General features: G+C 36.6%; 1 protein-coding gene and 1 pseudogene across 1 annotated transcript; both read left to right on the top strand.

Annotated features, from left to right (window-relative positions):
- Positions 1 to 20876: 20876 nt before the first annotated feature.
- Positions 20877 to 55577, top strand: PSPH (phosphoserine phosphatase). The gene is made up of 6 exons (XM_039849136.1): positions 20877 to 21129; positions 50432 to 50590; positions 51290 to 51424; positions 51915 to 52060; positions 53028 to 53176; positions 55094 to 55577. Exons 2-6 carry the CDS (start codon positions 50451 to 50453, stop codon positions 55199 to 55201), a joined length of 678 nt encoding a protein of 225 aa, XP_039705070.1. The 5' UTR covers positions 20877 to 21129; positions 50432 to 50450; the 3' UTR covers positions 55202 to 55577.
- Positions 35954 to 36072, top strand: LOC120591902 (uncharacterized; annotated as a pseudogene).
- Positions 55578 to 72089: the final 16512 nt, after the last annotated feature.

Genomic DNA, 72089 nt, shown 5'->3' with positions numbered 1-72089 from the left:
CCAATATTGTACTGTTTTGATTACCATAGTTTTGTAGTAAGCTTTGATACCAGGAAGTTTGAGTCCTCCAGTTTTGTTCCTTTTCAAGATTATTTTGGCTATTAGGGGCTCCTTGAGAGTCCATACAAATTTTAGAATGGGTTTTTCTATTTCTGCATAAAACATCATTGGAATTTTGATAGAGATTGTACAGAATCTATAGATAGCTTTAGGTAGTATTGACATTTTAACAATATTAAGTCTTCTAATCCATGAACAAGGGATATTTTTATTTATTTATATCTTCTTTAATTTCTTTCAGCAAAATTTTGTAGTTTTCATTGTGCAAGTCTTTAACATCCTTGGTTAAGTTAATTTGTAAGTGTTTTATTCTTTTCGATGCTATTGTAAGTGGAATTGTTTTTGTAATTTCTTTTCAAATTGTTCATTTTTAGTGTATAGAAATGCAATTGATTTTTGTGTGTTGATTTTGTATCCTGCTACTTTATTGAATTAATTTATTAGTTCTAACAGCTTTTTGTGGAGTATTTAGGGTTTTTTACACATAAGATCATATCTACTACAAACAGAGATTATTTTACTTCTTCCTTTCCAATTTCGATGCTCTGTACTTATTTTCTTGCCTAATTGTTCTGCGTAGAACTTCCAGGACTCTGTTGAATAGAAGTGGTGAAAGTGGGCATCTTTGCCTTGCTCCTGTTCTAGAGGCTTGGAAATCCAAGATCAAGGTGCCAGCATGGTTGGGTGAGGGTACTCTTCCTGGTTAATAGAGCCTTTTTTCAGGGTCCTCATATAGTAGAAGGGGATAGGGAGCGCTGTGGTTCTCTTTTATAAGAGCACTAATTTTATTCACAAGGGCTTTACCCTCATGACTTAATCATCTCTCAAAGGCCCACTACTTTTAGCATCCATCAATGATTTTTGCCTGAAACAATTATTACAGTGATATTTGTGTTGAGAGAGACAGTCCTACATGGGTCTCTTGTGCTCCTACACATCTTTCTGTGTGTGTCAAAAATGTAAGGCTCTGACTGCTCTATACTTGGGCCTTTTCCCAGGATTATTTATGCAGCTGGTAATCTACGGAGACAAGTTATTCTCTCCTTCTGGGCAAAGAGCAAGCTTACCTACTGTTTGCTAAGAAAGCAATAGATTTCTCAAGCTCAGTGTTCCTCAGTTGCAAACTAAATCCACTGCATATGAAGCATCCATCTGGGCCATATAGTGTTGTCACCATGGAACTTGGGAACAAGGGGAACTGATGGAAATAAAATAATGCTCATGCTATTTGCTGTGCTATAAGTAATAAAGTTCTTTGTCTTTGACCCAGAAGTCTGTATCCATGAAAACAGTATCAAGCTAATTTATTAGCTTCTGCGTAGAGTAAAATCAAATCCCAGACTTGACTGTTTGATAAATGGCAATTTTCTATTTTCATCATTCTTTATACAAATCGTTTGAAATTCTACTGTAAGATCTTTCCCTTCTCCCCTATTAATGAATAATTTAATCAATTTATTCACTTATTTACATCAATATGGATTCAAGGATTCAGTTTAGTCTTTATTTTATTCCTCAAGTTAGGAGTAGTTCAAATTGGCTCCTGTGGTTTTTGACATGTCTCTATCATTTTCTGAGTATGTCTTTACTTTCTGGCAGCACAATACAAGTCTTTCAAACTTATTTTGTACTTTCTCTGCCCCTGAAACAAGCCATTTCTCCAAAGAGTCCTAGTCCTTTTATTGGATAATGGTACTTGGAAAGTAAGATCTGGGTGCTGAGTATGCTCATTGCTATTAGGGTGTCATTGCTTCTAGACCCTGTCAGCAGAGAGAACTAGGGAATATTTATATGAACACATACACTTCTATATCAATCTCTACATATACAAAAAATCTGGTTGTACTAATGTTTTCAATTCTAATCCAATATCACAGGGTTCGATTCTAATACTTCCCTCTTCCTTATTTGTAATTTCTTTTTCCAACAGTGAGAAATCACTCAGCATAGTTTTAATTTGCATTTCTTGTGAGTGAAGTTGAGCTTCCTTACCTATGTTTTAAAGCCACGTGTTGTTTTTATTTTTTCTCTGAGAACTGACTATACATATCTTTCACTCATTTTTATAATGGATTATCGGTCATGTTCTTTTTTCTAGGAGCTCTTTTTATACCGAGGAAATTAGTTCTTCAAATATTTTTTCTCTCTTCATGATTTATCTTTTAACTCTATGGAGGTTTTCCTGTGGAAAATTTTTATTTATATGTGGTCAAATTTATTAATGTTTTTAGTAAAATTTAAGTCCTAATTAGAAATACTTCTTTCACAGCAAAAAGAAGTTCATTTCTCCATGTATCATTTCTAATTTCTGCTTTATAAATATTGTTGATGTTTATCATTTTTATTTTCATTGTGAATTATAACCTTAAGCAAAATTTTCTCACTTAAAGATTTTTTGGCCTGCGTTCCACCTCATCTGCTATTAAAATCATTATTCCTGCTTTCTTTTATTTGCCTTTTACTCATCCTGTTTTCAACCTTCTAAATCACTTTTAGGTAAGTCTCAATAAACAGCATAGAGTTTGGTTTTACTTTTTGATCCACTTGAACAATATTTTTATTTTAAATGGTGAGTCAAGCTCATCTACATTTATTAAAATGACAGAAATAATTCTGACATGTTTTGTGTTATAACTTTAACTATATTATATACCTTGCTTTGTTTTGTGTGTATGCATATGCATGTATATTTATAGTTTCCTGAAGCTTTATATTTTTATTCTGGTGGTGATGTTGATAAATATGGCTTATTTAACCCTCAAACTTTTTAGACTGTGTCTATTCATTTTTTCTCTATCTTCTGATTTCAGTTAACAATATTATTTTTCTTAATATTACCTTTAACTGTTAAATATGTTTTAAATAATACCTTTAACTCTCTTGAACTATAAATGAAGCAACCAGCAGAAACTTACCCTGCTTCATTTCTTCTATAAACTTTCCTCTTCTAATTTTTCTATAGTATCATTTTTATATTGTTAGGTTTATAGCATTTATATTGTTTTTTTTTTTTTCCTCCACAATACCTGTTTGTTTAGTCTTAGTTTTGCAGTTATATATACTTAACATTTCTTCTTGTTCCTTTGCTGAAATTTCCTTTGTCATCCTTTGGTTGGTAGAATTTTCTTTAATAGTAGGTTTCCCAAGAAAAATATCCCCATGGGAAAAATATTCCCAGAGTTTTTGTATGTTCAAAACTATTGTTTTTAGCCTTTATTTGAATGATGGCTTAGTTTGGTTAAGAAGAATCATTGGCTCGTACTTTATTTTCTTGAGTGTTTTATGGATCAATGCTTCTATAACTTTAGCCTGCATCAGAATAATGTGGAGAGCTTGTTAAAAAACAAATTACTGGACCCCATGTCCAAAGTTTCTGGTTTAGTAATCTAGGGTGGGCCCCAAGAATGATCTTTCTAACAAATTCCCAGGTGATGCTAATGCTGGTTGAAGGGTCTCACTTTTAGAAACACTATTTTAATTATTGCTTCATTGTCTTCTGACATTAAATTCATCTGTGGAGAAGTGTAAGGTCAGTCTGTTTTTTTCCCCCTTATATGTTACTTCATCTATTTTCCTCGCTGTGCAAATGATTCTCACCTTGTTTTTAAATTTAGTAGCTTTTATTTATATATCTTTAAGTCATTATTTTGTTCTGATGTTTGGTTATCTTATTTGGGAATTTCAATTCTGCATTTTTTGGATCTTCTTTGCCTATCTTCTACAGCTATTATTTCACTTTATTTCTATTTAATTATTTTATGTTGTTTGCTTTTCTCATTTTTATCTTCTGTATTGGTTAATGTGTTTTTACATGGTATCTATTTTTATTTGTATTTTTTTAGTTTTATCTTCATTTCTTGATTTTTCCCCGTTCTAGTTCTTCCCTGGATTTTGCATTCCATCTCTTTTCCCCCTCTTATTTTGTCATGTCTTCCATGAATTCCCACATTTGTAATTTTGTTTGTTCTTAATGGAGATAATTCATTATGTTTTTTGAATGTATAATTAATTACAGTTTTCATCTTTCTGTGGCCAACATTTTTCTGGTGGATTTTTTGATCTATGGGTAAGGTTTGCTGCTCTTTTCTACTATTTCTATAGTAATTTCGTATGAAGAGCTCTATTAATTTGCATCACTAAATATCACAGACAGGGTGACTTAAACAATAGGTATTAATTTTCTTACAGTTCTTCAGGCTAGAAGTCCCAGATCAGGATGTCAGCAGGTTTGTTTTCCTCTGAGGCCTCTCTCCTTGGCTTGCAAATGGCTGCCTTCTCACTGTGTCCTCACATGATCTTTGTCCTGTGCACACTCACATTTCTGGTACCTCCCAATGCATCCAAATTTCCTCTTTTTATTAGGACCCCAGTCAGATTGAATTTTCTAAAGACTTAATCATTTAATGTAATCATCCTGTTAAAGAGATGATTTAAAGAGATCACCTTATCTCCAAATATAGTCACATTATGAATGCATTAGGAGTTAGAACTTCAACATTAAATTGAGGTACACAATTCAACTCATAACAAAAGCATTTGTCACTTTCTTCTTTCTTATTTTAACTCATTATTAAATGGTTTGTATTTTCCTGGACCAATCATGTGCAAGGATCTTCTGGGAAGGAAGGAAGGCCAAGAGGGACCAAAGTAGTTTTCCAGGTTTCACGATGCAAAGGTTTTCAGCTGCCAGTCAGACTGTCTCATTCAATGTGGCTCCTTGGTTTTTTCTTTGTAGTCCTGCTTCCTTTTTTTTTCTGTTTTAAACTGGCCCAGTAGGGCTCCTGCTCTCAGATCTGTGCTCTCTACTATCATCATTAGTCATTGCACACAGGTAACATAGCTCCTGAATTTCATTCAGGTAGCTCTTTATCTACTTTCTGAGATATACTGAAATATGAGTTTCCCAGATATTCTTTTGGACACTCTGTGCCTCCTCTTTCTACTATAGTTCTTGTAGCTTCAACCCAACCTCAGTTCTTTATATCTCTACCTCTGCTCCAGTTGTTTCAAACAAATTTTTTAACCTTGACATGAACTTCTCATTTTCAGGGAGTCTATTTTTGCTGCTATTTTCTGAGGTCTGCTGCTGCTGATTCCCTTAAACACTCCAAGTGCTGCTTCTCATGCAACCTTTGCCCAATCTCAGCTGCTCTTGGTAGCCCTTACTCAGGCCTTGGAGTCTCCAGTTGCTTTTTGTCTCCTAATATTGCTGAATATGGGTTTTCAGGGTGGATTTCTTCCTATAATTCCTATGCTTTGTGTAGTTTCTAGAAGGAGATAGGGAAAGATTAAGTCATATATTGCCACAACACTTCTATCATAATCCTATTGCTTTTTAATGTAAATTTCTCCCATTTTTATTTATTATAAAGATAGCTTTATATTTTCCCTGATGACAAGATAATACACAATCATGTAGAAAATTCAAGCAATACAAAAGAATACAAGAAAGTAGAAATCATTGAGAGGCAACCACTCAACATTTTGGTAAACATTCCAAATATCCCTCAATTGTACACAGATTTAAATTAATAGGTTCATACTATATATGCTGTTTTGTGTTCTGTATTTTTTTATTCAATAATATGTCCAAAAGTTCTTCTTTGTCAATAAATATAGAAACACATCATCTTTTTTAGTGGCTATGCTGTATTCTACTAAACAATGTAGGTATATACCATAAATTGTTTAATTTATAATCTAATGAATACCTTAGAAGAGAAATATTTATACATTGACTGAGCTCTTTGAGATAAATAACTAGAAGTAGAAAAGTTGCATGTATTTATATTCACACGACCAGTAAGTGTCCATTTCCCACATCCTTATCAACCTTTTTTCATCTTCACCCATTTGTGAAAAAATTTATATCTTATTATTTTTTTTGAATTTATTTACTAGTTTAATTAGAACTTTTTTCTTTATTGGCCTTTAGTGAAGTGCATATGTATGTCCTTTGACCATTTTTCTACTGAAATCAGTTTATCTTACTTATTTGTAGGCCCTTTCTATAATAATCTGTGCTGATTCTTGAACGGTTTTTGTCACATCCTTTGCTCTTTTTGTGCTTTGCTTTGTATGGCAGGGGTCTGACACCTGCCATCTTTCTGTGGAAAACTAGGAAAACTACATTTTCCTCTAAAGTTCCTGTGTCAGCTGGCATCTAGCTAGGTTTGGCCGAAAGAAAGCCCTGAAAAAAGGAAATGAGAAACCAGATATTTCTCCCCTATGCCTAGATGGCAATGAGTATATCTTCTCTGTGGCTCCTGCTCCAATTGAGCAGATCACTATGGTTTCAGCTTTGACCAAATGATCCTGTGCCTGATAATACCACCTTCTCAGAGTTGGTAATGGCTTCTTGCAATTGTTAATCTCTGAGCTGCTTCACCATACCCTTTTAGGCTTCCCAGTTTTAAACAATTAAATGTTAGCCATTTCTCTGTATTAACTTCCTTTTATTGCAAATACTCAGAATGGTTTTAATTTTTCCTGGATGAACCTTGACATCTGTCATAATCCTTAATCATATATATTTTTGACAATATTTTTTCCAGCCTGCCATTTTTCTTTTAGTTAAATATATATATATTTTATATGTCTAAAGAGATTCATGTATATAATTTTAATTTTATCTTTAAAAACTCAAAACCTGATTTTATTATACAATACATGCTTTCTGAAAATACAATAAGCAAAACTATAGACTAGTTTTAGTGGAAAAAAGAAACAAATCTCCATTTCTTTTATCTATCTATCATCTATCTATCTGTCTAGCTATCATCTACTTATTTTTTATTTTTAAATTAAATTTATTGGGGTGACATTGGTTAATAAAATTATATAGATTTCAAGTGTATAATTCAATGATATGCCATGTATATTGCATTGTGTATTCACCAAAGTCAAATTTCCTTCTGTCTCCATATATTTGATCCCCTTAACCCTTATTTACTTTTCCCTCCCCGCTTTCTCTTTGGTAACCACTAAACTGTTGTCTGTGTCTATGAGGTTTTGTTTGTTTGTTCTGTTCATTTGTTTCTTTCAGAAGAAACCTCCAAGACACATAACTACAAAGAAAAATATTTCAACCATTCTTAATATTTTAATGTATATCTTTATGAAAAGTTTTACACATATCTACATATGTATTTTTCTTTTTACAAAAATGAAATTATACTATGTATTTTACTACAACTTACTTTTTTATTATTTAAAGACTATATTTTTAGAGCAATTTTAGTTTTACAGCAAAATCGAGAGGAAAGTACAGTTTCCATATACTTTGCTCCCCCTGCACACGTATATCCTCCCCCATTATCAGTGTCTCCCACCAGAATGGTACATTTGTTATAATTGATGAATATACACATCCTAATCACTCAAGTCCATAGTTTACATTACAGTTCATTCTTGGTGTTGCACACTCTTAGGGTTTGAACAAATGTGTATCCATCATTAAAGTATCACGTAAAGTATTTTTACTGCCCTAAAAACCCTCTGTGCTCTCTGACTATTCAGTTTATCCTCCTACGCCACCCTACCCCCAGCCCCGCAAACCCTGGTGATCACTGATCTTTTTACTGTCTCCGTAGTTTTGCCTTTTCCAGAATGTCACATAGGTGGACTCATGCAGTACATACTCATTCTTATATTAAAAATTTGTATCTTATGTCTTTTGTTCTATGTCAATATTGTTAGAGGCTTACTAATATTTTTTTCTGGCTTTATTGAATTACAATAGACAATTACTTGCTTGTATTTACATCGTACAATCCAATGAGATTTTTTTCAATTATAGTTGGCATAAAAAAATATATTAGTTTCGGGAGTGATGTGAGAAGCATGGTGGAGTGAGAGATGTCTCCAGATCTTGCCCCTTGAAACAATAAATTAAACATCTAAAACTCAACAAAAAACATCCAACCTACACACAAGCACATCAAGGGATCTGTGAATAAGAGTTACCACAGGTCAGAACAGCAGGAGCTGGGTGGTATACTAGGAGAAACAAAAAAACTACCTCTGGCAGCTGGAGCTTCCTGCAGGAGGAGGGGCAGGGGAGAAGGTGTGGCAAGTTCCATGAACATCCCTGCCGGAGAGAGCTCTGAACTGCACACAGCAGTAGTGACCAGGATTCAGGGAAGAAAGCAGAGAATATGGGATAGCAGAGAAGCAACAGTTGATTATTACTAGTCCCGGTTGCAAGACACGAGACTGCCCCATCCTCCAACCCAGAGGGCACCTCCCTCCATATCCCATGAGACTGAACACCATGGAGCCCAGGCGAATCTGAGCAAATGTTAAGGAAACTGTCACTAATACTGACAGGGATTGAGACCAAGGGTAGCAAATGTGATTGAATATTTATAAGGAAAAAAAAGGCACTATTAATACTTTCTATAAAGCACGGGTCCAAGAGGATTGGACACCACCTACTGGAAACCAAAAGAAAAATGGCTTCTTACCTACAGGCTAAAGAGAGATTTTTATATCATAAATCTTTCTGAAAAAAAAAAAAGAAAAAAAAGAATACATTTACATTAATGCCCAGGTGGAGAAATAGTTTATTAAACAGCATGAACAACCAAGGTGATGAGCCAGCTCAGAAAGAAAGAGAAAAATCTCTAGAAAATAAGCTTAAAGACATAGAAATATACAACTTAAATGACAGAGAATTCAGGATGATAATTCTGAAAAAGCTCAGTGACATCCAAAATAATTCATATCAACAATTCCAGGAATTGAAAAAATATCTAGATCAGCAGAATGAGTTTTTTAGCAAGGAGATTGAAATCCTTGAAAAGAACCAAATAGAACTTCTGGAGACAAAGAACACACTAAAAGAGAAGAAGAATGAAATAACAAGCTTGGGAAACAGAGTTGACCAAATGGAGGAAAGGATCAGTGATATCAAAGACAGAAATCTAGAAATAAATCGGAAGGAATAAGAGAGAAATTGAAGAATGAAAAATAATGAAAGAGAAATGTAAGAACTAGCTGACACCATCAGGAAAGGAAACATAAGAATAATGGGCATTCTCAAAGGGAAGGAAAAGAAGCAGGGATTAGAAAGCATTTTCAGACAAATAGTTGATGAGAAATTCCCAAACCTAAGAATGAAATCAAGCTTGGAATTCAAGAAGTCAACAGATCACCCATTATCTCAACCCAAAAAGGACTCCTTCAAGATACATTATGTTAAATTATCAAAAATCAATGATGAAGAAAGAATTCTCATGTCAGTTAGGAAAAAGAAAACAGTAACCTATAAAGGAAAACCCATTAGATTATCATGGGACTTCTCAGCACAAACCTTACAAGTCAGAAGGGAGTGGAATCAAATATTCAAACTATTAAATGAAAGGAACTACCAGCCAAGAATAATGTATACAGCAAAGCTCTACTTTAGATAGGAGAAATTAAGACCATTCCAGACATACAAAAACTGAAGGAATTCTCCACTGTGAGGCCTGCATTACAGGAAATACTGAAAGGGGTCAGCATACCTAAAAAATAAGGACAAAAAAATACATAACAATGAATAAGGGGACTAGCAGTCTGACAAAAACAGAGGAGTGCTACCGTTACTAAGAAGAGGGCTTTATAAGCTTAAACAGTAATAAGAGAATTGCTATTGAAAGATGGTAATGAATATTCAGCATACATAGGGACAATTTGAGACAACAATGACTGAAAAGGAAAGGATTCAAAGATCCATATTTGCAAAGGGGAATGGACATAGGGCAAACGCAGAAGAAAATGGACTAATATATATATATATATATTATATATTATATATTATATATATATTATATATATATATATATAATATATATATATAAAACTATCCTCTACATATTCTTAACGGTAATCACAAGTCATAGGTTCAGAACTGAAGTATATAACATAAAACAAGGACCACAGGGGAAAATCAACAAAACCCAACCAACATAATAATAATAATAATTAATAATAATAATAATAATAATAATAATAATAAACAGAAACACAAAGACAAGAAAGCAGTGGAAACACCGAGCTACCAGAAAGCAAAAGAAAAAATGGCTATAAGAAGACCTCATATTTCAATAATCACCCTAAATGTAAATGGATAGAACTTACCAATAAAAAGGCCCAGAGTAGCAGATTGGATCAAAACAAAACCCAAACATATGCTGCCTCCAAGAGACACATCTCAGCTACAAAGAAAAATATAGACTCGAAGTGAAAGAGTGGAAAATGATATTTCAAGCAAATGGCATTCAGAGAAAAGCAGGAGTAGTGGTACTAATATCGGATGAAATAGACTACAAAATAAAAAGAGATAAAGATACTGAGAGACACTTCATAACAATAGAGGGTATCATACACCAAGAAGACATAACACTTATTAACACCTATGCTTTCTATCGGTAATTCCTGAAATATATAAAGCAATTACTAACAGAACTAAAGTAAGAAACAGGGCAAAAACTATTATAGTAGGAGACCTAAATACCCCATTGTTGGATATGGACAGATCATCCAAAGAGAAAATCAATAAGGAAATAACATCCTTAAATGACACATTAGATCAACTTGACTCAATTGACATTTATAGAGCCCTTTATCCCAAAACAGCTGCTTATACATTCTTCTCTAGTGCACATGGAACATTTTCAAGAATCGACCACATACTGGGACACAGAGATAGCCTCAACAAATATAAGAAGGTTGAAATCATATCAACCACATTCTCTGATCATAATGCTTTGAAACTAGAGATCAACTGTAAAAAGAAATGGGAAGAACAAAAATATGGAGATTAAACAACATGCTACTGAAGAATGACTGGGTCAGACAAGAAATAAAAAGAGAGATCAAGAAATACATAGAAACAATTGATAATCATAGTACAACATATCAAAACTGTTGGGACACAGCAAAAGCAGTAATAAGAGGAAATTCATATATTACAGGCCTATCTCAAAAAACAAGAAAAGGAAGAACAAATGAAGCCTAAAGTCAGCAGAAGGAAAGAAATCATCAAAATTAGAGCAGAAATAAATGAAATTGAAAACAAACAAACAAACAAACAATAGAAAAAAATAAATGCAACAAAGAGCTGGTTCTTTGAGAAGATTAATAAAATTGACAACACCCTGGCTAGACTCACTAAAGAAAAAAGAGAAAGGACACAAATAAACAAAATCAAGGATGAAAGGGGAAATTATGACTGATATCACGGAAATACAAAGCATCATACAAGATACTATGAAAAAGTATATAACACCAAATTTAATAACTTAGAAGAAATTGACCAGTACTTAGAAAGATAAAACCTTCCTAGACTGAATCAAGATCTGGAAAATCTAAATAGACCGATCAGCAGTATGGAAATTGAAATAATCATTAAAAACCTACCAAAATGTAAAAGTCCAGGACCAGATGGCTTCACCAGTCAATTCTACCAAACATTCAAAGATTTGATACCTATTCTCCTCAAACTCTTCCAAAAAAGTGAAGAAGAGGCATTACTTCCCAACTCATTTTATGAGGCCAATATTACTCTGATACCAAAATCTGGTAAAGATAATAGAAAAACAGAAAACTACAGACCAATATCTCTCATGAACACAGATGCAAAATTCCTAAATAAGATACTAGCGAACTGAATACAGCAACATAGTAAAAAGATTATACACCACGATCAAGTGGGCTTCATCCCAGAGGCACAGGGATGGTTCAACATACACAAATCAATCAATGTGATACACCACATAAAGAAATTAAAAAATAAGAATTGTATGATCATGTACATAGATGCAGAAAAAGCCTTCAACAAGATACAGCATCCATTTATGATCAAAACACTTCACAAAATCAGTGTAAAAGGAAAGAATCTCAACATAATGAAGACGATATATGACAAACTCTCAGCCAACATTATACTTAATGGTGAAAAACTAAAAACCTTCCCTCTAAGATCAGAACCAAGGCAAGGCTGTTCACTATGGCTACTGTTATTCAATATAACATTGTAGGTCCCAGCGAGTGCAATCAAGCAAGAAAAAGATATAAAAAGCATCCAAACAGGAAAGGAAGAAGTCAAACTGTCACTATTTGCAGATGACATGATCCTCTATATAGAAAACCCTAAAGAGTCCACAAGAAAAAAAAAAAAGACTCTACTAGAAACAATAAGCAAATACAGTAAAATTTCTGGATACAAAATCAATATTCAAAAATTCATAGTGTTCTTATACTCTAATAATGAATTGTTAGAAAAAGAAGTGGAAAAAATAATTCCTTTAGCAATTGCAACAAAAAGAATGAAACACCTAGGAATAAATCTGACGAAACATGTGAAGGACCTAGATAATGAAAACTACAAGACCCTATTAAAAGAAATCGAAAAAGATGGAAAAATATTCCATGTTCTTGGATTCAGGAATCAACATAGTTAAAATGACCATATTACCTAAAGCATTGTACAGATTTAATGCAATCCCCATCAAAATCCCATCAGCAGTTTTTAAAGAAATAGAACAAAAAATCATCAGATTTGTATGGAAGCACAAAAGACCCCAAATCGCCAAAGCCATCTTGAGAAAAAAGAATGAGGGTGGAGGCATCACTCTGCCTGACTTGAAATTACACTATATGGTGACAATAATCAAAACAGCATGGTATTGTCAGAAAAACAGACACATGGACCAATGGAACAGAATCAAGAGTCCAGAAGTAAACCCATATTTATATGTGCAAATAATTTTCAACAAAAAAGCCGAAAACATACAGTGGAGAAAGGAAAGCCTCTTCAATAAATGGTGCTGGAAAAACTGGAAAGCCACCTGCAAAAGAATGAAACTAGACTGTTGTCTATCACCAAACACCAAAATTAACTCAAAATGAATTAAGGACCTGAATATAAGACCTGAAACAATAAAATATATAGAAGAACACATAGGAATGAAACTCATGGACCTTGGACTTAAAGAGGATTTTGTGAATTTGACCTCACAAGCATGAGAAATAAAAGCTAAAATAGATGAATGGGACTACGTCAAACTAAAATGCTTCTGCTCAACAAAAGAAACCATCAATAAGGTAAAGAGATAACCATCTAAATGGGAAAATATATTTGCAGACAACCCTTCTGTTAAGGGCTTAGTATCCAAAATATACAAAGAACTCATACAACTCAATAACAACAAAAAAGCAAACGATCCAATCAAAAAATGGGCAGAAGACCTGAACAGACACTTCTCCTAAGAAGACATACAAATGGCCAATAAACATATGAAAAGAGGCTCAACATCGCTAGCTATTAGGGAAATAAAAATCAAAACCACAATGAGATACTATCTCATACATGTTAGAATAGCTATAATCAGCAGGGCAAGTAATAAATGTTGGAGAGGATGTTGGGACTGAAAATTGGTACAGCCACTGTGGAAAACAGTATGGAGGTTCCTCAAAAAACTAAGAATTGATCTAGCAATCCCTCTCTTGGGCATTTACCCTGAGGACTTGAAAACCCATATCTGAACACACCGATGTTCATAGCAGCATTATTCACAGTGGCCAGGACATGGAAGCAACCAAAGTGTCCTACGTTAGATGATTGGCTAAAGAAGCTGTGGTACATATATACAATGGAATATTACTCAGCCATAAGAACAGATGAAATACTGCCATTTGCGACAACATGGATGGACCTCGAGATAATCATGCTAAGCAAAATAAGCCAGACAGAAAAGGTTGAAAATCACGATATCACTTACATGTGGGATATAAACCTAAAAGCAACAAAGGAACAGGACAAACAAGCAGAGACTCATGGACATGGACAATAGATCAGTGGTTACCTCAGGGGAGGGGGGGAGAGAGGAGGCAGATGGGGTAAAAGGGGTCAAATATGTGATGACAGAAAGAAATCTAACTATGGGAGGTGAACACACAATGCAGTATGTATATGCCTTACTGTTAAATTGTACACCTGAAACTTACTGAATTTCGTTAACCAATGTCACTATATAAAAAAAAAGATTGTTGTGTCTATATAGGGTATTTTAGCGTTCCATATACATTTCAGAATTATTTCTAGTTCTGAGAAAAAAATGCCATGGTATTTGATAGAGATTGTGTTGAATCTATAGATTGCTTTGGGTAGTATGGACATTTTAATGATATTAATTCTTATCCATGAAGCATGGTATATGCTTCCATTTATTTGTATCTTCTTCAATTTCTTTCCTCAATGACTTATAATTATTTGAATATAGGTCCTTTACCTCCTTTATTAAATTTATTCCTAGATATTTTATTGTTTTTGATGCAATTGCAAGTGGGATTGTTTTCTTAATTTCTCTTTCTGATAGTTCATTGTTGGTGTATAGAAATGCAACCAATTTCTGAACATTAATTTTATATCCTGCTACTTTTGAATTTGTTTATTAATTCTAACGTTTTTTTTTGGTGGAATCTTTAGGGTTCCCTATATAAAGTATCATGTCATCTGCAAATAATGACAGTTTTACTTCTTTTCAATTTGGATGCCTTTTTTTTTTTCTAGTCTGATTGTTGTGGCTAAGATTTCCAATACTATGTTGAATGAAAGTACTGCAAGTGAACATCCTTTTGTTATTCCTGATCTTAAGGAAAATGCTTTTAGCTTTTCCCCATTCAGTATGATGTTAGCTGTGGGTTGGTCAAATATGGCCTTTATTATGTTGAGGTATGTTCCCTCTATTACCACTTTGTTGAGAGATCTTATCATAAATAGATGCTGGAATTTTTCAAATGCTTTTTCTGCATCTGCAGACATGATCATATGGTTTTTATCTTTTGACTTGTTAATGTAGTGTGTCACATTAATTAGTTTGCTGATATTGTACCAAACTTGCATCCCAGTAATAAATCCAATTTGATTATGGTGTATCATCTTTTTAAGTATTGCTGAATTCAGATTGCTAATATTTTGTTGAGGATTTTGCAGCTATGCATATCAGGCATATCAGCTTATAATTTTGTTTTCTTGTAATGTCTTTTTCTGGTTTTGGAAACAAGGTAATGGTGGCCTCGTAAAACGACCTTCAGATCCTCCCCTCCTTTTGAAGTTTTTGGAATAATTTGAGAAGAATAGGTGCTAATTCTTCTTTGAATGTTTTGGTAAAATTCACCTATGAAGCCATCTGTTCCAGAAATTTTGTTTGTTGGGAATTTTTCAATTACTGATTTGATTTCTTCAGTAGTAATTAGTCAGTTCCCATTTTCTGTTTCTTCTTGATTCAATCTTGGGAGATTATGTGTTTCCAGGAATTTATACATTTCTTCCAGATTGTCAAATTTGTTGGCACGTAACTGCTTGTGGTGTTTTCTTATAATTTTTGTATTTCTGTGGAGTCAGTTGTTACTTCTCCACTTTCATTTCTGAATTTATTTGAATCCTCTTTTTCTTGATCAGTTAAAGGTTTATTGATTTTGTTTTTCTCTTCAAAGAAGCAGCTCTTGATTTTGTAGATCTTTTGTATTGTTTTTTTTAGAGTCTGTTTCATTTATTTCTGGTCTGATTTTTATTATTTCCTTCCTTCTACTCATTTAAGGCTTTGTTTGTTGTTCTTTTTCTAATTTTTTAGTAAGGTTAGTACTGGGCCTGGGGCGGCTCAGCAAAGTGTCCAGGGCACTCCAAGTTCTGAGGATGCCTACCGGCTGCCCACAAGGTTTAGCAGTTGAAGAAGTTCCAGGTGATATGTAGGCTGAGTGAGACAAGGTCCCAGGAAGTTACCAGGATGGGGCACATTTGGCACACACCAGGTTAGTGCACAGCCAGATTTGATGCCAGTGCTGAGCCTGTGGCCATCCACAAACTCTCAAATTACACTGAGGCCAGCTACTGCCTACCTGCCTCAGGCTCTCAGACTACCAAGATTTGTCCAGGAAACACTGGAGCTCGGGCCAGGGCTTATTTCCCACCACCCGAATTACCTGTGGAGGTATAAGAGCGGAGGCCTGTAGATTGCTGCTTAAAGAGCCTCCTGCTGGGAGGGCAGAGTGGGACTAGTTAGTTGCCCAGCCAAGAGTATGGCTCCAGCAATTGAGAGTTGGTTGGGGCAGGGACCCAGGGAGTAACTGGGGTGGAGTGAGCGGAGTTTACCAGGCCAATGCAGATTCAGATTTGGCTATTTGTAAGGGTAGGGCTCAACACAGGCAAAGTGGCACCTGCCTGCTGGCTGCACAGGAGGAGGGTTCAATATAGAGATAATGATGACTGTCTCTTTAGCCCTTGCCTTAAAAACCACACAACTCAGTCTTTCTTTGTATGCCTCTTGTGCTTCCAGAGCTTCTGTCCCTCTGCTGGAGCCCTGGGTGAGTTCTGTGAGCGAGTGAGTCTGTGTATGGGCCGTGTAAGGGAATGTCTGGATTTCCAATAGCTTTTTATCTTACCTGGATGGTCAGAATCCCCACTGATTTTTACAGCCAGATTTTATGAGGACTCTTTTTTCTTTTACTAGAACCCTGGGCTGGAGGCCCAGTGTGGGGTTGGGTCCCCTCATTCCTCCAGGGGAAACCCCGCGGCCTAGATATCCTTCCTGATGCTCAACTGCCACATGTGGGTGCTAGCCCAGCCCATTTCGCATCTCCACCCCTCGTACCAGTCTTGTTGTGGCCTCCTCTTTATATTCTTAGTTACAGGAGCTCTGTTTAGCTAGTCTTCATGTTGTTCTATAATTTGGAATTTTAATGCAGTCATGGATGGAGGCAAGCACAACGTTTACCTACCCTGCCACCTGACCAGAACCTCCACCATTTCTCCAATTAGCACCTTTAGATAATTTTTTTGGGATAATCATTTGACTTAGCAATCTGAGGCATTTGTTTATTTATTTTTTACCTTTTTAGATTTTTATTATTTATTTTTATTGAGTTATATTTGATATATAACATATTAGTTTTAGGTGTCTAACATAATGATTTAATATTTGTATATATTACAAAATTATCACAAGTTGTCTAGTTAATAGCTATCACCATACATAGTTACAATTTTTTTTTCTTGTAATGAGAAATTTGAAGATCTACTCTTTTAGCAACTATCAAACATGCAATATAGTATTAACTATCATCACTATGCTGTACATTATTGTAAGATAATAGAAAATATATATTGGTAATTGCCCCTGGTTTCTGGCACAGAGCTCCTAAGACATTTGTAATTTCCTAAATGATAAGAGCAACTAGGAGCTACTCTGGTTCTAATATTGGTCTTTGACCTCTGTTCCTGACACAGAGCTCCTGAAACTCTTGTAATTATCTAGGTGATAGGATTGTTCTTTGTTCTAATGAGGCAACTGTGTGGGCTCCTGGATAAAGGTTAGTCATGGGAAAGACCAAGCCATGATTAGAAGGTTGGAATTTTTCAGCCACGCCCCATCCCATTCTCTTGAGAAGAGAGAAGGGATGAAAATGGAGTTAATGACCAATCATGTCTACATGACGAAGACTCGATAAGATCCCCAAAATGTGAGGTTTGGAGAGCTTCTACGTTGGTGAACACACCCAGACCAGGAGGGTAACGCAGCCCAAATCCACAGGGACACAAACTCCTATGCTTGGGACCCTCCCAAACCTTGCCCTATGTATTTCTTCATTTGGTTATTCATCTGTATCCTTTATCATATCTTGTAAAAAACTAGTGTTTCACTGAGTTCTGTTAGTGGCTCTAACAAATTAATTGAACTCAAGGAGAGGGGTCCTTGGAACCTCTAGTCTATAGCCAGTTAGTCTGACTCACAGGTGATAACCTGGGCTTGAGACTACTGTCAGAAGTGTGTGTGTGTGTGTGTGTGTGTGTGTGTGTAAGGCGCGCAATCTGTGGGACTGAGTCCTAACGGGTGGTTCTGTTGCTGCAGGCATATAGTGTCAGAATTGAGTTAAATTATATGATATCCAGCTGGTGTAGCAGGGAATTGTTTGATGTGGGGAAAACCCCGCACACATTTGGTTACCTGAAGTGTTTTGTGTGAGTAGTAAAGAAGACATAGTAGGGAAGAATTTTGTTTCTCCCTGCATAGGAAGGAGGAAAGAGCTGAGTTTTCCTCATTTTAATTACATCCCCATAATTTATTTTATAACTGGCAGTCTGTAGCTTCTGGCCACCTTCATCTATTTTGCCCACCCCTTCACCTCTCAGGCATTTATTTTAATTGGTTTCTAAATCATGACAAAAGAAATAAATGTTTTTAAACCAATTTCAATCGATATGAAACTGAAAAAAGTAGAAAGGTAAATTCTTCACTCCTTTTACTCCCCAGGATTAACTACTTCCCAGAATTAACTGCTACTGAGTCTGATGTGTATCCTTTTATAAAGATATATAGACATAGATATATTACCATATACTGCACATGTATATAGACATACAAAACCTTTTCTTTGTTCAAAAATGGGAATCAGACTATACATACATTGTTCTGTAAACTACTTTATTCACAAGACATGTCATAGACATATTTCCATGGTATGAATTATTTTGAATGTTATTGTTTATATTAAATTGTATTTTGCTTTAGCTATATTCTTTAAAACATTTATGATATTTTAATGTATTGGTATTTAATGTAGTGATATAAAAATATTACATGTATTAGAAAATATTTTATATATATATATATACACAGATACAAAAAGAAACCTGTATACTTATTGCCCTTAAGTAAAGGAACATTTTTAATACCATCAGAGAACTCTATATAATCTCTTCCCAGTCTCATTTCTTTTCCTGTCTCCAGAGGCTAATTACCATCCTGAATTTTATATTGTGAGTTATCATTTATGACATCAAATGATATTCTCTTTTTAAAGCTTTTGGTCAATGATTATTTATTTATATGTATACAGTATTACTGTGAACATTCTTATACTCCTGGTACTTATGTACAAAAGTTTTTTTTTTTTGAGTGTGTTCCTGAGGTGGAATTACTGGGTCATAGAAAACGTGCCTGTTCAATGGTACTGAATAATACCATATTGTTTTCTGATATAATTGTTCCAATTACTATGTTTTATAAGGCTATTTTATTAGCACTAAATTACTTTTTAAAGAAAAAAACAGTACTTGATTCTAACACAGTTAATCATTAGAAAACTTGTTAGCTTATAAAAATGTGATCTATTGAAAACCTTTTAGGAACATCAGTATTACCTATATTACTTTTTACTAACCAATTATGATTAAAGCTTTGCCAAATAATTTGCCAATGTTTTTATTATGACTTCATAATACTGTTTTGTATTTGGTTCATGTTTGCTATTTAACATTATTTCAGAAGAACAACAATGAAGCATATTTAATCTGTTTATATTTTATGCCTTGTCTGGCAAGGTTACTTACTGATCATTACATATATCTGTGATACCCATTAGCTTCCTCTGGACTTTTTTTTTTTTTTTTTAAGTAGTGTGTGCTCCAGCTAAACAGTGACTACAACACTACCACCTCATGACCATAAGTGTTAATACAGGTATGAATGTGAGGTAGGTACAGGGACCATGAGTAGCTGACAGATTTTATTCAGTATAAATATTTTATTTGAAATCTATTTGATACTAAATATCTTTGAAATATAAATAATAGCAGAAATGAACTCTTCTTTTGCATTTACTTGGGTTTCTTTTACTGTTTAAATAAATTCTCAATTACTTTTTATACTTGTGTACAAATATTTGATGTTTAACACCTTGTTTCCTTTATTAGACTTGTTTCTAAATTACTACAAAATACAAACAGGTTCTTGACTAGACTGTTATTTTAGACCTTGTTAGTTTGCCCACCCCCTTAATTATATAATCTTTTAAAAATTTTAACTTTTAAATTAGAATGGACATTTAATATTATTTTATATTAGTTTCAGGTATATAGTATAGTACATTTATACAATTTACAAATAACCCCTCTATTAGTCTAGTAGTCATCTGGAATTGTGTAATCTTTTATGTCATATTTCAAAAGTTTAAAATCCCTCCTCTCCATCCTTCATCAGAACCATCTCTGGCAGATCTGAGAAAAATGAAAAGATTTGCTCCAAACTTGCAACCATTTTCTTACTAATGAAATCAGATAAGATTGAACTTCAAAGGCACATCTGACCAAAGAGCAGCAAGACTCTTCTTTCTGGATAGAATTGTGTTTTTTGAGGTGTTCTGTAACAAAGGGCAGAGAATCTGTCACCAAGTGTCCTGCTCAATTGCATTCCCTCTGCCTGAGTGATCAGCTTGGAGGAAGCCTGCAGAGCTATCAGCATCTACGGTTTCAGGTTGCCTTTAGGGTAGGGTCTCATTGCCCAGCTCCAGCCAGCTGCGCCTAAAGGTAAATGTTTGGGGACAATCATTTATTGCAGTCAACATAAAAGTAGCTGGACAAGTGACACCTAGAAAAAAAAATGACCAAAAAGCTAAAAGGTGCAAAGACTCATTTTGTCACGGTTTTCTGCATTTTAGTCGTGAATAAGTCGTTTTTGAAGTTCTCTGAAGATCTACATTCCTACAAACGCGTAATGTCAAAAGAAGCCCCTTAAGGGGTTTTCCTTAATTGCAAAATTAGTGCAGAACTCTCTCGTTTCTCCCATGTACCCTTATCCCAAGTGGTGGTGGCGTAGGGAGCGCTTCTGAAGGTCGGTAGCTCTTTGTTCTTCCTCTGTAAAGTTTAAGTGGTGCGCCTCCCAGCTTTGCAGGAAAGCCTCCACAGTGGAGGGCATGTCTGGGTCCTCCAACGCAGAGCCCGGGGAGGGAGAAGTGGGCGGGCTCAGGAAGCCCCTCCCCGGGGGCGGGGCCAAGTTCTTCTTCCCAGCCTGAATCTGCAATCTTTAGTTTAGATAAAGCACTTGCAAAGCAGACCAGAAGCCGCTGCAGCTATCAGCAGATCTCATATGATTGTTTGGTAAAGGAAGGCTCTGCGACTCTGCACAGGTCACCACCCTTGGAACTCCGTGACTGAGCGTTGGAGACAGCCGTCGGCCCCCTGCAGTTACAGCCGCGGGAGCCCTGGAGTGGGTGGCAGCGGCCCAGGAAGGAGCAGCAACCACCAGGGTAAGTCCCGGCATGTGTTTACCTCTCTGTGTGCCCAACTTTCTGATTTACCGGTCTGCCTTTTCCACATCCAGGGCCTCCGTGATTCTACATTTATTTTTCTTAATCAGGATAAGTAAACTATTTCATGAGATTTCAAAGCTTTCTTCTCATCAATTTACTTTTGTGTAATTTTTACTTGTTTTATTTCACTGCTGCTTGTTACCAAACAGCATGAATGAATGATGCAATCCTGCATAGGGGAAGCACCAATACAAGATTAGGAAACTCTCCCAAATTTAGAGTTGCAGTGTGTGACTGTCATCTTCTTTTCCATTAGAATTAGAATTTTGAATAAGTACTTACCACATACATTGTTGTAGAGATACAGCTTCAAGTTGGGAATTAAATAATTCATTTATTAAACTTATTTACTCTTTTCTTTATATGTGGCTTGCATAAATATTTGACCAATATTGGAATGAGGATCAGGAAGGAAAATAATAAAATCCAAGATTTCTATATTATAACTGCTGGTAGATTTTCAATATAATAATACTGTCACTTTCATCTTGCTGAAACAAAGTAGTCGGGACGTTTTAAGTTTTCGAATAATTTGATATGTGCCCAATAAATTTTTTAAACTAACGTTTTATTGATGTATAATTTAATACAATAACATGTACCCATTTTAAGTGTACATTTTGATGAATTTTGGCAATTTTTTACACAATCAGCACCGCAGTAGAACATTTCCATTACACCTAAAAGTTTCCTAGGGGCTCTTTGCAGTCATGTCCCCCCACTCCTAGCCCTACTAAGCTGATTTTTGTCATTATTGTATTTGTTTGCATTTTCTATGGTTCATAGAAACGAAATCGTATTGTATGTACTCTTTTGTGTTTGGCTTCTTTTAGTCGGTATAATGTTTTTTATATTTATCCATGGTAAAGCGTAGATCAGTAATTAATTCTTTTTTATTGCTGAGTAGTGTTCCAATGTGGGGATATACCACATTTTGTTTATCTGTTTATCTGTTGATGGACATTCTAGTTTTGGGCTGTCATGAATAAAGATGCTATGAATATATTTCATTTCTCTTGAATAAATCCAGGAGTGAGGTTGCTGAGTCTTATGGTTTATTATATGTTTAACTTTGTAAGAAACTGCCAAACTGTTTTCCAAAGTGGTTGTACCATTTTACATCCCCACCAACAATATATAAAAGTTCCAAGTTCTCACCAATATTTAGTATTGTCAGTTTTTTTTAGTTTGTGTATCTTTATAGAAATATCTGTTCAAATCTTTTACTCATATTTTAATGGATTGTTTGTCTTACTATTGAGTTGTAAGAATTCTTTATTCAGGATACAAGTCCATTATTAAATATATGTATTGTGAATATTTTCTCCTGTTCTGTGGCTTGCCTTTTCTTTTTCTTTTTTTTCCATAATGGTATCTTTTGAAAGGCAGAAGTATTTAATGTTGATGAAGTCCTAGCTATCAGTTTTTCCTTTTATTATTCATGATTTTGGGTTTTGTTTAAATTTTGGCTACCTCAAGGTAATTATATTAGTTATCAATTTTTATTTTTTAGTTTTGTGGGGTCAATTTTATTCCCACTAGAAAATGAAACATGCGTTACATTGTGTTTCAGTAAATCTCTTGGTGTTTAATATGTATATGCCTCCCTTCTCGGGCCATGACACTGCCCTTCCCTATAAGGATTTCCCTGCTTTTTTTTTTTTTTAATTAAAAAAACTCTATATTTAACATATAATATTATATTAGTTTCAGGTATACAGCATACTGAATAGACAATTATATAATTTACAAAGTGATTGCCCTGATAAGTCTAGTACCCAACTGATACCATGCATAGTTATTACAGTATTATTGTCTATATTCCTTATGCTATACTTTACATCTCCATGACTGTTTTTATAACTGACAATTTGTACATCTTAATCCCTTCTCCTTTTTTACTCATCCTGCCAAACTCCCCTCCCATCTGGCAATGATCAGTTTGTTCTCTGTATGTATGGGTTTGTTTCTATTTTGTCTGTTTATTTTGTTTTTTATATTCCATATGTAAGTGAAATAATATGGTATTTGTCTTTCTGTGTTTCGCTTATTTCACTTTGCATAATATCCTCTAGGTCCATCCATGTTGTTGCAAATTGCAAGATTTCCTTCTTTTTTTTAAGGCTGTGTAATATTCCATTGTATATATGTACTACATTTTTTTTATCCATTTGTCTATCTATGGACACTTAAGTTGCTTCCATATTTTGGCTATTGTAAACAATGCTGCAGTGAACATAGGGATACATATGTGTTTTCAAATTAGTGTTTTAGACTTCTTTGGTTAAATACCTAGAAGTGGAATTGCTATTTTTAATTTTTTGAGGAACCTCCATACTGTTTTTCATAGTGGCTGTTCCAATTTACGTTCCCACCAGCAGTGCAGGAGGGTTACCACTTCTCCACAGCCTCTCCAACACTTGTGTACTGATTATTGATGATAGCCATTCTGACAAGTGTGAGATCTTATTGTGGTTTTAATTTCCCTAATGATTAATGACATTGAGCATCTTTTCATATGTCTATTAGTCATCTTTATGTCCTCTTTGGAGCAATGTCCATTCAGGTCCTCTGCCCATATTTTTTTATTGGATTGTTTGTTTTTAGTATTAAGTTGTATTCTTTATCAGATGTATCATTGGCAAATATCTTCTCCCACTGGGTAGGTTATCTTTGTGTTTTGTTAATGGTTTCCTTTGTAGTGTAAAAACTTTTTAGCTTGATATGGTCCCATTTGTTTATTTTTTTCTTTCGTTTCCCTTGCATGAGGAACTATATCAGAAAAAAATATTACTAAGAGCAATGTTAAAGAGTTTACTGCCTATGTTTTCTTCTAGGAGTTTTATGGTTTCAGGTCATACATTTCAGTCTTTAATCCATTTTGAGTTTATTCTTCTATGTAACGTAAGAAAGTGGTCTAGTTTCTTTTTTCTTTTTTTGCATGTATCTGCCTAGTTTTCCAAACACCATTTACTGAATAGACTGTCTTTACTCCATTATATATTCTTGCTTCATTTGTCATAGATTAATTGAGCATATAGGCATGAATTTATTTCTGAGTTCTCTATTCTGTACCATTGATCTAGGTGTCTGTTTTAATGCCATGCTATTTTGATGACTATAGCCTTGTAGTATAGTTCGATATCAGGTGGTGTGATACCTCCAAACTTGTTCTTCACTCTCAAGATTGCTGTGGCTATTTGGGATCTTTTGTAGTTCCATATAAATTTTTAGATTATTTTTTCAAGTTCTGTGAAAAATGCCACTGGTATTTTGATAGGGATTGTATTAAATCTATAGATTGCTTAGGACATTTTAATGATGTTAATTCTTCCTATCCATGAAGCATGGCGTGTGCTTCCATTTATTTATATCTTAATTTTCTTTCTTCAACATCTTGTAATTTTCCAAGTACAAATCTTTTACCTCCATGGTTAAATTTATTCCTAGGTATTTTGGTCTTTTTTTTTTTAATATAATTATAAATGGGATTATTTTGATTTCTTTTTCTCATAGTTCGTTATTGGTATATAAGGATGCAACTGATTTCTCAATATTAATTTTGTGTCCTGATACTTTACTGAATTCATTTATCAGTTCTAATAGATTTTTTTTGTGTGGAATTTAAGGGTTATTTATATATACTTTCTTGTCATCTGCAAATAATGAGGGTTTTCCTTTTTCCTCTCCAATTTGGATGCCTTTTATTTCTTTTTCTAGTCTGATTGCTGTGGCTAGGACTTCCAGTACTATGTTGAATAAAAGTGATGAAAGTAGACACTTCTTTGTCTTGTTCCTGATCTTAAAGAAAATGCTTTTACCTTTTCCCCATTGTGTATGATGTTCTGTGGGTTTGACATATATGACCTTTATTATTTTGAATACGTTTCCTCTATTCCCAACTTGCTAGGAATTTTTATCATAAATTTTGCTGGATTTTATCCAATACTTTTTCTGCCTTTATTGATGTGATCATACGATTTTTACCCTTCATTTTTTTATATGGTATATCGCATTAATTGACTTGCAGATATTGAACCAAACTTGCATCTCAGGAATAAATTCCACTTGATCATGGTATATGATCTTTTTAATGTATTGCTGACTTCAGTTTGCTATTATTTTGTTGAGGATTTTTGCATCTGTGTTCTATTGGCCTATAATTTTCTTTTTTTTGTAATGTCTTTTTCTGGTTTTGGTATCAGGGTAATGCTAGCCTTGTAAAATGATTTTCAGAGGCTTCTCTCCTCTTCAATTTTTTAGAATAGTTTGAGAAAGATAGGTGTTAATTCTTTTTTTACTGTTTGGTAAAATTTATCTGTGAAGCCATCTGGTCCAGGGCTTTTGTTTGCAGGGAGTGCTTTGATTACAGATTTAATTTCGTTAGTAGTTACAGGTCTCTTCAAATGTTCAGTTTCTTCCTGATTCAGCCTTGGAAGATTATATATTTCTAGGAATGTAATCATTTCTTCCTGGATGTCCGATTTGTTGGCATTTGATTGTTCACAGTATTTCTGTGGTGCCATTTGTCATTTCTCTCTCATTTCTGATTTTATTTATTTGGCTCATCTCTTTTTCTTGATGAGTCTGAGTGAAGTTTTATTAATTTTATCTTTTTAAAATTTATTTTTATTTTTTATTTATTTTATTTTTTATTTTAATTAGTTTCAAGTATACAGTATATTGGTTAGATATCTATATAGTTAGTAAAATGACACTCCCCAATTGCTCCATCCCTCCCCTGACCTTCCACCTAGCCAGTGTATTAATGGTAATTGCATTCCCTATGCTGTGCTCCCTATCCCCGTGACCATCCATCAGCTACTAATTTGTACTTCTTTAATCCTTTGCCCCATTCTCTCAGCACCCCCAAACCCCTCTACCCTCTCTCTGTCCGTCACCAGATTGTCCACTATATTTGTGAGTCTGTTTTTGATTAGCTTGTTCTTTTTATTCCTTAGATTCCACATATAAGTGAAATCATATAGTGTTTATCTTTCTCTGTCTGACTTAAACACCTTCTAGGTCTATCAAAGCAATGTCTTTTTCTATCCCCTTCCTTTTCATACGTAAGGATCTTGTTTTCTTATTCTTTCAGCCACTGTATCTTTTGGTTGGAGCACTTAATTCTTTTCAATTTGAGGTACTTATTGATAGAAATGTAGTTGTTACCATTCTTTATTCCTGTTTTTTAATGCCTGTGTTTTTTCTTAAAGAAGTCCCTCAAACATTTCATGTAATACTGGCTTGGTGTTGATAAATTCCTTTAGCTTATTTTTGTCTGGGAAGCTCTTTATCTGTCCTTCAACTCTAAATGAAAGCTTTGCTGGATAAATTATTCTTGGTTGTAGATCCTGGGTCTTCATCCTGTCAAATATTTTTGGCCAAACCCTTCTGTCCTGCATAGTTTCTTTTGAGAAACCAGCTGCCAGTTTTGTTCCCTTATAAGGAATTACTTCTTTTTCTCTTGCGGCTTCTAATAGTCTTTCTTTGTGTTTGGCATTTTAATTATGATGTGTCTAGGTGTGAGCCTCTTTAGATCCCTGATTTTGGAGATTCTCTGAGCTTCCTGGGGTTTTATGTCCATTTCCTTCAAAGTTAGGGAAATTTTCCATCATTATTTCTTCAAACAGCTGTTCAACATTTTGATTATCTTCTGTTACACCAATCAGACCAATATTTGGAGCCTTAATAGTGTCCCATAGGCTCCTTAAATTATTTTTATAGTCTTGGCATCATTTTTCTTGCCATTCTGATTGAGTGTCCTGATTGGCTTTCCTGTCCACTAGATAAGGCATTTGATCCTTCTCTTTCGTCACTTTGTTTATTCTTTTGTTTATTCCATTTAATATACTTCTCTTCTCAGATAATGTGTTCTCCATTTCAGACTGGTTCCCTTTTATAATTTCCATTTCCATTTTTATCTCTTTGTTGGAGTTCTCTACACTTCTCAAAAGTTCATCGAACATCTTTATAACCAGTGTTTTGAACTCTGCATCTGTTAGATTACTTGACTTGCTGGATCTCTGTTCTGTTCTATGGTTTCTGCTTCTTTATCTTCTCATTTTGGCTGCCTTTCTGTGTCTGTTTCTATGTACTAAGCAAAGTTCCTAAGTCTCCTTGTCTTATTAGTGTGGATTTGTGAAGTAAGTGTCCAGTGGCAAAGTCCTGAGAGAGGTTCAGCTGCAGGCCAAATTTAGCCCAAGCCTGGGCCCTTCGAGGCCACCTGTTAAGATTCAGCAAGCAATCCACATATGCTGTGCTTATAGTTGCCTCAGAAGGCCACACCAGAAACCGTGGCCAGCTGCCTCCACCAGTATGAGTTTCAGCAAGGAGCACCTGACTCGCTGAGGATACACCTGGATGTGGCTTGGGTGGGGCCCAAGTTGGGGGAGGCGGGGTTTCAGGGAATCCTTTGGGCGGAGCAACCTCTGTTATCCAGTTTGATGATGTGTCAGCTATGGTGGCGCTGTGTCCACCTGGGGTGAGGGCTCAACAGGGAACAATGGATACTGCTGGCTATTCTGTACGGAGTGAGTCTCGCCTTGGTCCTCACTCCGACATTGTCCTCCTGAAAGTCCCTGGTGCCCCCTGCGCGCAGTCTAATGGGCACTGGTGCTCCCAGCGAGCAGGTTCATCACCGCGAAAATCTGCTCGTGGACACGGCCCCTTTAGAGGCTTCTGCCACTGCCGCAGCAGCAGCCTCCGTCTCAGCCGCTCAAGACTGGGCAGCCCCGTGTCCTTGCCCCATCATACCTTCTGTTGTTGCAGGGTGCTTTCTTGGATTTCTCCCTAGTTGTATGGCTTGTTCATCTAGATCCTAGGCGATTTTTCTTGCTGCTGCTCCTTGTTTCCGTCACAACTTTGGTCGCCAGAGGGATGAACAGAGCCTCTATCATCTACACCATTTTTTTCTCCTCCCTATTCTTGTTTATCTTTTTTAAAAGACCAGCTTCTGTTTTCTGTCATTTTTTTTAGACTCTTTATTTCTGCTCTAATCTTTATATTTTCTTCCTTCTACTCACTTTGTGCTTTGTTTGCTGTTGTTTTTCTATTTCCTTTAGGTGTAAGGTTAGGTTGTTTGAGATTTTTATTTTTTCTTAAGATAGGCCTGTGTTGCCATTAATTTTTCTCCTAGAACTGCTTTGGCTGCATCCCATAGATTTTTGGGTTATTGCGTTTTCATTTTCATTTGTCTCAAGGTACCTTTTGATTTCTTTTCTTGATCTCATTGTTAACTTATTTGTTGTTTAGTAGTATATTATTTAACCTCCATGTGCTCGTGTGCTTTTCAGTATTCTTGTAATTGATTTCTAGTTTCATACGTTTTTGATCACAGAATATGCTTGAAATTATTTCAGTCTTAAATTTACTGAGACTCGTTTTGTGGCTTAACATGTCGTCTATCCTGGAAAATGTTACCCATGCATTTTAAAAAATGTATATTCTACTGGTTTGGGGTGAAATGTCCTAAAACTATCAATTAAGTCCATCTGGTCTAATGTGTCATTTAAGTCCACTGTTTACTTGTTGATTTACTGTCAGGATGATTTATCCATTGATGTCAATGAGTTGTTAAAGTCCCCTATTCTGACTGTATTACTGTTGATCTCTCCTTTTATGTCTATCAATATTTGCTTTACATATTTAGGTGCTGCTATGTTGAGTGCATAGATGTTTACAAGAATTATGGTCTCTTGTTGGATTGATCCCTTTGTCATTATTAAATGTCCTTTTTCATCTCTTGTCACATCCCTTGTTGTATAGTGTATTTTTTCTGATATGAATTGCTATTTCATATTCCATCCCTTTACTTTAGACCGTGTGTCTTTTGATCTGAAGTAAGTTTCTTGTTAGCATATGTGTGGGTCTTGTTTATTCATTTAGCCACCCTATGTCCATTGACATATAAAGTAATTATTGATAGGTATGTAATTATTGCCATTTTATTGTTTTATGATTGTTTTTATAGTTCTTCTCTGTTCTTATTATCTTTCTTTCTTCTCTTGTATGTTGATGACTTTCTATAGTGTTGTGTTTGGATTCCTTTCTCTTTGTTTATTGTATATGTCTTATAGATTTTTGGTTTGTAGTTACCATGTGCTTCCTATTTACCATGCAATGTTTATAACAAAAGCCTATTTCAAGTTGACGGTCACTTATGTTTAAACATTTTAAAATTACTACAGTTTATACTCACCCCCTCCATATTTATGTTTCTGCCATCATTTTTTACTTCTTTTGTGCAGCTATATATGTGTATATCCCTTAATTTATTATTGTAATTACATATGATCTTTCTATTTCTGTCTTTTAATCTTTGTAATACTTTTATTATTGGTTGAATCACTGCTTTTACTGTTTGCCTTTGTCAGTGAGAATTTTTTCCTTTCTAGATTTTCTTCTTCATATTTTTTATTTTTTCTCTTTGTTTTAAAGAAGTCCCTTTTATGTGTCTTGTAATGCTGAATGAGTGATGAGGAACTCCTTTTTTTTTTTTCTTGTCTAGGAACCTCTTTATCGCTCCTTCAATTCTAAGTGATGGTCTACTTGTTAGAGTTATCTTGGTTGTAGGTCCTCGCTTTTCATTACTTGGAATATTTTGTGTCAGTCCCTCCTGGCCTGCAAAATTGCTGTTGAGAAATCAGCTGACTGTCTTATGGGAGCTCCCTTGTACAAAACTAACTGCTTTTCTCTTGCTGCCGTTACGATTCTCTCTTTGTCTTTAACCTTTGGCATTTAAATTATGATGTGTCTTGGTGTGGACCTCTTTCGGTTCATCTTGTTTGGGACTCTCTGCTCTTCCTGGACTTGTATTTCTATTTTCTTTGCCAAAGTAGGAAAATTTTTTGTCATTTTTTCAAGTATTTTAATCCCTTGCTTTCTCTCTTCCCCTTTTGGTACCCCGTGATGTGAATGTTGTTACACTTGATGTTGTCTCAGAGGTCCCTTAAACTATCCTCATTTTTTTAGGATTCTTTTTTCTTTTTGAAGTGGTATTGGGTGTTTCCCATTACTTTGTCTTCCAGATCACTGATTTTTGTCATTGCTTCATATAATCTGCTGTTAATTCCCTCTAATGTATTCTTCATTTAGTTACTGTAGTCTTCATTTCTTACTAGTTCTTTTTATGTTTATACCATTTGTATGTTTTCTATCTCTTTATTGAAATTCTCACTGAGTGCATCTATTCTTCCTTTAAGTTCCTTGAGCATCCTTATAGACAATGTTTTGAACTCTGCACCTGGAAGATTGCTTGATTCTATTAGATCTTTTTCTGGAGTTTTATCTGGTTCTTTTGTTGGGATGTTTGTCTCCTTATTTTGACTGACTCTGTGAGTTTGTTTCTATGTATTAGGTCGATCTGATATATGTCCCAGTGTTGGCAAGGTGGCCTGTAGTAGTTGTCCTGTGGGGCGCATTCGCACAGTCTCCTTGGTTACTTGATCTGGGTGCTCTAGTTGCTTGTGTGTGCCCTCCTGTTATAGTTGAACCTTGATTGCTGTTAGCGTGTCAGTGGATAGGATTGACCCTCAGGCTGACCGGCTGTGAAAAATGGCCATGACTACAGCAGATGAGCTTTTGTGCAGGGACTAACTCCATGGAGTAGGATTTGCTTAGTGGGGTTCTGGTGCCAGTCAAGATCGCCCTTCAGGTGTATTGTTATTGGAGCCGGTTGAGTGGTGCTCTGGATAAGTCTGAAGCTGATCACCTGGTTTGTTGATTCTAGGGCCTTTTGGGAAGGTCTCTGGTGCAGGCCAAGGTCAGCCTCAGCTTGTGCTTGGCCCAGGGCCATCTGATAGGAGTTACCAAGTGATCTGTTGTTGGTTGCTGCCTATGCTTGGAAGAGGCTAGGCAACAAACTGAGGTTGCTGCCATTAATCCAGCCTTGGGGCCACTTAGCAAGAGGTGCAGGGCATGCTGAACCCAGGCATGGCTTCTTTGTGGTTTATGTAACTTTGAGAGATTTTAGGAAAATCTGAAGTATGAGGTGAGGAAGGCTGCTTGTATGGAAAAGGTGCTGAAAGAGCTTCTGTCTGTGTTTGTAAGTTGGATGAGATCTCAGTCTATCACCAGGGTGAGATGGATGGTGCTATCCAAGTTAATGGAGAACTCAGATTGGTGCCCACTTGTACCTGCCAACTGTGTGTAGGGAGGGTTCAATAAGGTAACAGTGGTGTTTGCCAGCACTTCTGTTCCCTGAGAGAACTGCCCTGACCCCTTCAGCCCTTGCCCTGAAACTAGGCAATTCTGCTCCTCCTCATATGTCTCTGGTGCATTTTGAGCTGCTGTCCCAATACCGCGGACAGCAAACTCTCATAGCAACAGATTGTCTTTGGTTTCTGTAAGACCTAGGTCTCCAGCAGCCCTCTGCCTGATTCAGCTGCAATTCCCATTGATTTTCACAGCTAGGTGTTACGGGAACTTTTTTTCCCTGCACTGGAGCCCTGGCCTGGGGAGCCCTGTGTTGGGCTGGAACCCCTCACTCCTCGGGAACCTTTGCAGCTGAAATGTCCCTTCCACTTCTTAACCACCACATGTGCGTATGGGACCGACTCATTTTGTGTCTTCGTCCCTCCTACCAGTCTTTTTGTGGCTTCTTTATATCCTTAGTGATTGATAGGAATTCTTTTCGTCTAGTCTTCAGGTGGTTCTCAGTGATGGTTCTGTAATTTAGACATACTCGTGGAAAGAGGTGACTATGTAGTTTACCTACTCCGCCACCTTTACCTGAAGCTATCTATTACCCCAAAACTTAGCAGCTTAAAACAACAGACATTTATTTTCTCACAGTTTCTGTGGGTGAAACATTTGAGAGCAGCTTGTCTGGGTGGGTCTAGCTTAGGGGTTGTAGTTGGTCAACATCAATTTACTTGAAAGCTTTATTGGGGGAGGATCTGCTTCCTAGCCCACTCACATGGTCGTTAGCAGGATTTAGTTCCTTGAGGGTTGTTGGACTGAGGGCCTCAGTTCCTCACTGGCTGTATGCTGGAAGTCCCCTCAGTTCTGCCACATGCACCTATTCATAGGGCAGCTAACAACATGGCAGCTGCCTGCCTGCAGAGTGAAGAAGGATGGGGGTAAGATGGAAGTCACATTCTTTTGCTTTGTTTTGAGATTAACTCAATTAGAAACAGATCATTTTTATTTTGAATTAATCTGAAATAATTATGGATTCACAGGAGTTTACAAAAAAATATATAGAGAAGTCTCATGCGCTCTTTCTTTTCCCATGCTCCTTCTCTTGTGCCAATATCACTAGGAACTGACATTGGCACAATCCATAGAGTTTATTCAGATATCAGTTATACATGCACTCATTTGTGTCACAGTCTAATTTTGAAAGTGATATAACCTCTGCCTCATTCTATACACTGAAAGAGAATTACTAAATCCAACTCATATCATAATCAAGGGCGGGTGGTTATAGAACACTTTGGAGTTGTACCAGGTGAGTTCACTGGGAGCCATTTTAGAGACTGCCTACCACATTTGTGAAATTTTTCTCCTATGTTTTAGAAGTTTTATAGTTGTAGCTTTTATGTTTAGGTGTTGATTTAATATCAAGTTAATTTTTGGCATTGGATTGCAGGTCAGGGAAGAATATGAGTTCTAAGATTTCTATATTTTATTACAATTACCAGGTAGGATTTCAATATAATAATGACCATAGTCCTGTTATTTTCATGTTTGTGAAACAAAATAGAAGGGACTTTTAAAATACATGCCCAATTTTAAAAAAGAGTCAAGTAGCAATGTACAAATTCCAAACTAGAAGAGAAATAGAGCAGGCCTTTATAATTAAAACAATCCTCTTTTAGATGTAAACGGTTCAGAGAAAGAGTAAACTGTAGTAAAGAAGCAAATTGGAAATAGCACTTTTGTTGTCCTGCTATTCCAGGCAATGGGTCCTCTCAGGATTAATAACGTCAGGGGAGTCTCTTCTAGGCTGCAGCTCTCCCTGGTCTGTAGGGAAGTGGGATTCAGAACACCTGCAGAGGCCAGTCATGCTCAGGAGAATGGGAAAAGAAGTGCTAGACTTGCATCTCCAGGTACAGGGCTTTGAATACACCTCGTACTCCTTCACTGGAGTATTAGTCCATGTCACTCGGGTGAGAGGAAGGGTACACTGAACCCTTTCTGATTTCTGTAAGGACTGTATTTGAACCTTGTGAATTATTTATTTCTATTCTAGTTACCTTCCTTTTCAGTCTTTTTATTGTTGTTTTTTCTTGCCTAATGTTCTTAACTGTTTTTTTTAAATCTTTTATTTTTCTTCATATATTTTGCACCTTTATCTACATACTTGCAGTTTTAATTATGAGGACTGTAATTCATATTGTTGGCTTTGTTCCCTTGTTATTGGGAAGCACTACTGTTCTTTGACTTGGAATGCTGACAACTGTGTCTCCTCATTTTGAAGACAACAGGGGCTTTTTTGTAGAGTCTGTAATATACCTCTGTTGGCTTCTCTGTATTTGCATTTTGTTCTCCCAGTAGATCCTCTGCTAATCAGGTGTAGGTGATTTCCTGTCAGACTGGAAGCTTTTGCAGAATCAAAACCACAGAAAAGACTATGTTTAACTCCTCTGCAGTGCTTGAAGGAGGCAGAAGTCAATTGTGTCCCAAAGGAACCAGTCTTAGGAAACATTGCTTCTGACTCTTTTTTGTACCATTCCTAGTTGGAGGGAGTATAGCCGGTCTTCCTCTTTCTTCTCATGTGTCTGGATCTTGATGTTCATTTCTTTGTATTTTGTTTCTAGGTTCTTCTTATTCTTGCAGAACTCACGAGATCTCTCTTAAAGGAATTTGTAGTCAGAACTTTATGCTGCATTTTTATTGAGGAAAAAAACAGGTAGAGCAGAGTTAGGAAGCACTGGAGAAATGCAAGTCAGATTTGTCTTTTGTTGTCATTCTTATATGTTTGTCTATCAGTTATATGGTTACTCCTCACCTAAATTTTAAAATTGTCTTCTGCAACCTATGTGGTATGCATAAAATCTCAGGTTCCCCAAAGAATACTTGTTCTTTTTTTTTTTAATCATAAAATGTATTATAAGTGAATTGCCTGGGAACCCTAGTCCTAGTTAGGGAGAATTGTAGTTACAAGGCCTGTGTGCTTGGTGCATCAGATATTTAATATTCAACCGATCAAGTTTGGAATAAGGAAAGTTTTTATTTTTTGAAATGGTACCATGACAAGAAGATGGGAGATTTCTAGCTTTCTCAAATCCATCTTAAGAACTCTCCAAGTTTCTGTGCCCTATAAACGGGGAAAGGAGAAGGGGTGGGGCAAGAAATGAGACCCAAGGAAGAGGAGGAAATCTCCAGATCTCTTGGTTCCCAGTTAGTCAGACCATAAATTACTTGAGTCTTAGGTAGAACTCTTCCAGTCAATTAGCATATCTGAGGGAATGCAGGCTGGAAAGGCAGAGTCAGGGAGAGAAGCAGAAGCATTCTAACCTATTACAACCCCAGCCCCCTTTTTTTGTTCATCCTTCAATCTTGAAGGAAGTAGGGCTACCAGTTCCTGCTTCAATCAAGAGGGAGGATTAGTTTATAAGATAGAGTTAGATTTGTCTGCCTATTGTGCCCCTCCTATCTGGCTCTTACAATCTTACACACCCACCTCTTCCACAAAGGTCCCTGAGCCTTAGAGGAGGCATTCTGGGTGTTCAATTTACATGCAGAGACCACAGCAACGGTAGAAGAAGCAGTAAGGATACCTGTACCCTAATATGAGAAAAATAAAAAGTAATGAACACAGGCAGCAATAACCTGACAGATTCTCCTGGCCTGCAGTACCTCTGATGATGTTATCAGGTACTCAGGAAAGCTCTTACACAGTATCAATCACTGAGATCATTAAAGCCTGAGCTGTTGTGATGATTTCTCCTGTTTACATCATGTTGTCCAGCTGCAATCTGCAATTGCAAGGCTAAAAACAAAAACAACAGTTTTAATTTTTAATAATTCCAAGGCAAAGAGTGAGAGAAAAAATGAACCACTAGTTAAGAGGGTTATAGCCAAACACTTCCACCAGAAAATTTCAGGATCCAGCCCAGTCTACAAGTGAAAAATAAACCTTTAAAGACAGTTAACTGAACTAGAATTTACTATCCACAATTGTGCATTATAGTCTCTATTGAAACAATTTTTCTCTGTAAAATCACACCCATTTTTACCAAAGATAGCCAAATTAAGACTAATTCATTGCATAAGTCTAACTTCAGTAAACTTGGCCTTTTAACTTGCATAAGTGCATTAATAGCAGTTGATCATATAAGCTCCCTTAAATCTGCTTTGTTGGGATTTCATAAGGAATCTTTAGATTGAACTTCAAGTAGCCTCTCGGAGCTAAGAAACCAAGCCACATCCTTGCCATCAGACCTTGCCTACAATACCTATAGAATTGGGTGAATTCCTCAGGTTCTTGAGGTCCCTAAAACATCTTGAGGTGCTTCCTTTGCCATCTCCTAGGAAAGCAACCTTCATTCCTTACCTGGAAAGACTGCTGTGAACCATATAGGCAAGGTATCAGGCTGTTTTTCCAAGGGGCTTTTATTGGCTTCTTAATTAAGTCAACCTTAATTACTTAAAGCTTTTTGATGACATCAGGAGTCAGCGCATGTCTTTCAAACACAACATCAGGAGTTTCCATTTGTACCCCATTATAAAGAGAACAGATTCTTATTGGATCTATGTAAATAACCATATTGCTATGAAAATAATAATACTCAGTAAGAGTTTCCAAATTCTGGTCTACGGCCATGCTACCCTGAATGAGCCTGATCCCGTATGATCTCGGAAGCTAAACAGGATCGGGCCTGGTTAATATTTGGATGGAAGACCACCTAGGAAGACCAGGTGCTGTAGGCTTAAAATATAAGGGATTGTAAACTGACAAGGTCCTTGCAATCTGTGAGGTCAACCAAGGGTTGCCTTGCCTGAAAAATTTAAAAAATTAAAAAAATTTAAAAAATAAAGTTTCCAAATTCTGGAGGGATCAGGTAGGGAGAAAAATGTGAATATCTCAATACTGCTTACAAAGGCAAATTTTCCTAAACTGCTCCAAGTCACAAATCGCTTAAGAGAAACAAGTTTCCTTATATCTGGAAAACAAAGGACTTAAAAATCAGCAATATTTCAAACAAAACGTTATAAGAGTTATAATCATCTTCAGTTCATTCAGTCACACAATCAATACTTGTTTATCTTGATTATTTGCTAGTATTTCCATGAATCCAGTTATTTATTGGAGTTTTATAAATTTTCATCGAGCAAAAGTATATCATAAAATAAACCAGAGTCCTCAGAAACCTATATCATAAAATAAACCAGAATCCTCTCCATGGACCTTTCTGGAGATAAAACATACTCGCAAAAGGCATTAGAGTTAAAGAATGACTGTCTGTAGATGACAAAAAACTTAAAAGGACACCATTACAGATCTGATGATAATGCAATCAATAATGCAACTTGGCTTTTCTGTATCATCATGCCTACCCAGGGAAGATCACCATCTTGAGTATTCAGGTTAGCACCCACCGCCACCATTCTGAGTTTCTTTGAAAGTTCTGTCTCAGTCTCCATCATAAGCTGCACTGTTGTCTGTCAGACACTCCCTTCCCATATAAATTTCTTATCTTCATATCAAGGGGAAAACCTGAAAAGATTTTTCAGACAACTGGCATTTAACTGACTTGTTTATACAATTTTAAAAGAGCCACATTCTTTGCAATCTCCTGTAGAACAAAGCATCAAGTATTTCAAAAGGCAGCCATATGCTTCCTTTTATACTTTCTAAGACAGCTTAAGTTCTAACAATTTAAAAATCAAATTGTCACGTAGTTTTGTTTTTACTATTATTTTGACAGGTACAGAGCAGAGAATAAACCTAACAATGTCCACTTGTCCTAACTTACCACCATACTCATAAAACCTTTGTGATTCATTTTAACACACATGTCAATGTGCTTGGCAAGAATATAATGAATAAAATGGCAAGTAGTAAAATCTAATTTATTTCTAGAACACTGGAGAAACTTTATGGGGAGCACACACATACACAGCTTTAACTTTGTAGACTTTTGGTGATTGTTATATAATTTCTAGAACATCCATTTTACTATTAAGAATACATGTATACAAATGCATTGTTATTTCTTTATTTGATAAATCTTCCCATGTAATGTCAACATGCCAAACTAAGCCTAATTAGTTTAATATTTCTCTTTTATAAAGAGAGAAAACAAATCTTTTGTGGTGATATAGGGCAGGGCAAATTTCCTCAAGTTGGGGGAGACCAAGCCCTGTATTGAGAGAAGAAAGAGTTCTTTGACAGAGAGTAGAAAGAATTCAACACACACGCCAAAGTAAAAGTCAAAAAGATAGTTAATTGGAGAAGAGGTAACACTCCATAGACAGAGCATGTTCTCCTCTCAGAGGCAGAGAGTAAGAGGGACAGTGAGAGAGAGACAAAGTAAAGGCACTGAGAGGGACCCTGGGTGGGGAATTCAGTTTACATGTCATTCTTTTGTTCCTGTGAGTTACAGTTTAAAGACTTTGTTTATCCATTTCCTTTAATATTGACATACAGTGAGGAAGGAGAAGGGGAAGAGTATGTAACTGAAAAGGTAAGAATATGTCATGTGAAAGGCCTGCTGGCAGTTCTCAGCCTTTAATCCATAGGTTCCCTATGGTTTTAGCCACAGGGAATGAACGATTTTATTTTGTGTATTGCAGCCACTTGAAAACTGTTTTTCCTGTTTCCCCTTCACAGGTGTGGGAAATGGGTTGTGAACAAATCTTCCTTTGTTCTGCAGGTGTCCTCATGGCCTGGCTGCAGTATAGCATATTGCAGTATCTGAATGTAGCTTAATTTAACATTTTTATTCTCTTGCTTCCTCCCTGTATTACTTGGATTCAGTCTATTTAATTTATGAAACATTTACTTAACACTTCTTGGGTGCAAGAAACAGAAATAGATAATTCAGTCAAGATCCCTATGCTGAAGGAACTCACATTTTAGGAGAGGAATGGGAGTGATTGATTCTCTGGGCTAGAGAGAACGAGGAAGGAAATAGTATAGTACAGGGAGGTCATTTAATCTGTACCTTAAAGAATAAATAGGAATTTGTTCACTAGATTTGAGGGATTAGGCGATTTCAGGCAGAGGGAACAGCATTTGCAAAGATGTAGAAGAATAAAAAAAATGACATATTTAAGGAACAAGAAGTCCTTTGTATTCCCTGAACATTAGTTTTGTGTGTGTGTGTGTGTGTGTGTGTGTGTGTGTGTGTGGTAGTTGGAGGGAAGAAGAGCAATGGAGAGTAGATTTGTGAAATAGATAGGTGCCAAATCAGGAAGAGAATAAATGAATTGAATAACAGAGAAATTAATTTATATGCTAATGACAGGGATTAGATTAGCAAGGGCATCTTAAGGTTTGATATGATTAAGTCTGCACTTCATTTGATTCTAGAATCCTTAGCAGCCAAACTTGAATACAGACAGATACAATAACATAGTTAAAATGCAAATGGCCATGTTAAAAATGTCTTTACCTTTTAGTAATATATACTGAAATATTCTTGTATGAGATATGATTTAATTTGAGATAATGAGGGAAGGTGGATGTGTGTAGGTGTGATACAGTGATTTAGATTTATAATAAGGAACAAATATTTGGTCTTTATCCCCATTTCTGGCAAGAGCTTCTAAAACCCTTGGAATTTCCTGTGGTGAGAGTAATGTGTCTCTTGTTATGGTAATGAGGTGACTTTTGGACTGTACCTAAGGGCAGGGGCTGTTTGCTAGGGGAGCAAACCCAGTGATTTGAGGATTGGAACTTTCAGTCCCACCTCCCTTGACCACCCTGCAGGGGAGAGGGTCTGGAGGTTGAGTTCAGTCATCAATGGCCAATGATTTAATCACTCGTGCTTTTATAGTGAAGCTGCCATAAAAACCCAAAGGGCAGGGTTTAGAGAGCTTCGGGGTTGGAGAATGTTTTACTTGGAGAGGGTGTGGAAGCTCTGTACCCTTCCCAAATACCTTGCCTTATGCATGTCTTCTATCTGGCTGTTCCTGAGTTATATGCTTTTATAATAAACTGATGATTTAGTAAGTAAAATGTTTCTCGGAGTTCTGTGAGCCACTCTAGTAAATTAATTGAACCCAAGAAGGGGGTTGTTGAGACCTCCAGCCAAAAGCCAGTAGGTTGGAAGAACAGGTGACAACTTAGACTTGCAATTGGCATTTGAAGTGTGTGAGGGAGTCTGCCTTGGGTGACTGAACCCTAAACCTGTGGAACCTGATGCTTTCTCTGGGTAGATAGCGTCAAAATTGAGTTTAATTGTAGGATATGCTGCTGGTGTTGGAGAATTGCTTAGATGTGTAGGAACCTCCCCTCCGCCATGTTGGAATTGGGTTTGGAACCTTTTTTAGTGGGGTTGTTGTTGAAGCAAGATTTGTTACAATTGTTGAAGCAGGATGATGAATACATGGAGTTCATGTATTCATTTCTCTATTTTTTTATGAATTTGAAATTTTTCATAATAAAAATTTTTTAAAAATGGTTAGTTGTGTGTATGTAACTCATGGTTATATCATTTTGTTTATTCGTTCAACTCTCAGAAGATAATTGAGCATTTACTCAAAAGAGGCTTAAAATAGGTGTTTTAGAAATTTTTGGATCTTAGTTTAAACAGCTTCTTATCCAGGAGTGGAGGTGACATGCACATAAATAAGTTTAAGATAAGTTGGAATATTATGAATTTATTATATTAATATATTAAAAACAGGTCTACATAAAGTACCATGGGAGTTCTGGGGAGAGATAGCAAAGATGGCATTTGAGCTTTGTCCATTCACTTAATTCAACAAATATTGAGCCTCATGGTGTGCAAGGTACTGTTTTCAGTCCTAATGTTACCGCTGGGGTGATGTGAAATCTGGCGTCGCCCCAGCGGCATGGCGGAGGACGGTGGTGTTGTGTGTTGTCCCTCTGTTCATCAAAATCCTTGATGCAGCAAAGAATTACAGATCGGTGAAATTTTTAAAAAGTAAGATTTATTGAAAGTACTTTTTAGAAGGAGATGGGCCATGCTAAGGAAGGTTTCAGCCCTGTGGAATTTGGGAGGTGAAAAGATAAAACAAAGTACGCCCCAAAGGAGGAGTGGGTTTTCAGCAAGGAGAGCTGTAACAACTCAGAAATGGGAAGGTCTGTTTATATTTGGGCCATGATGGGAGGTCCTAGATGATTCCTATGTGAGGTTACCTTAACTGACAGCTGGCTGCTATATAACACTTTGCTTACTGGGCATGTGCTTACCCAGAATTCAGTCTGTTATAATTTGATTCATGAACTTCCAGGCATAGTTATAGTATTATAATGACAGTACAATGGATCTTAAATTGTGAGCAAATTAGGGTAGTACCTCCTGCATAGGCGTTTGTGGCTGGTGTAGCCAGCAGCTTTTTTGGCCCTTGTGCTCTAGGATTTGGGTTAATCCTAGGGGAGGTGCTTCTGGGAGGTCCTTAAGGAAGGTCTTCAAGGGAAGTTTCTATGGTTACAGAGCTGGGCCTTCGCTCCTGTGGCTCATGCCTGACTAACTATCTAATACTAAGGATCCAGCAGTGAACAAAGCTGATAAAGATCATACTCTTGTGAAATTTACATACTAAAGAGAGCAGGTAGACAATACGTAATAAACATAAATACATTTTCTCATACGTTAGGAGATGATAGATGTTACAGAAAAATTGAAAAGTACAGCGTAATGAGGGAAATTAGTCATGTTGGGCATAATAATAGGGATGGGGAGGTTGGCTCACTGTAGGGTGGTCAGGGCTGGCTCACTGAAGAAGGTGAGATTTGGGCAAGCTCTTGAAGAGAGAGTTGGCCAAGTGGTTATTCAAATGAAGAGTATTCCCACTGAGGGCACAGCTGCCTGGTGTATTTGCAGAGCAGCAGGAGTATCAGTGATGGAGCAGAGTGAGTGAAGGGGAGATGAGTAGGAAATAAGGTTAAACATGTAATGGGGAGAGCATGGCGGTAGTGATGGTGAATTATAGAATTATAATTCTTTAGAATTATAGATAATTGTGAGAACTTTTGCTTTTACTTTTAGTAAAATAAGGAGCCATTGAGGGATTTTGAGCTAGCAGTGTGACATGATTTGGCTTACAGCTTACAACGATTACTCTGGCTCTTGTGTTGAGAACAAATATTGGAGTAGGGGACCTTTTAGGAGGCTATTGGTATAATCTTCACAAAAAACGTTAGAGACTTGGGCCAGAGTGATAGCAGTGGATGTGGTGAGAAGTGGTCAGATTTTGGTTAGATTTTAAAAGTAGCAGCAACAGCATTTCCTGAAAGATTGGATGTGAGATTCAAGAGAAAGAGAAATGTCAAGGGGACTTGCCATTAAGAGAGTGAAGGAAGGCTACAAGAATGGCAGTTTTGATGGGGAAAGGAAGATCATGAGTTCAATTTTGGACATGTTAAGTTTAGGTTGTTTACTAAACATCTGAATGGAGCTCAGGTAGGTAGTTGGAATTTAGAGTTTGGGAGAGAGAGAGACTGGGCTACAGATATATATTTGGGAGTTGCTGTCATAGAGATTACATTTAAAGCCATGAGCCTCAGTGAATTCATCTAGGGAGTGAGTATAGGTAGAGAAGATCAAGAATAGACCATGTATAATTGCAACATTAAGAGGACAGAAGAGAATCAATCAGCAAAGGAGCTCTGTCTCAAAGAAGGGACAGTATGTGAACATGGGAAGCCATTCCTCTAAACTGAGGGATAAGTTTAAACAAGAGCATGATAGTAGGGGAAACAAGCAGATTGTAGATAACCAGTAGCATCTGTGTTTCGTATTTATGTATTTTTTTTAAACAATGTTTTTGTTGAAGCTTCATCCACATTTAGGTTGATAATGTTAGTGAAGAGTTTAAGATTCAACTAACTGAGATTAATCAATTTACCCTTTCTTTCTCCCTTAGTGAGTCTCCAATTAAACTCATGTTTCCTATTTGGAGGTCTCTTATTAAGGTCAGCAATTAGGGCCAGATAGTAAATATTTAGGCTTTGCAGGCCATATAGTCTCTGTTGCAACTACTTGACTCATGTGTTGTAAGCAGCTATAGACATGTGAACAAATGAACGTGGCTATTTTCCAGTAAAACTTCACTTATGGACAATGAATTTTGAGTTTCATGTAATTTTCTTGCATCTATAAAACAGAGTCACGTTAATGGAGTTGGAGCTGCCATTCTAGGAGAACTGCCTTGCACATCTTATGTCTCAAACCTATGTAATGTTAAAACAGGGTAAGATAACCCTGGATCTAAGACAGCATTGCATCCCAAACATCTGTTTGCAAAGATAACAAGGAATCAGATATTATGACTACTGGATTAATGACTACCAGACTGAAAATTAAAAACATTCTTTAGAATTAGCATCACTATGTTAGCTTATCTGCTTCTATGGAAATTCCTTCCTTTTGTTGATGTAATTATTTCCATTCCCTTTCTCATAAATTGACTTCTAATCAGAACACTATTTAGGTTTCTTTCTGAATCAGTGCTTCCAGAATAGCTATTCTTTTTTTTTCTTCACTTTTTTAAAATTTAATTTTATTATTAGTTTCAAGTATACAGTACCTTGGTTACACATTTATATAGCTATTCTTTTGGATATCAAATAAATGCTTGTTGCCTCTCACTTTGGCCTTTTATTTTTAAGTTGTATGTCACAAAATATTATTCTTCCATTGATTTTGTTTTCAACTATTTAAAATATAAAAACAGGACATACAAAAGCAGGCTCAGGCTGGATTTGGCTTACTGGCTATAAAAGATATTTTTTTTCTGGGTCAGCTTTAAACTACCAAATGCGTTGGTTAGAAATCAGTTACATAGTAGACTGACCAGCTCTTTTTAGTCTGTTTTCAGCTGATGTCTATTCTAAATATAGCTTATTTATATCATTTGTGTGGCCTCATTCATGACATATTAGTCACTTTGATGGGAGACTGGTTTAAGAAACCTCTAGGATCCTGTTCACCTCCAAGATTCTAGTCCAATGATTTTCTTTTATTTTTTTTTAAATAAAGTTTATTGGGGTAACATTGGTTAATACAATCATATAATTTTCAGAGGTACAGTATCATTTGACATCTGTATATTCTATTGTGTGTTCACCACCCAAAGTACAGTTTCCTTCAGCTACCATATATTTGATCCCCTTTACCCATTTCACCCTCCCCCTATGCCCCCCATATTTGATCCCCTTTACCCCGTCTTCCTCCCCTCTTCTCCCCCACCCCACTGGAAACCACTACTCTACAGTCCTCTGATAACCACTAGTCTATAGTCCATGTCCATGAATCTCTGTTTGTTTGTCCTGCTCATTTGTTGCTTTTAGGTTTATATCCCACATATAAGTGATATTATGTGGTTTTCAGCTTTTTCTGTCTGGCTTTTGGCTTAGCATGATTATTTCGAGGTCTATCCATGTTGTCACAAATGGCAGTATTTCATCTGTTCTTATGGCTGAGTAATATTCCATTGTATATATGTACCACAGCTTCTTTAGCCAATCATCTATCGTAGGGCACTTTGGTTGCTTCCATGTCCTGGCCACTGTGAATAGTGCTGCTATGAACATTGGTGTGTAAATATCTTTATAGATATGACCTAGTCTTTGGGGTAGATAACCAGTAGAGGGATTGCTGGATCATACGGTAGGTCAATTCTTAGTTGTTTGAGGAACCTTCATACTGTACCAATTTGCAGTCCCACAAGCAGTGTATGAGGGTTCCTATTTCTCCGCATCCTCTCCAACATTTGTTATTGCTTGTCTTGTTGATTATAGCCATTCTAACAGGTATGAGATGGCATCTCATTGTGCTTTTGATTTGCATTTCCCTAAGAGCTAGCGATGTTGAGCATCTTTTTATATATTTGTTGGCCATTTGTATGTCCTCTGGGGAGAAGTGTCTGTTCAGGTCCTCTGCCCATTTTTTGATTGAATAGTTTGTTTTTTTGTTGTTATTGAGGCATATGAATTCTTTGTATATTTTGGATATTAGGCCCTTATCGGGGGTGTTGCTTGCAAATATATTTTCCCATTCCGATGGTTGTCTCTTTACCTTGTTGATGATTTCTTTTGCTGAGCAGAAGCTTTTTAGTTTGATGTAATCCCATTCATTTATTTTTTGCCTTTGAGGTCAAATTCATAAAATTTTCTTTAAGTCCAAGGTCCTTGAGTTTAGTTCCTATGTTTTCTTCTATGCATTTTATTGTTTCAGGTCTTATATTCAGGTCCTTAATCCATTTTGAGTTAATTTTGGCGTGTGGTGATAGACAACAGTCTAGTTTCATTTTTTGCAGATGACTTTCCAGTTTTCCCAACACCATTTATTGAAGAGGCTCTCCTTTCTGCACTGTATGTTTTTCGCTTTTTTGTCAAAAATTATTTGCCCATATAAATATGGGTTTACTTCTGGACTCTCAATTCTGTTCCACTGGTCCATGTGTCAGTTTTTCTGCTAATACCATGCTGTTTTGATTACTGTCGCTTTGTAGTATAATTTGAAGTCGGGCAGAGTGATGCTTTCAGCCTCATTCTTTTTTATCAGGATGGCTTTGGCAATTTGGGGTCTTTTGTGCTTCCAGACAAATCTGATGATTTTTTGTTCTACTTCTTTAAAAAATTCCGATGGGATTTTGATGGGGATTGCATTAAATCTGTATAATGCTTTAGGTATTTGGTCATTTTAATTATGTCGTTTCTTCCAACCCAGGAACACGGAATATCTTTCCATTTCTTTGTATCTTCTTCGATTTCTTTTAATAGGGTCTTGTAGTTTTCATTATATAGGTCCTTAACATGTTTCGTCAGATTTATTCCTAGGCATTTTATTCTTTTTGTTGCAATTGAGAAAGGAATTATTTTTTCAACTTATTTTTCTAACACTTCGTTGTTAGAGTATAGGAATGCTATGGATTTTTGAACATTGATTTTGTAGACAGAAACTTTACTGTATTTGTTTATTGTTTCTAGTAGGGTTCTTGTGGAGTCTTTAGGGTTTTCTAAATAAAGAATCATGTCATCTGGAAATAGTGACAGTTTGACTTCTTCGTTTCCTATTTGTATGCCTTTTATAACTTTCTCTTACCTAATTGCACTTGCTAGGTTCTCCAATGTTATATTGAATAACAGTGATGATAGTGGACAGCCTTGCCTTGTTCCTGACCTTGGAGGGAAGGTTTTTAGTTTTTCACCATTAAGTATAATGGCTGAGGGTTTGTCATAGATGGCCTTTATTATGTTAAAGTACTTTCCTTCTATACCAATTTTGTGAAGTGTTTTGATCATAAATGGATGCTGTATCTTGTCAAAGGCTTTTTCTGCATCTATTGATATGATCATATGATTCTTATTTTTTAATTTCTTTATGTGGTATATCACATTAAAAATTTGTGTATGTTGAACCATCTATGTGCCCCTGGGATGAAGCCCACTTGATTGTGGTGCATAATCTTTTTTAATATGTTGCTGTATTCGGTTTGCTAGTATCTTATTTAGGATTTTTGCATTTGTGTTCATGAGAGATATTGGTCTGCAGTTTTCTGTTTTTGTGTTATCCTTACCAGGTTTTGGTATCAGAGTAATATTGGCCTCATAAAATGAGTTGGGAAATATTGCCTCCTCTTCAAATTTTTGGAAGAGTTTGCAGAGAATAGGTATTAAATCCTTGAATGTTTGATAGAATTCACTGGTGAAGCCATCTGGTCCTGGACTTTTGCTTTTTGGTATGTTTTTGATAATTGTTTCAATTTCCAGACTGCTGATCGGTCTATTTCGATTTTTCAGATCTTTATTCAGTCTAGGAAGGTTGGATTTTTCTAAGTACTGGTCCATTTCTTCTAGGTTATTAAATTTGTTGTTATGTACTTTTTCATAATATTCTTGTATGATCCTTTGTATTTCTGTGATATTAGTCATAATTTCTCCTCTTTCATCCCTGCTTTTGTTTATTTGTGTCCTTTCTCTTTTATCTTTGGTGAGTCTAGCCAGGCGGGAGTTTGTCAATTTTATTAACCTTCTCAAAGAACCAGCTCTTTGCTGCATTTATTGTTTCTATTTTTCTTTTGTTTTCCATTTCATTTATTTCTGCTCTAATTTTGATGATTTCTTTCCTTCTGCTGACTTTAGGCTTCATTTGTTCTTCCTTTTCTAGTTTTTTAAGATGAAGTATTAGGCTGTTTATTTGGTTTCATTCTTGTTTTTACAGATAGACCTGTAATGATATGAACATTCCTCTTATGACCACTTTTGCCTGTCCCAAAAGTTTTGATATGTTGTATTATCATTATCATTTGTTTCTATGTATCTCTTGATCTCTGTTTTTATTTCTTCTCTGGCCCAGTTATTCTTCAGTAGCGTGTTGTTTAATCTCCATGCATTTGTGGTTCTTCCTGATTTCTTTCTGCAGTTGATCTCTAGTTTCAAAGCATTAAGATCAGAGAATATGTTTGGTATGATTTCAACCCTCTTATATTTGTTGAGGCTATCTCTATGTCCCAGTATGTGGTCGCTTCTTGAGAATGTTCCATGTGTACTAGAGAAGAATGTATAAGCATCTCGTTTGGGATGGAAAGCTCTGTAAATGTCAATTATGTCCAGTTGGTCTAATGTGTCAATCATGGATGTTATTTATTAATTTTCTGTTTGGATGATCTGTCTATATCCGACAGTGGGGTATTTAGGGCTCCTACTACGATGGTGTTTTGGTCTGTTTCTCCCTTTAGTTCTGTTAGTAATTGCTTTACATATTTCAGGGCTCCCTGGTTGGGAGCATAGATATTAATAAGTGTTATGTCTTCTTGGTGCATGATTCACTTTATCATTATGAAGTGTCCCTCAGTATCTTTCTTTACCTTTTTATTTTGAAGTCTATTTTGTCTGATATTAGTACTGCTACCCCCTTCTTTTCTCTGTATGCCATTTGCTTGAAATCTCATTTTTCACCCTTTCACTTTGAGTGTATATTTGTCTTTGGAGCTGAGGTGTGTGTCCTGGAGGCAGCATATGATTGGGTTTTGTTTTTTGATCCATTCTGCAACTCTGTGCCTTTTTATTGGTGAGTTCAGTCCATTTACATTTAGGGCGATTATTGAAATATGAAGTCTTCTTATAGCCATTTTATCTTTTGCTTTCTAGTAGCTCGTTGTTTCCATTGCTTCCTTGTCCATGTGTATCTGTTTTCTTTATTTTGGTTAGGTTTTGTGGGGTTTGCCTCTGGATCTTGTTTCATGTTATATATTTCAGTTCTCAATCTTTGGTGTGTGGTTACCATTACGAATATGTAAAGGATAGTTATATATATACAGTTGTCTATTTTCTTCTGCACATGCCTTATCTCCTTTCCCCTTTGTGAATCTGGATCTTTGAATCCTCCCCTTTTCAGTCATTGTTGTCTCAATTTGTCCCTATGTATGCTGAACATTCATTACTATCTTGTTATAACAATTCATTTCTTATTATTTAAGCTATAATGCCCTGCTCTTAATAAGGGTCGTACTCCTTTTCTATTTGCCTGATAGTCACTTTACTCCTAATTATGTATTTTTGTTGTTGTTATTTTGTTTTAGGTGAGCTGCCCCTTTCAGTATTTCCTGTAATGCAGGCCTCGTAGTGGAGAATTCCCTCAATTTTTGTATGCCTGGAAAGGTCTTGATTTCTCCTTCTATCTAAAGGAGAGCTTAGCTGGATACATTATTCTAGGCTGGTAGTTCCTTTCACTTAATAGTTTAAATATTTGGTTCCATTCCTTTCTGGCTTGTAAGGTCTGTGCTGAGAAGTCCGATGATAATCTAATGGGTTTACCTTTATATGTTACCGTTTTCTTTTCTCTGGCTGCCTTGAGAATTCTATCTTTGTCATTGATTTTTGATAATTTTAATACAACGTGTCTTAGTGAAGGCCTTTTGGGGTTGAGATAATTGGGTGTTCTGTTGACTTTTGAATTCCCAGCTCCAGCTCATTCCTTAGATTTGGGACATTCTCGTCAACTCTTTGTCTTTAAATGCTTTCTAATCCCTTCTCCTTTTCCTCTCCTTTGAGAGTGCCCATTATTCTTATGTCTCATGTCCTGATGGTATCAGCTAGTTCTTGTATTTCTCTTTCATTATTTTTCGTTCTTCGGTTTCTCTCTTCTTCCTTCCTATTTATTTCTAGATTTCTGTCTTCGATCTCACAGATCCTTTCCTCCATTTGGTCGACTCTATTTCCCAGGCTTGCTATTTCATTTTTAACTCTTGCAGTGTGTTCTTCATCTCCAGAATATCTATTCTGTTTTTCTTGAGGGTTTCAGTCTCCTTGCTCTGCTCATCTAGTTGTTTCTTTTAATTCCTGAAATTGTTGCTATGATTTGTTTTGGATCTCATTGAGTTTTTTCAGAAGTACCATCCTGAAGTCTCTGTCATTTAAGTCACATATTTCTATGTCTGTAAGCTTATTTTCTGGAGATTTTTCTCTTTCTTTCTGAGATGCCTTGCCACCTTGGTTGTTCATGGTGTCTAATGGACTGTTTCTCTGCCTTGGCATTAATGGAAGTCTATTCTGTTGTTTTTCCAGAAAGATTTATTAAATAAAGGTCTCTCTTTAGCCTGCTGCAAAGAAGGCGCTCTTCTTTTGGTTTCCAGTAGGTGGCGTCTAAGCCTCTTGGAATCCTGCAGTTTCAGTAGCTTTTGCTCAGATTCCCCTGGGGCTCCGAGGTAAACTGCTTGGGGGGGGGTGGTTATGGGGGCAGGGACCCTCTGGGTTGGGCGTTGGGGCATGCAACTCAGCCTTGGTTTTGCAGCCTCCTTCAGCAAAAATCAACTGTTGTTCCTCTGCAGTCCCGCCCCACTTCTGCGCTTTCTGCCCTGATGACTGGGCCCTCTGGTCAGCTGAGTACAAGCGCCAGCACTTCCAGGCAGGATGGTTCAGGAAAGTTGCTGCGCCTTTATCGCTCCCCCTCCTCCTACATGGAGCTCTGGTGGCTGGAGAGACAGTTTCTTTATTGCTCCTAGTCTACGGTCCGACACCCGGGGTCCTGACCTGTGGTAGCTCTTATGCACAGATCCCACGCTCAGATGTGCTGGTGTGCAGTTTGGGTGTTTTTAGTTGAGTTTTAGATGTTTAGCTTATTGTTGTTTCAAAGGGAGAGATCTAGGGATCTCTCACTCTGCCATGTTTCCGCCGAATCCCCCCAATGATTTTCTTAAAACATAAAATATCTCATAATTCTTTTTGAAACTCTGTCTTTCATAGCTTCTGCAGTACTATGGTCTCCCAGAGTTTCTTTCTGTGATGTTTCCTTTCCATTTTACTTCCCAGGATCCTGACTTGAAGGTGTCATTCCTACAGGCTCTATTCTCATCACGCTCTGCCTTCAGTTACCACCTCTACACTGGTGGTAACTAATAAATGCGTGTTTTTAACTCTGACCCCTCTTCTGAGGCATAAAGGCTTTCAAGGTTTCCCATTACTTAGAAGTTAAAATCCAAACACCTTAGCTTGACCCAAAGCCCCACTTGGTCTGAACTCATGCACTGCCTGGCAGCTGGACTGAGCCACTTGGCACCTTCCAGCTCATTATCCATCATTCTTTCTCCTTATCATGGCCCTGCTTTTCCTTGTGCTATCACTACTCTCTTTCCTTACCTCCATTTTCCTCCTTCCTACTCCCAGCAGATACCAAATTGATACCCTGCCCTTTGAGAACCCGCTCAGAGGGCTCCTTGCTTTTTAAGATTCAGCTCAAATGCTTGTGCCTCCTGGAAGCCCTGTGTCATAGACAAGATTAAACATTTTCTTTGTGTGCCCTTAGTATCTTATGTACATTTCTATTTTTAGCACTTGCCTTATTGATATTATCCGGTGAGAAACAGTTGCATATTGATTGAACATCTAATATATTTACAAGTTGTTACCATCACTAGACTGAGTTCCTAGAAACAGTTTGGGTCCTGCTCATCTTTGTTACCCAAGAGCCTGACATTTAGAAGGTGATTAATTTGTGTTAAAAAATGAATGAATCCATGAGTACATTCTTATGTGGGCTACACTAACTTTGATATAAATCAAAGTACTTTGGCATTATTAGGCAAAACTGGACCTTTTATGATTGTATTTTGTGTCTTTAAATATGTTTATATATATATTTTTTTGTGGTAGGAGGAAAATTCTTCTAAGGATGGTCTCCCACTCAGAGCTGAGGAAACTTTTCTGTTCAGCTGATGCAGTATGCTTTGATGTTGATAGCACGGTCATCAGAGAAGAAGGAATTGATGAGCTGGCCAAAATCTGTGGAGTTGAGGATGCTGTGTCAGAAATGTAGGAACAGTATCTGTTTACTTTATGAAATGATATAGAATTGCAAAAGATAGTGACTTTTGGATTACATGCATGATCAGAGCCACAATTCTCTGATTTTAGTCCCTGGTTGTGAAACATGGGCATTAGGCTTTTTCTTTAATCACGTAGAGCTGAAATTGGCAGTGTACATTATCTAATCATCCATTTACACAAATATTTATGGCAAAAAAAAAAAAGCTGCTCTGACAAACAAATATGGATAAGACACTTTCTTAACTTGGTTAGCGGAATAGTGAATATCACCAACCAAAGATGACCTGGGTGGGTTCTCCAAGTGTCCAGTGCTTTGTTTCATGGTTAAGAGTGTGGCCTTAGTGGTTTGCTGGAAAGGAAATTTTGGTTCAGAGTCTCTCAGTAGATGCCTGGATGAGAGCTCCTCCTACCCGCCTACTTGGCAGTCACTAGGTCATGGGCCATTTTAGGTTCAGCTGCATTTGATAAAAGAAATGGCCCTAAAATATTAATGTGATTCTTAAGCAAACCTTCAATAGTTTGTTAGGCATCGCTTCCATACCATATTTTGTCACAGGAGCCTCTAGGCAGCACCTTCCTCATGGGTCGACATTGTGATGTACTGGGGAGGTTAGGCATGTAAACTTTGAGAACAGCTGACTTTGATGGCCTGATCGTTGGCTCACTGTTGGGTCTTTCTCCTAGGACACGGCGAGCCATGGGTGGGGCAGTGCCTTTCAAGGCTGCCCTCACAGAGCGCTTGGCTCTGATCCAGCCCTCCAGGGAACAGGTACAAAGGCTCATAGCAGAGCATCCCCCACACCTGACCCCTGGTATAAGGTAAGAGGAGCCTCAGTCTGGGTATATTGTCTTTCTATTAGTACCTGCATTTGGGGGCATATTCTCCTGAGAGTATCTCACCATTACTTTAAAGATCCCTTCTGTGTGGTTCTTTTGGCACTTATAAAAATTTTTGTCTGGCTGGTTAATCCTATCCCTTTCGGCCTACCTTCTTTTCCTAGGGAGAGCCTAAGCCTCCTCTTTATCTTGTGTTTCTAAGTCTAAGGGCGGAATAGAGTTGTGGAGTGGTCTCCTATAGCAGTCAAGCCCCACCCATTAATTTATAAGTGCATTTAGAAAAACATAGGTAAGACATTAATTCACCAGGCAATATACCTTGTCCGATGTACCTTGGGCAAATGCATTCAAGAGAAAAAATAGATTTATATTTTAGTTTCTTTTTCATGTTTCATGTTTTCCCTTTTGTATTAATCAGTGTTTGGTATTATATATACATATACATATATACATATTTTGTTTTGTTTTGCAGGGAGCTGGTAAGTCACCTACAAGAGCGAAATGTTCAGGTTTTCCTAATATCTGGTGGCTTTAGGAGCATTGTAGAGCATGTTGCTTCAAAGCTCAATATCCCATCAACCAATGTATTTGCCAATAGGCTGAAATTCTACTTCAATGGTAAGACTTTAATGGTAACATTTTCTCTTTCTTCTCAGTTTTATTTTTCAATATTCTAGGTAATGTCTTTTGGAATGCAATTTAAGCAAGGAGACATCAGGATAAAATTTTGAGATAAAGGATTCTGTTGACTGATGTCTTTTACTCCTTGGTATCCTGTACTCTGCAAAACAGACTTAGGTCATCATCTTTCCTAGCTTTAGTATCCATAAAATCTATCAGTATGTAACACTTAGTAAAATGTTAATTTCTATGTAAAATTCACATGATTATTTTGTTATGCATTATATTTCAATTTTATGAGAGCTCTCATATATTTGAACCTCCTTAAACTCAGGAAAGAGAGTTAATTTGTTAGCAAGTCATTGTACTGTAGTTGCCTTTGGAGATGCCTCCTGGCCCCTTTCAGGACCATCAGAGGGCCACAGCTGTAGTTTTCTATTATTTCAAGATGTCTCCAGTTACATCAAGGGGTGGCTGACATGCTTAAAACCAAATAATATTCAATATGTTAACAGAACACTTTTGAACAGTCTATAGATAGAGATCATTAAAAAAAGAAATAGAGTAATGATTGTGGTAATTACTGTAAGAATGGAAATAATCAACTATAAGTTGGAATCTCTTCCTAGATGAAATTATATATTAACTTATTTTAAATTTAATATATTACTATCTCACGGTGTTCTGCAACCTTAACAATGTTTGAGAATTACTACACTGGAAGCTTAGAAGATAAAACTATTTACCCCAAGGTGTTTATGACCTAAAGGAGTAACCTTGCATTTATAATTTAAAATCTTGTTTATTCTGAGGAATAGGTATCGAAGTCCAGGCTTTGTCGCTCTACTGAGGGCCATTTTTAGCTTTCTCAGTGACATTTAAGTGAGGATATCATCTATGTGCAAAGCTGACCTACCATTCTAATTCTGTGGATCTTTAATACTGTTTTAACTGCACTTTTAAGGTGAATATGCAGGTTTTGATGAGATGCAGCCAACAGCTGAATCTGGTGGGAAAGGAAAAGTTATTAAACTTTTAAAGGAAAAATTTCATTTTAAGAAAATACTCATGATCGGAGATGGAGCCACAGACATGGAAGCCTGTCCTCCTGCTGTATGTATTATGCATACTAATTTTTTTCCAGTTTACTTTTGTTTTAGATAGCTGATCTGGAATTCGATAAGATTTATGAGAGTTAAACAATCAAAAATCTAAATATCATTGTAAGATAAAAAACAATTAAAAAAACCAAATTCAGTCTCAATATGTAAATTGACTTTTGCAGACCTAAGGAACTGAGACTCGTGGAGGTTTGATAATGTGCCCATATTAAAGCATTTTATTCTTCTAAATTAATGTTGTTTTCTGAGACCAACAGGAAATAAATGCTGTATAGCAAATGTCCTAAATATCAAATGTGTTCATCTCACATAGGATTTTGCCTTTATCATTTCTTAAGAAAAACTGAATAAAAAATATAGTGGTGAACTTTTTTACTACCTAGCTTCCTGAGATCTAAAAAGAGTAATTACTTTTGTAAATGATTAATCAAACGTGGTTATAGAATCTTTTTGGATCCTTTTAACATTACTTGCATCAGTTGAAGATAACACCTTTTTAGGTAATTTATAACCAACATTGGGGCTGATTAAGTAATGAGCACCGGGCTAGTTTAATGAGGAGTACATAGACATGAAATGTAGAGTTCTTTCAGGGAGCTCTGACTCCCATTGTCGGGATGTGAAAAAATTATATAATTTACATTCCAAAATTATAAATAGTCTGACCGAACCAAGAGAAAGTGGCATGCATGCAGGTATGTAGTCCTTGGAAGGTGGTCAGAGGAATCTGACCTAAAGGAAGGTTAGCAGCTACCTCATGAAGGCCTGGTGGGGCTTAGGAGAAGAAATTTCCAGATGGAGGGGAAGTAGCAGAGCAGAGTGGGATGTATTAGGCACAGTCCTGGGCTGGTCAGTGGGCAAAAACCAACAGGAATGGGTGTAAGCAACCACTGAAGACCCCACACTTCACCTGACACTTTGGTGTTACTTTAGGTCATAGGAAGCCCTAGAAGGCTTCTGGAGAGAGAAGGAATGAGTCAGCTGTGTTAGGTGCTGGCATGTAGAAAGGGCTGCCACAGAAGCAGGAAGCTCAGTTAGGAGACTAAATTTAACTAGAAGGTAAGAATCTAGGAATATTTTTCCCCCTTGTGTGGTATGAAAATTAAAATGAAGAGAAAGGACAAGTAAGAGAATTTTGTACTTTCAAATTAGTATATATCGTGTCTATATCCTGGCAGAAAAAGAGAAAATACCATTTTAAAAGACTTAGAAAAGGGCCTTCATCTGACCATGCTGGCATCCTGATCTCAGACTTTCAGCCTCTCAATCTGTGAGAAATAAATTTCTGTTGTTCATAGAAAAAAAAGATTATTGAGTGAAAGAAGATATCACTTAATAAAAATTAACAAAACAATGTAACTTTAAATAATTTTAATGATGAAAATTTGAGTGCCACCAACAGTTATTGGCGTCATCTCCTCCAGCCCAGGATACCACACCTCCCTGAGTGAGAGGTCCCTCAAGTTCACCCAGAGCACCAGTAGGGAGATTCCTGCTTTGGTTCTGATTCCAGGCCCCAGTGGAGTTCCATGACACCACAGGCTTCTCTTTGATCTTCCCTCTTTCAAATTTCCTGGACTGCAGGTAATTGCTGCAAATTTAGGAACTCAGACATTTACCATCTGATGCAATTTTATCTTTGAGCAATTGCCTTGGTTTTAAGAGGGCTTCAATTCTTTTGAAGCCCGCAATGTCCAGGTGAATGGATCTGCAGCAGTGGTGCACTTACTCATTCGCAGGGTAGTAGGAGACTCATAGGGAGCCCTGGAGGCACTTTGGGTGAGGATGGGCTTACCTTTCTTTACACCAACAGTTTATTCTTCCAAACAATACTTACTGCCCTAGGCTGCTGCCGTATCATTTATTTCAAAAAACATTTCTCTCTCTTCCTTTTTTTTTTCCTTCTTAGGATGTTTTCATTGGATTTGGAGGAAATGTAATCAGGCAACAAGTAAAGGACAATGCAGAATGGTACATCACTGATTTTGTAGAGCTTTTAGGAGAACTGGAAGAATGATCGATTTTTATATAGTTCACAACTTTAGATTAATTTTTAAAAGTGATACAGTTTGATGCAGTTCGCTTACCATTGCCAATTACAACTTAATGGATACATTTGATACTGATTATCTGTACTTCTAAATAAACTACAGTTAGGCCTTCTAGAGGCCATTGCTTTTTCAAACTGCAGTTCCAGTATTATGACCATTAATTACCTGGAGAGTTTTATCATCTGTTCTTTATGTATTTTCCTAGCTTTATTTTATTTGAAGCTTTTTAAATGTGGATAGTAAATTAAACACCTTCTCTGTTGAAAATATGGATTAGGCAGCTTTAAGTGAATATTGCTTTTCCCTTTGGTATATAAATAAAAGTTTATCCTTGTATCAGAACAGATTTGTGGAATTTTCATTTCTGCCTATGATGTATTTCAGTAGCCAATATTTCAAGTACCTCATGTGTTTGAGTAGAAACAACCTCAAGGCAAAGACCCAAGGAACTATGAGGGGGTCCCTCTGAGCATGGGGCAGAGAGCTTGTCACAATGTACCCGCCACTCATTCCCGCCCACTGCCACACTGAGTGAAGCTCTGGGCCAGAAGGATGGAAGTGCTTTTATTACCTCTTGGAATTTGTCATATAGGGAATTGTTACAAAGGCTTCTTAAAAAATAACAATGGAGTCTTAAACAAAAGTTTTGACCTTTAAAAATGCATATTTGATAACCACATGAAGTAAAAGAACTAAATCCAAGTTTTACTCATCCCAGATGAAGGTCAGCACTCACTTTCCCCTAAATGAATTAACTCATTTCCTGTTTAGAAAAAAAGCACAGCTTGCTGCCAACATTAATTTAATTTTATACAAACACACTCTTTGAGGCTGTAGCAAATCTGACTCGTTTTCAATGTGAAAATAAAATATAAAAACTGTTCTTAGAGTTATTTCTAAACAGAACTTGTCTCTAATCTCAATGTAACAGAAATATATACATAAATAGGATTCATTAAATCGATCTTTGGCTAATGACTATTTGAGAACGATGTTAACATCACGCATTTGACATTTTCAATGATCGAGAATTACTATATTTTGTAAATGGAAATACCACTACTAAAAACAGAATGCTATAAATAGAATGATGTCATTTGTTTCTGAAAACTATCGATATACTAGAGCGATGTGAAAATAATCACTAAAGCGAAATATTTCATGGCAAGTTTTGGGGATAAGTTTAGGACTGTCATCCATGAGTCATCTCGGGGTAAATGCTGCAGCTGCAAGCTCAGCTGGCGAGGCTTTTCGGGACAAATAGGAATTGGGTTAAGAAATAACTCCGAATAGCATATATGACCTATTTCTTTCAGATGACTTGGAAAGACCTAGAAGCCAGGTTCATCTTTATTCTGAGCAGTGCTAAGAAAGGTAAATTTCAGAACATGCTTTAAAAGTATGAGATTATATACCCTCCCTCATGGGAAAATTGGGGAGGATAAAGACAGGTTTAGGAAGCAACAGTGGATACTGTTGGCTAACTAAGTAGAAAAGACTGGAAAAGTTTAATATGGGAAATTATTTGAAAAATTTGTAATTTAACCAAAGCAAATTTGGCCAAATAATCAGATAATTATTTAGCTAAAAAATCAGATGAATCAGATTTCCTTCGAAATCAGGCAAGACCTGAAATAAGTTTGGCAACATTTAAATGAGATCACAAACAATGAGGCAATTGTTTCACAATTGTGAATGCTTACTGGCAGCTCTCCTAGAAGCTGTTTTGCGGCATTTGTACTTTCAGCAGTGCAGTGCTCTGGGCAGGACCAAGCATGCCAGGTCTGTGATGAGCTCTGCAAACTGCCTCAGCCTTTGCCACCACCCAAGGTGCATAAGCTGGAGCAAGACTTCCACAGGTGGGCAGAGGACAAAAGCTGTGGCCCTGTCATAGCCTAACATCCACAGTGCAATGGCCTGAACAAGAGATGCACTATCTTTGGCTCAAAGAGTCTGATCTGCTGAGAAATCTTGATACCCACATAAAACCTTTTATACCAATTACACAACCACTCTGGTCCATAGGCTCCCTAGTCCCCAGCAAGCTGCATAAAAGAAGCATTCACAATCCCTTCTTTGTTGTTTTGAAGGGGTGAGTTTGAAATGATGCAATGACTGCGCTCACTCCTTTCATACTTTTCTAATTCTGGACTCATTGGAAACAGAATGGCTCTCCCAAGAGTTATGTATGTGGTTACAAACGGATGGGATATAGAAAGTGGTGGCTTCCTATCCTTGTGACACAATTTTTCATGCCGATTATGAACACTGCTTATGTAAACAAAACAAGCTATGAATGGGAGTCAAAGTTAAGAATTGAAATTCATCATGGTATTAAGATGAAACAGAAATCCCTTAGAACTTTTTATATGCTTAAGCAACATAACAACAACAAGAAAAGACAACCCAATGGGCTTCATTCTCTATCTCACCCCCTCTCCTCTAGTTTGATGCTATAATGATTCTTCTATCTCTTCTACTGGAGATAAGAATTTCTCCATGACACCTAGAGAGGCCCACTTGGCTGCCACTCAAAAGGGTAGGGGGCAGAATTCCAGACCTGGGGCAGGAGTGTAGCAAGATTCAAGTGGTAAGCTTCAGTAAGTGATGGCACAAACATTATGATTTTGCCTCTATGACCCTCAGAATCTTTATCATCGGTTAAGAAAACTTGAGGAATGAACTGATCACAAAGTCACACTGCTTATTTTCACATTTTCCAAGGTATTTTCATGTGTTTCCTCATGTGATTCTTACAGCCCTGAGGTCAGCAGTATAGATATCGCTGTCCTTTTTATAATAGATGGGAAACAAGTTCACAAAAGTTAATCACTGCTAGGGGGTCCCATTCAGAGCTGGAACCCAGGCCAATGATTTCCCCAGCATTCTTTTGATATAGGACAGGGTGAATTTCCCCCAACTGGGCCTGAACCGATGTTAGCTAGTCAGATATGAACAACAGGGGAACAAAGGAATGGAGGGCCAGCCTAGAGGCTTCCTAAAGAACACCCTACTTACTGGTAGTTAAAGAATCCTTCTTGCATTTACAGAGACAGAACAGGAGGGTCATAATCTGTAGCTGGTTAAATTTGGCCACAGACACACGTGCAGAAGGTACTACCCTAACCTGCCCACAACCTCAGCCTCATTATACTATCATTATAATACCACGCTTATACCCGGAAGTTCATGAATCTAACTAAAACAGACTGAATTCTAGGTAAGAACATGTGCACTATGCAAAAAGTTACGTAGCAGCCAAGTGTCAGTTGAAGTGACCTCATGTGCCAATCACCTAGGAACGACTTTGTAACCACTCATCACAGCCCCAACATAATACAGACTTTTCCACTTCTGCACGATTACAGCTCTCTTTGCTGAAAACCCACTCCTCCCTTGGAGCAAGTTATCTTTTCACCTACCAAATTCCACAAGGCTGCAGCCTTCCTTAGCGTGGGGGAAGAACCAAGGAAAAATGCTAATTGCATTTCTGTGTTGTTACCCATCCCCAAGCTGCTGGAGCAACACTGGAATTCAAATCACCCCCAAACGGTAACATTGAAAGAAAGGGTTCTTTGAGCACAGAAAGAATCTAAACACATGCCAAAGTTCGAGTCAAAAGGGAAGTTTATTAGAGAAGGAGTAATGCTATATAGACAGAGCATGTTCTCAGAGTTAGAGAGTGAGAGAGCCTGAAAGAGACTCAGAGGGACAGACAAAAGGACAGAGACAATGAGAAGGACAAAGTAAAGACACTGAAGGGACTGATAAAAAGGCACTGAGAGGGACCCCAAGTGTACAGGGAATTCAGTTTATATATCATTCTTAGTTTCTGTGAATTATAGTTTAAAGACTTTGTTTACTCATTTTCCTTTGATGGCTTGGACATACTGTGAGAAAGGAGAAGCGTATGTAGTGAGAAAAGGTAAGAATGTGTAGTGTGAAAGGCCTGCAGGCAATTCCCAGCCTTTAATCCATAGGTTCCCCATGGTTGTAGCCATAGCGAATGAATGATTTTATTTCGTGTAGGGCATGACTTAAATGACTCTTTTTTCTGTTTTCCCTTCACAGTGTGGTAAATGCTTTGTTAGTAATTCAAGCAGAAATCTTCCTTTGTTTTGTTTTATAGGTTTCTTCATGGTCTGGCTATAGGGTTGATCAACATGTTGCAATCTCTGAATGTAGCTTGGTTTAACATTTTAGTTTTGATGCCTCCTCCCTACATTACTCTATCTGCATTAATAGCCAGGAGAATCCACCTATTATTAATACTGTGATCATAAGTGTTAATATGTATATTAATACAGTAAATGAAACCCTACTCCCTAGGATGTAATGCCAATTTTGCAAAAAATTCAAGAGTTTTATTTTTTTAAATCATTTATTTATTTATTTAGAATTTTTATTTTTCAATTAGGGTTGACATTTAATATTATTTTATATTAATTTCAGGTATACAGCATAATGCTTAGACATTTATATAATATATGAAGTGATCCTCCCAATTGGTCTAGTAGCCACCTGGCGCTATACGTTGTTATTACAATATTATTGACTATATCCCCAATGCTGTACTCCACATCCCCATGACCATTTTGTAACTACCAATTTGTACTTCTTAATCCCTTCTTAATCCCAGCCACCATACCCTCTCCCATTTGGCAATCACCAGTTTGTTCTCTGTATCTATGAATTTGTTTCTGTTTTGTTGGTTAATTTTGTTCTTTAGTTTTCACATATAAGTGAGAGCATATGGTATTTGTCTTTCTCTATCTATCTGACTTAACTTAATATCCATTAGGTCGATAGATGTTGTTGCAAATGGTAAGACTTCAATTTTTTTTTTTATAGCTGAGTAATATTCCATTGTACGTATGTACCACAACTTCTTTAACCAGTCATCTATTGATGGGCATTTAGACTGTTTCTGTATCTTGGCTATTGTAAATAGTGCTGCAGTGAACGTAGGGGTGCATATACCTTTTCAAATTAGTGTTTTTGTTTGTTTGTTTGTTTTATTTTTTAAGATAATTACCAAGAAGTGGAATTGCTGGGTCATAAGGTAGTTCTATTTTTAATTTTTTGAGGACCTCCATACTGTTTTCCATAGAGGCCGTACCAATTTGCTATGCCACCAAAGGTGCACAAGGGTTCACTTTTCTCCATGTCCTTGCCAACACTTGTTTTTTGATTTATTGATGATAGCCATTCTGACAGGCATGAGGTGATATCTCATGATGGTTTTAATTTGCATTTCTCTGATTAGTGATATTGAGCATCTTTTCCTATGTCTATTGGCCATCTCTATGTCCTCTTTGGAGAAATGCCTATTCAGGGACTCTTCCCATTTATTTATTTTATTTATTTTATTTTTTTAATTAAAAAACAATTTTAATTAAGTTTATTGGGGTAACATTGGTTAATATAATCGTGTAATTTTCAGGTGTACATTATCATTTGACATCTGTATATTCTGTGTGGTCACCAAAGTCCAGTTTCCTTCAGCTACCATATATTTGATCCCCTTTACTCACTTCACCCTCCCCCTCCCCACCTATATTTGACCCCCTTTACCCTGACTACCTCCCCCTTTATCTCCCACCCCACTAGTAACCACTACTCTACAGTCCTCTGGTAACCACTAGTCTATAGTCCATGTCCATGAATCTCTGTTTGTTTGTCCTGCTCATTTGTTGCTTTTAGGTTTATATCCCATATATAAGTGATATTATGTGGTTTTCAGCTTTTTCTGTCTGGCTTTTGGCTTAGCATGATTATTTCGAGGTCTATCCATGTTGTCACAAATGGCAGTATTTCATCTGTTCTTATGGCTGAGTAATATTCCATTGTATATATGTACCACAGCTTCTTTAGCCAATCATCTATCGTAGGGCACTTCAGTTGCTTCTATGTCCTGGCCACTGTGAATAATGCTGCTGTAAACATTGGTATGCAAATATCCTTTCGGACATGGGTTTTTAAGTCTTTAGGGTAAATACGCAGTAGAGGGATTGCTGGATCATATGGTAGATCAATTCTTAGTTTTTTTGAGGAACCTCCATACTGTTTCCATAGTGGCTGTACCAATTTGCAGTCCCACCAGCAGTGTATGAGGGTTCCTATTTCTCCGCATCCTCTGTAACATTTGTTATTGCTTGTCCTGTTGATGATAGCCATTCTAACAGCTGTGAGATGGCATCTCATTGTGGTTTTGATTTTTCATTTCCCTAATAGCTAGCAATGTTGAGCATCTTTTCATATATTTGTTGGCCATTTGTATGTCCTCTGGGGAGAAGTGTCTGTTCAGGTCCTCTGCCCATTTTTTGATTAGGTCATTTGTATTTTGATGTTATTGAGTCGTAAGAGTTCTTTGTAAATTTTGGATGTTAGCCCTTATCGGAGGCGTTGCTTGCAAATATATTTTCCCATTCCGATGGTTGTCTCTTTACCTTGTTGATGATTTCTTTTGCTGAGCAGAAGCTTTTAAGTTTGATGTAGTCCCATTCATTTATTTTTGCTTTTACTTCCCTTCCCTTTGAGGTCGAATTCATAAAATCCTCTTTAAGTCTAATGTCCTTGAGTTTAGTTTCTATATTTTTTTCTATGCATTTTATTGTTTCAGGTCTTATATTCAGGTCCTTAATCCATTTTGAGTTAATTTTGGCGTGTGGTGATAGACAAGAGTCTAGTTTCATTTTTTGCAGGTGGCTTTCCAGTTTTCCCAGCACCATTTATTGAAGAGGCTCTCCTTTCTCCACTGTATATTTTTCGCTTTTTTGTCAAAAATTATTTGCCCATATAAATATGGGTTTACTTCTGGACTCTCGATTCTGTTCCACTGGTCTGTAAGTCTGTTTTGCTGTCAATATCATGCTGTTTTGATTACTTTCACTTTGTAGTATAACTTGAAGTTGAGCAGAGTGATGCCTTCAGCCTTGTTCTTTTTTCTCGGGATGGCTTTGGCAATTCGGGGTCTTTTGTGCTTCTATACAAATCTGATGATTTTTTGTTCTACTTCTTTAAAAAATTCCGATGGGATTTTGATGGGGATTGCATTAAATCTGTATAATGCTTAGGTAATATAATCATTTTAACTATGTTGATTCTTCCAATCCAAGAACACAGAGTATCTTTCCATTTCTTTGTATCTTCTTCTATTTCTTTTAATAGGGTCTTGTAGTTTTCATTATATAGATCCTTCACATGTCATTAAATTTATTTGTAGGTATTTTATTCTTTTTGTTACAGTTGCGAAAACAATTATTTTTCCACTTTTTTTTTTTCTGACACTTCATTGTTAGAGTATAGGAACACTATGGATTTTCGAACATCGATTTTGTATCCAGAGATGTTATTGTATTTGCTATTGTTTCTAGTATTGTTCTTGTGGCATCCTTAGGGTTTTCTTTATAAAGAATCATGTCATCTGAAAATAGTGACAATTTGATTTCTTTGTTTCCTATTTGGATGCCTTTTATATCCTTCTCTTGTCTGATTCCACTTGCTAGGACCTCCAATGTTATATTGAATAACAGGCGATATTGGACAGCCTTGCCTTGTTCCTGATGTTAGAGGGAAGGGTTTTAGTTTTTCACCATTAAGTATAATGTTGGCTGAGGGTTTGTCATAGATGGCCTTTATTATGTTAAAGTACTTTCCTTCTATACCAATTTTGTGAAGTGTTTTGATCATAAATGGATGCTGTATCTTGTCGAAGGCTTTTTCTGCATCTATTGATATGATCATACGATTCTTATTTTTTAATTTGTTTATGTAGTGTATCACATTAATCCATTTGCGTATGTTGAACCATCTATGTGCCCCTGAGATGAAGCCCACTTATTGCGGTGTATAATCTTATTACTATTTTGCTGTATTCGGTTCTCTAGTATCTTATTTAAGATTTTTGCATCTGTGTTCGTGAGAGATATTGATCTGTAGTTTTCTTTTTTGTGTTATCCTTACCAGGTTTTGGTATCAGAGTAATATTGGCCTCATAAAATGATTTTGGAAGTATTGCCTCCTCTTCAAATTTTTGGAAGAGTTTGAGGAGAATAGGTATTAAATCTTCTTTGAATGTTTGGTAGAATTCACTGGTGAAGCCATCTGGTCCTGGACTTTTAATTTTTTGGTAGGTTTTTGATGATTGTTATAATTTCCATACTACTGATTGGTCTATTTAGATTTTTCAATTCTTCTTAATTCAGTCTAGGAAGGTTGAATTTTTCTAAGTACTGGTCCATTTCTTCTAGGTTATTAAATTTGTTGTTATGTACTTTTTCATAGTATTCTTGTATGATTCTTTGTATTTTTGTGATGTCAGTCATAATTCCCCTTTTTCATCCCTGATTTTGTTTATTTGTGTCCTTTCTCTTTTTTCTTTAGTGAGTCTAGCCAGGCGGGAGTTTGTCAATTTTATTAACCTTCTCAAAGAACCAGCTCTTTGCTGCATTTATTGTTTCTATTTTTCTTTTGTTTTCCATTTCATTTATTTCTGCTCTAATTTTGATGATTTCTTTCCTTCTGCTGACTTTAGGCTTCATTTGTTCTTCCTTTTCTAGTTTTTTAAGATGAAGTATTAGGCTGTTTATTTGGTTTCATTCTTGTTTTTACAGATAGACCTGTAATGATATGAACATTCCTCTTATGACCACTTTTGCCTGTCCCAAAAGTTTTGATATGTTGTATTATCATTATCATTTGTTTCTATGTATCTCTTGATCTCTGTTTTTATTTCTTCTCTGGCCCAGTTATTCTTCAGTAGCGTGTTGTTTAATCTCCATGCATTTGTGGTTCTTCCTGATTTCTTTCTGCAGTTGATCTCTAGTTTCAAAGCATTAAGATCAGAGAATATGTTTGGTATGATTTCAACCCTCTTATATTTGTTGAGGCTATCTCTATGTCCCAGTATGTGGTCGCTTCTTGAGAATGTTCCATGTGTACTAGAGAAGAATGTATAAGCATCTCGTTTGGGATGGAAAGCTCTGTAAATGTCAATTATGTCCAGTTGGTCTAATGTGTCAATCATGGATGTTATTTATTAATTTTCTGTTTGGATGATCTGTCTATATCCGACAGTGGGGTATTTAGGGCTCCTACTACGATGGTGTTTTGGTCTGTTTCTCCCTTTAGTTCTGTTAGTAATTGCTTTACATATTTCAGGGCTCCCTGGTTGGGAGCATAGATATTAATAAGTGTTATGTCTTCTTGGTGCATGATTCACTTTATCATTATGAAGTGTCCCTCAGTATCTTTCTTTACCTTTTTATTTTGAAGTCTATTTTGTCTGATATTAGTACTGCTACCCCCTTCTTTTCTCTGTATGCCATTTGCTTGAAATCTCATTTTTCACCCTTTCACTTTGAGTGTATATTTGTCTTTGGAGCTGAGGTGTGTGTCCTGGAGGCAGCATATGATTGGGTTTTGTTTTTTGATCCATTCTGCAACTCTGTGCCTTTTTATTGGTGAGTTCAGTCCATTTACATTTAGGGCGATTATTGAAATATGAAGTCTTCTTATAGCCATTTTATCTTTTGCTTTCTAGTAGCTCGTTGTTTCCATTGCTTCCTTGTCCATGTGTATCTGTTTTCTTTATTTTGGTTAGGTTTTGTGGGGTTTGCCTCTGGATCTTGTTTCATGTTATATATTTCAGTTCTCAATCTTTGGTGTGTGGTTACCATTACGAATATGTAAAGGATAGTTATATATATACAGTTGTCTATTTTCTTCTGCACATGCCTTATCTCCTTTCCCCTTTGTGAATTTGGATCTTTGAATCCTCCCCTTTTCAGTCATTGTTGTCTCAATTTGTCCCTATGTATGCTGAACATTCATTACTATCTTGTTATAACAATTCACTTCTTATTATTTAAGCTATAATGCCCTGCTCTTAATAAGGGTCGTACTCCTTTTCTATTTGCCTGATAGTCACTTTACTCCTAATTATGTATTTTTGTTGTTGTTATTTTGTTTTAGGTGAGCTGCCCCTTTCAGTATTTCCTGTAATGCAGGCCTCGTAGTGGAGAATTCCCTCAATTTTTGTATGCCTGGAAAGGTCTTGATTTCTCCTTCTATCTAAAGGAGAGCTTAGCTGGATACATTATTCTAGGCTGGTAGTTCCTTTCACTTAATAGTTTAAATATTTGGTTCCATTCCTTTCTGGCTTGTAAGGTCTGTGCTGAGAAGTCCGATGATAATCTAATGGGTTTACCTTTATATGTTACCGTTTTCTTTTCTCTGGCTGCCTTGAGAATTCTATCTTTGTCATTGATTTTTGATAATTTTAATACAACGTGTCTTAGTGAAGGCCTTTTGGGGTTGAGATAATTGGGTGTTCTGTTGACTTTTGAATTCCCAGCTCCAGCTCATTCCTTAGATTTGGGACATTCTCGTCAACTCTTTGTCTTTAAATGCTTTCTAATCCCTTCTCCTTTTCCTCTCCTTTGAGAGTGCCCATTATTCTTATGTCTCATGTCCTGATGGTATCAGCTAGTTCTTGTATTTCTCTTTCATTATTTTTCGTTCTTCGGTTTCTCTCTTCTTCCTTCCTATTTATTTCTAGATTTCTGTCTTCGATCTCACAGATCCTTTCCTCCATTTGGTCGACTCTATTTCCCAGGCTTGCTATTTCATTTTTAACTCTTGCAGTGTGTTCTTCATCTCCAGAATATCTATTCTGTTTTTCTTGAGGGTTTCAGTCTCCTTGCTCTGCTCATCTAGTTGTTTCTTTTAATTCCTGAAATTGTTGCTATGATTTGTTTTGGATCTCATTGAGTTTTTTCAGAAGTACCATCCTGAAGTCTCTGTCATTTAAGTCACATATTTCTATGTCTGTAAGCTTATTTTCTGGAGATTTTTCTCTTTCTTTCTGAGATGCCTTGCCACCTTGGTTGTTCATGGTGTCTAATGGACTGTTTCTCTGCCTTGGCATTAATGGAAGTCTATTCTGTTGTTTTTCCAGAAAGATTTATTAAATAAAGGTCTCTCTTTAGCCTGCTGCAAAGAAGGCGCTCTTCTTTTGGTTTCCAGTAGGTGGCGTCTAAGCCTCTTGGAATCCTAGCAGTTTCAGTAGCTTTTGCTCAGATTCCCCTGGGGCTCCGAGGTAAACTGCTTGGGGGCGGGGGTATGGGGACAGGGACCCTCTGGGTTGGGCGTTGGGGGATGCAACTCAGCCTTGGTTTTGCAGCCTCCTTCAGCAAAAATCAACTGTTGTTCCTCTGCAGTCCCGCCCCACTTCTGCGCTTTCTGCCCTGATGACTGGGCCCTCTGGTCAGCTGAGTACAAGCGCCAGCACTTCCAGGCAGGATGGTTCAGGAAAGTTGCTGCGCCTTTATCGCTCCCCCTCCTCCTACATGGAGCTCTGGTGGCTGGAGAGACAGTTTCTTTATTGCTCCTAGTCTACGGTCCGACACCCGGGGTCCTGACCTGTGGTAGCTCTTATGCACAGATCCCACGCTCAGATGTGCTGGTGTGCAGTTTGGGTGTTTTTAGTTGAGTTTTAGATGTTCAGCTTATTGTTGTTTCAAAGGGAGAGATCTAGGGACGTCTCTCACTCCGCTATGTTTCCGTTGACTCCCTCTTCCCATTTATTAATTAAATTGATTTATTGGTGTTGATTTGTACGAGTTTTTAAAATATTTTCAATATCAACCCCTTATCAGATGTATCACTGGCAAATATCTTCTCCCATTCAGTAGGTTGTCTTTTTATTTTGTTGATGATTTGCTTTGCTGTGCAAAAATCTTTTAGTTTGTTGTAGTCCTATGTTAATTTTTCCTTCTATTTCCCTTGCCCAAGGAGATACATCAGAAAAATATTACTAAGAGCAATATCGGAGAGTTTACTGCTTATGTTTTCTTCTAGGAGTTTTATGATTTTGGGTCTTACATATAAGTCTTTAATCCATTTTGAGTTTATTCTTGTGTATGGTGTAAGAAGGGTGGGATCCAGTTTCATTTTTTTTGCATGTATCTGTCTAGTTTTGCATATCTCTGTCCAGTTTTGTTGAAGAGACTGTCTTTACTCCATTGTATATTCTTGTCACCTTTGCCATAGATTAAATGACCACATAGGCATGGATTTATTTCTGGGCTCTATGTTCTGTTCCATTGATCTATATGTCTGTTTTTATGCTAATACCATGCTGTTTTGTTTACTGTAGCCTTGTACTATAGTTTGATAACAGGTAGCGTGACAACTCCAACTTTGTTTTTTCTCAAGATATTCGTGGCTATTGGGATCTTTTATAGTTCCATATAAATTTTAGAATTATTTGTTCTAGGTCTATAAAAAAATGCCCTTGGTATTTTGATAGAGATTGCATTGAATCTATAGATCGCTTTGGGTAGTATGGGCATTTTAATGATGTTAATTCTTTTTATCTATGAGCACGGTATATGCTTCTATTTATTTGTATATTTATTTTCTTTCTTCACTGACATAATTTTCCATGTACAGGTCTTTTACTTCCTTGGTTAAATTTATTCCTAGTTATTTGTTCAATGTAATTATAAATAAGATTATTTTCTTAATTTCTGTTTCTTATAGTTTATTATTTGTGTATAAAATTGCAACAAATTTCTGAATATTAATTTTGTATCCTGCTACTTTAGTAATGCATTTATTAGTTCTAACAGTTTTTTGATGGAAACTTTAGGGTTCTCTGTATATAGTATCATGTCATTTGGAAATAATAACAGTTTCATTTCTTCCTTTTTAATTTGGATGCCTTTTATTATTTTATTCCTAGCCTGATTGCTGTGGCTAAGACTTCCAATACTACGTTGAATAAAAGTAGTGAAAGTGGACATCCTTGTCTTGTTCCTGATCTTAAGGAAAACGCTTTTAGCTTTTCTCCATTGAGTATTATGTTAATTATGGGTTTGTCATATATGGCCATTATTATGTTGAGGTATGTTTCCCCTATTCCTACTTTGTTTAGAATTTTTATCATAAATGGATGCTATATTTTGTCACATGCTTTTTCTATATCCATTGATATGATCATATGATTTTTATCTTTCAATTTGTTAATGTAACGTATCACATTAATTAATTTGTTGGTATTGTACCAAACTTGCAACCCAGTAGTAAATCCAACTCAATCATGATGTATGATCTTTTAATATATTACTGAATTTAGTTTGCTACTATTTTGTTGAGGATATTTGCATCTATGTTCATCAGGGATAATGGCCTATAATTTACTTTTTTTTGTAACATCTTTTTCTGGTTTTGAAATCAAGGTAATGGTAGCCTTGTAAAATGAGCTTGGGAACCCTCCTGCTCTTGAATTTTTTGGAATAGTTTGAGAAGAATATGTGTTAATTCTTCATTGAATGTTTAATAAAATTTATCTATGAAACCATCCAGCCCAGGACTTTTGTTAGTTTGGAGTGTTTTGATTATTCATTCAATTTTGTTAGTAGTAATTGGTTGGTTCAGATTTTCTGTTTCTTCCTGACTCAGTCTTGGAAAATTGTATGTTTTTAGGAATTTATTCATTTCTTCCAGATTGTCAAATTTGCCAGCAATTAGTTGCTTGTAGTCTTTTCTCATAATCCTTTGTATTTCTGTGGAGTCAATTGTCGCTTCTCTTTCATTTCTGATTTTATTTGAGTCCTCTCTCTTTTTTTCTTGATTAGTTAAAGGTTTACCAATTTTGTTCATATCTTCAAAGAATCAGCTCTTGGTTTTGCAGATCTTTCGTATTGTGTTTTTAGACTTCATTTCACTTATTTCCACCATTATTTTTATTATTCTCTTGCTTCTACTCATTTTGAGCTTGCTTAGTTTGCTGTTCTTTTTTAAGTTTCTTTGAATATAAAGTTAGATAATTTATTTGAGAAATTTTCTCTTTTCTTGACATAGGCTTGTATTGCTATGAATTTCCCTCTTAGCACTGCTATTGCTGTGTCCTATAGTCATTGTGTTTTCATTTTGATTTATATGAAGTATGTTTTGATTTCTTCCTTGATCTCATTGTTAACCTATTCCTTGTTTAGTAACATGTTATTTAGCCTCAGTGTGTTTGTGTGTTTTTCATTTTTTTTTCTTGTGTTTGATTTCTAGTTTTATACCATCATGGTAGGAGAAGATGCTTGATATGCTTTCATCTTCTTAAATTTACTGAGGCTTTTTTTTGTGGCCTAACGTGGCTGTCCTGAAAAATGTTCCATGTGCACTTGAGAATAATGTATAGTCTGCCCTTTGGGGTGAAACCCTCTAAAATATCAATTAAATCCATCTAGTCTAGTGTGTCATTTAAGGCTGCTATTTCCTTTTTGATTTTCTGTCTGGAAGATGTATCCTTTGGTGTAAACGGGATGTTAAAGTGCCCTACTATGACTGTATTACTGTCAAGCTCTCTCTTTATGTTGGTTAATATTTGCTTTTTATATTTAGCTATATACATATTCACAAGGGCTATATCCTCTTGTTGGATTGATCTCTTTATTGCTATGTCTTATTGTAATGTCCCTTTTTGGCTCTTATTATAGCCTTTGTTTTTAAAGTCTATTTTGTCTGATATAAATATTGCTACCCAAGTGTTTTTTTCATTTCAAATGGCATGAAATATCTTTTTCCATACTTTGCTTTCAGTCCATGTGTGTCTTTCAATTTGAAGTGGGTCTTTTGTAGGCAGCATATGTATGGGTCTTGTTTTCTTATTCATTCAGCTACCTTTCATCTTTGGATTCGAGCATTTAATGCATTTACATTTAAAATGGTTACCGATAGTTATTGGTTACATAGTTATTGCTATTTTCTTATTGACATTTACGTTCTTTTCTTTTTCTTCTCCTTCTTCTTCTTGAAGAAGTTTAACATTTCTTGTAGTACTGGCTTGGTGGTGATTAATTGCTTTAGCTTTTTCCTGTCTGAAAAGCTCTTCATCTCACCTTCAATTTTAAATGCTAGCCTTGCTGAGTAGAATAGTCTTGGTTGTAGATTTTAATTTTTCAACACCATGAATATTTCGTGCCAACCCCTTCTGCAAAGTTTTTGTTCAGAAACAAGCTGACAGTCTTATGGGAGCTCTCTTGTAGGTAACTAGCTGCCTTTTCCTTGCTGAGATTCTTTGTCTTTAACCTTTGCCAATTTAATTATGTTGTGTCTTGATGTGGGTCTGTTTGGGTTCATCTTATTTGGGAATCTCTGCACTTCCTGGACTGTATATCTATTTCATTCACCAGGTTAGATGATTATTTCAGTCATTATTTCCTCAAATAGGTACTCAATCCCTTGCTTTTTCTGTTCTCCTTGTGTTACTCCTATGATGCAAAAGTTGATATGCTCCATGCTATCCTAGAGGTCCCTTAAAGTTTCCTCTTTTTAAAAAAATTCTTTTTTCTATTCGCTGTTCTGATTGGGCCTTTTTTGTTACCTTGTCTTCCAAATTGCTGATTTGATCCTCTGCTTCATTTAATCTACTGTTGATTCCTTCTAGTGTATTCTTCATTTCAGTTATTGTGTTCTTTATTTCTGACTGGTTCTTTTTTATGGTTTCTGTGTCTTTTTTATGCTTACTATCTCTTTGTTGAAGTTCTCACTGAGATCATTTCTTCTTCCACTGAGTTCATTGAGCATCCCTAAACCAGTGTTTTGAACTTTGTATCTGATGGGTTGCTTGCCTCCATCTCATTTCGTTCTTTTTCTGGTGACTTCTCCTATTCTTTCATTTAGGACGTGTTTCTTTGTTTTCTCATTTTGGCTGCCTCTCTGTGTTCATTTCTATGTATTTGGTAGATCTGTTACATCTCCCAGTCTTAGCCAGGTGGGCTTACGTAGTAGGTGTCCTGTGTGACCTAGGAGTGCACTCTCCCTGATCACCTATGACACATGCTCCAGGAGTGTCCCTTGTGTGGTGTACCCTCCTGTTGTAGTTGACCCTGAATGGTGTTGGCACAGCAGTGGGTGGTATTGACTCTCTGGCTGACTGTGAAGATTGGCCACACCCACTGTGTGTGAGCTGCTCTCTGGGCTGAGCCCACCGAGTTGGATTTGCCTCAGCAGGCTTCTTTGCCTGTTGTGACCACCCTTTGGATGTGCTATTTGTGGGGCTAATCAAGTGGTGCTCTGTTGAGGTCCTATGATAGACTCCAGGTGTGTTGGTTCTAGAGTCCCCGAAAGGGGTTCCCATGCAGGCCACTGCCTGTGTCTGGCTTTCGGCTACCTGGTAGGAGCTATAAAGTTATTTGTGTTTGTTTACCCTCTGTGCTGACCTGGAGGTATGCAGGAGAGTCTATGCAGAGAACCAGGACAGGCTGCCACCAGCACTGGGCTTGGGGCAGCTGAGTGCTCCAAGGTCTTAGGCTGCCTGTAAAGCTCAGCAACTGAATAAACAAGCTGTATGCAAGTTGGGTGAGGAAGATTCCCAGGGAGTCACCCAGGTGGGGAAAATTGTGTTCTCCAGGTTAGTGCATTCAGATTTGGTGCCGGTGCTGAGCTCATGGCTACTCGCAAATGTCTCAGATCACACTGAGGCCAGTCACTGCTTGCCTTGGGCCTGTAGACCCCTGAGATTTTTCAAGAAATACTGCAGCTTGTGCTGGGGTGAGTTACTCCCAGAAAAAGTGTCTCCTGAGGTTCTTGAGCCAAGACTTTTGATTGCTATTGAAGCACTCTCCTGCTGAGAGGGCAGGGTGGGGCTAGTTTCCCAGTCACAAAATTGCCACCAGCAATTTGTGACTTGGGTGAGAGGTGTCTCAGGGAGTCATTGAGGTGGAGTGAGCGGAGCTCGCCATGCCAATGCAGATTCAGATCTAGCTGCATGGGTAAAGGGCTCAACACAGGCAAGATCACCCCCCTCTCCCATAGGCTGCACAGGAGGAGGACTCAACATAGGGATAATGG

Source organism: Pteropus medius, unplaced genomic scaffold (assembly GCF_902729225.1).
Source record: "Pteropus medius unplaced genomic scaffold, Ma_sr-lr_union100, whole genome shotgun sequence".
NCBI classification, from domain to species: domain Eukaryota; kingdom Metazoa; phylum Chordata; class Mammalia; order Chiroptera; family Pteropodidae; genus Pteropus; species Pteropus medius.
Note: the sequence above shows the minus strand (reverse complement) of the source record. Positions and strands in the feature narration are given on the sequence as shown.

Coding starts and splice junctions, on each gene's coding strand:
- PSPH (XM_039849136.1), top strand. CDS start 50,451: ATGGTCTCCCACTCAGAGCTGAGGAAACTTTTCTGTTCAGCTGATGCA. Junction 51,425..51,914: donor CACCTGACCCCTGGTATAAG/GTAAGAGGAGCC, acceptor TTTGTTTTGCAG/GGAGCTGGTAAGTCACCTAC. Junction 52,061..53,027: donor GCTGAAATTCTACTTCAATG/GTAAGACTTTAA, acceptor TGCACTTTTAAG/GTGAATATGCAGGTTTTGAT.